Source organism: Sebastes umbrosus, chromosome 15, assembly GCF_015220745.1.
Source record: "Sebastes umbrosus isolate fSebUmb1 chromosome 15, fSebUmb1.pri, whole genome shotgun sequence".
Taxonomy (NCBI): Eukaryota; Metazoa; Chordata; class Actinopteri; order Perciformes; family Sebastidae; genus Sebastes; species Sebastes umbrosus.
The window spans coordinates 5,579,793-5,651,713 of NC_051283.1; the positions used below are offsets into that span (position 1 = coordinate 5,579,793).

General features: G+C 40.1%; 3 protein-coding genes, 1 long non-coding RNA gene and 3 other non-coding genes across 11 annotated transcripts; 3 read left to right on the forward strand and 4 right to left on the reverse strand.

Annotated features, from left to right (window-relative positions):
* Window positions 1–14,715: 14,715 nt before the first annotated feature.
* gmeb1 (glucocorticoid modulatory element binding protein 1) lies at window positions 14,716–27,633 on the reverse strand. 4 transcript variants are annotated; one of them, XM_037795151.1, is made up of 10 exons: window positions 27,477–27,633; window positions 24,812–25,004; window positions 24,525–24,577; window positions 24,288–24,403; window positions 21,755–21,858; window positions 19,859–20,007; window positions 18,927–19,052; window positions 18,694–18,831; window positions 18,255–18,377; window positions 14,716–15,713 (listed from the first exon to the last, which is right to left on the reverse strand). In XM_037795151.1, exons 2-10 carry the CDS (start codon window positions 24,937–24,939, stop codon window positions 14,902–14,904), a joined length of 1,749 nt encoding a protein of 582 aa, XP_037651079.1. In that variant the 5' UTR covers window positions 24,940–25,004; window positions 27,477–27,633; the 3' UTR covers window positions 14,716–14,901. The 4 variants fall into 4 exon arrangements, with proteins under 4 accessions (XP_037651079.1, XP_037651076.1, XP_037651078.1 ...); XM_037795148.1 differs by having other exon boundaries at window positions 18,255–18,392; XM_037795150.1 differs by lacking the exon at window positions 27,477–27,633 and adding an exon at window positions 27,290–27,449 and having other exon boundaries at window positions 18,255–18,392.
* Window positions 27,634–29,438: 1,805 nt separating this feature from the next.
* Window positions 29,439–29,572, reverse strand: LOC119504057. The gene has a single exon (XR_005210502.1). It is a non-coding gene; the product is annotated as a U11 spliceosomal RNA (small nuclear RNA).
* A 4,531-nt stretch (window positions 29,573–34,103) lies between these two features.
* On the reverse strand, window positions 34,104–38,282 carry rab42a (RAB42, member RAS oncogene family a). The gene is made up of 2 exons (XM_037795153.1): window positions 37,689–38,282; window positions 34,104–35,958 (listed from the first exon to the last, which is right to left on the reverse strand). Exons 1-2 carry the CDS (start codon window positions 37,901–37,903, stop codon window positions 35,517–35,519), a joined length of 657 nt encoding a protein of 218 aa, XP_037651081.1. The 5' UTR covers window positions 37,904–38,282; the 3' UTR covers window positions 34,104–35,516.
* A 1,742-nt stretch (window positions 38,283–40,024) lies between these two features.
* On the forward strand, window positions 40,025–42,575 carry LOC119503442. Its single transcript, XR_005210315.1, has 7 exons — window positions 40,025–40,092; window positions 40,953–41,017; window positions 41,275–41,333; window positions 41,544–41,602; window positions 41,773–41,825; window positions 42,106–42,180; window positions 42,350–42,575. It is a non-coding gene; the product is annotated as an uncharacterized LOC119503442 (long non-coding RNA).
* On the forward strand, window positions 41,051–41,188 carry LOC119504041. The gene has a single exon (XR_005210487.1). It is a non-coding gene; the product is annotated as a small nucleolar RNA SNORA16B/SNORA16A family (small nucleolar RNA).
* LOC119504061 lies at window positions 42,217–42,286 on the forward strand. Its single transcript, XR_005210506.1, has one exon. It is a non-coding gene; the product is annotated as a small nucleolar RNA SNORD99 (small nucleolar RNA).
* ctps1a (CTP synthase 1a) lies at window positions 42,573–55,034 on the reverse strand. Of its 2 annotated transcripts, XM_037795248.1 has the most exons (19): window positions 54,666–55,034; window positions 52,570–52,751; window positions 52,306–52,476; window positions 52,118–52,218; window positions 51,919–52,035; window positions 49,863–49,946; window positions 48,812–48,892; window positions 48,539–48,690; window positions 47,732–47,864; window positions 46,694–46,782; window positions 46,495–46,589; window positions 46,307–46,369; window positions 45,198–45,241; window positions 45,010–45,106; window positions 44,865–44,920; window positions 44,680–44,776; window positions 44,441–44,585; window positions 44,245–44,337; window positions 42,573–42,876 (listed from the first exon to the last, which is right to left on the reverse strand). In XM_037795248.1, the coding sequence occupies exons 2-18, from the start codon at window positions 52,736–52,738 to the stop codon at window positions 44,253–44,255; spliced, it is 1,779 nt and encodes a 592-aa protein (XP_037651176.1). In that variant the 5' UTR covers window positions 52,739–52,751; window positions 54,666–55,034; the 3' UTR covers window positions 42,573–42,876; window positions 44,245–44,252. The 2 variants fall into 2 exon arrangements, with proteins under 2 accessions (XP_037651176.1, XP_037651175.1); XM_037795247.1 differs by lacking the exon at window positions 42,573–42,876 and having other exon boundaries at window positions 44,209–44,337.
* Between the last annotated feature and the right edge of the window lie 16,887 nt (window positions 55,035–71,921).

Sequence of the window (71,921 nt, forward strand, 5' to 3'; positions counted from 1 at the left end):
CCTTTAAGGTACATTTTAAACAGATGTGTGAATAATTTCACAAAATCACGACTATGTATATATAAATATATATTTGTTTGGCAAAGAAAAGAAAAAAGGAACAAAAGTGTTGAAAGTCTCACTACAAACTTTTAAATGCCAAAAGAGAAATTACAGCAATTATGCTGGGGGGAAAAAATCAATGCAAACACATGCAAAGCCAATGTGATCGCAAAAAAACTGCCTATAAAAGCTTCTAAAGCTGCAGTAGGCAGCTTCTGGCTTTGGTTTCCTTGTATGTGTCAGTAAAGGGGAAGGACTTCATTACCCAGAAATCATGTAATGTCACTTCAGTAACCTTGTGTGTGAGTTCTGTTCAAGAAGTAACAAAATATCCTACTAACAACAACTCAAAACCTTAGTCGTGTGGCTACCTTCATATGTTTAGATAACGGAAGTTTCTGTACTACACAGGTCAAAGTTCAGTCATGAGTTGAGACAGGATGGCGATGGTTTGGCAAGTCGAGCTTTCCCTGGTACGTCCACTAACTATTGTTCAGGAGACATTTGGTATTTTATCTGTTCACCTTCTGTGTGAGAAGAGGGTTTCAATCGTTTCCCAACACCAGATGTGTCACCAAATCAGAGTGGATTGAATTCTCGACTGCAACTCCCATTTTGTGATCTACACCCATGGTGCTCAAACATCACACGTCACATCAGGGCAGTAAATCATGTCTTTTCCACTTGAAACAGCACCTCATTTCACACCTCTCGCCTCCGTCGAATGATTGACGTTGACGCTCGCTTCGATCGGGCTTTGACGGATGCACCTGTCCTGCTCGGGACGTGACATGCTAGGAAGTCTGGGAGTCTATAAAAACATGGATGAAGAGAGAATTATGAGGTAGAGAAGCGTCCCACCTGTAAGACCATTCCTCTTGTATGTTTTTTTATGGAGGAAAACAGCTGTGGTGCTTATGAATCAACTACAAAAGTTGTTGCTTTTTGCTACTTGTGCACTTTAAGAGAAAGCTGCATCTCTGACCTATTACTAATTATTCAATTTCTGAGGCTTTATGACATCAATTTATGGAAAAAGAAAAGGTGAAGGGTCTGGAGGAAAATAACAAAAAGAACTGGGCTCTTTGTATGTCTTGAGATAAGTCAGAGGCTGAGCTTGTACACGCGATGTACACATGTTGCTAGCTAACTACAATTAACATCAGCATGCATGCGCTGCCAGTCAGGTTGTCCCTCACTTTGGTCAAATATCTTAACAGTTATGGGATGGATTGCAATGAAATTTTGCACAGACATTCACGGTCTATAGAGGATGATTCCCACTGGCGGTGATTCCCTGACCTTTCCTCTTGTGCCGCCAGCAAGTCAAAGTTTTCACTTATCCAATGAAATATCTCAAGATCTACTACATTATGAATTGTCACAAAACATTGTAGAGACAGAAGATGAATCCTACTGACTTTGGAGACTTTTCTTTCAGCTTCTGTATGGATTGCCATGATATCTGATACATCGCGAGCTCAGGATTCATTTAAATTATCCCTTAACTTCTAGCGCCATCATTAGGTCAAAACTTTAATTTCCCCATTACTTTGATTTAATACCTGCAAACCTAATGACATTCCTATCAGCATCAGCTGTACTTTGTGTTTAATGCTAATTAGCAAATGTTAGCGCGCTAGATGCTAAACTAGGATGGCGAATAACTGGATGGCAGTGGTGTTGTCAGCATCGGGCTTCCGGGGCTTTAGCCGGGAATGTTTTTTGTCTAGCCTCGAATCTATAAGGAAAAAATCTAATAATCACAAAATGTAAATAACTTAATTTGTGACCACACCAACCCTTTGCTGCTGCCTGTGTGTGTGTCCTGTTGTAGCCTTAACAAGCTCAGTCAGTCCATCTGCACGGCATGCGATGCCGCCCGGCTGTCGGGCTCACACAGCAGCAATCCTTCTTTTAGACCGCTGAGTGGCCATATAGCATTTTTTTCTGGCAGAAAGCGCCGGGGAGCGCTCCATCCACACACTAGCGCCATTCACAAAAGTTCAGAGATTTTCAACTGGAAGCACTCAGAGCGGCGCACAAAAAAGTTGGAGGCTCGGAGTGCTCTGAAAAAAAATGCTGGGTGCAGCGATTTTTCTCTAGCTGCCGTATACTATCGGGAATAATTGAAAAAAAGATGCTCAGAAAATAACGCTATATGGACACACTTTTGTCAGAAATTCCACACTAACATGCTATTTAGTATTTTATTTACTAAAACAGTATATGATATATTTTAGTATGTCCAAAACCTTAGTGTGAAACCAATAGAACATTTATTGCATGCCATTTCCAGTGAAATATTACAGTATGCAACGCTGGACACTACGGCAGCATAAATATCCCACAATGCAATGCGGTAGTGACGACAACGTTCATAACGGACGTTGACGGACAGCTCTGTAACGTCAATAACGCTTCAATTTAACTGCGCTAGGCGTAATATATATTTTAAATTAATTCAGAAAATGATTCTCACAAACCGTCGTTTTGGTCACATGAGGTTGGCACGGGAAATGACGACGTAAATTACTGTTCGGAGCGTCCGAAAAGATACATACTACTGTTCATTCACATAAAAGTATGTTGAACAATAGTACACCTGTTGGGTATGCAAGTTCGGATGAAGCTGAACTGTTCAACATGTCTATTTTTCAATGGACTTGAGAGGGCTTTGGCTTCATACGCATCCAGATAATGGGGGGCCTGTTTTAATCTGCGCCCACACACCCTGACATCAGTCACTGACCTTGTCAACTCCTAGAAACACCCCTGCTGGATGGTAAACATTACACCATGCTAAACAACTCTCTCCTAGTCTTTTTCTCTGTTCCTAACTATTTGCTGTTTCAATGCCCCACTTTTGTCCACAAGAATCAATAGTTTCACATCATGTTTTAGAAAAGATATAAAATAGATTTTTACCGTCATTTGACAAGATACCGTCTGACTAGCGCTCACTTTGTTCCTGCTTTGAAATATTTTTCAATCGTTAGCCACCTACTGTATGCTGTTAGTAATTTAAGGGCATGCTGTGCTTGAGCGGTTTCATTGTGACTAAGACGCACTTGTAAAGAACAAAAAAACAATATGTGTACAAAAATACACACGCGCATACAGACACGTGCACTCATACAGGAATAGCAGCGTTTACAGCCCCTCTAACTGGACACAGCTTCAACAGCAGCTCTTCTGCTGTATCCGTCTCATCCGTCTGACACTGCGGGACGCACAAATTTGTCTTATTTTATTTTAAGTGAGAGGTCCCACTCTGTGGTTGATGACATTTTATCACCTGCGTTTTAACGAGAGAATAAGAGACGGACGAGCCTTGGCTCTTTTCGAGATCCTCATCCTTCCCTTCACATCAATTTGTTTCTCCACTTAGGCTTCCTACGATAGCAGTCATCAATTTATGAAAATGTTCAGCTCCTGGGACTCCTCTCCTCTTTTCTCTCTGCTGCTCTCGCCCCCTCAGTCCTTGAAATGTATATCCAGAATAACTGTCCATCACCGCAACAGCACATCCACACTGCCTCTTCATATGATCAGGCTCTTAAAACTCTTTAGTGTGTGCTTCATTTACTCCGGCGTGTCTCCTTCCTGCTTTATTTTAATTCATTTTTAACTGGCCTGTTGTATTTTGGGAGCCTGATGTTTTTCAACCCCAAGTTGCTCCAGCTGATAACTCTGTTCATTTTAAAAAAAAAATCTATATTACATATTGGGGAGTTCAGTGCTCTTCAGAGCGTCACTTCTCAAGATCCACTTTGCTGATGTGAAGATTTGTTCTGTGCCAGGTTAACAACATTAAAACCGTCTAAATACCTCATAAATATTATCAATCAGCACAATTAAAAGGCCCTCTGGCATAAACTAATATTCATCAGTTTTTTGCCCCTGCTGGAGTATTTCTCTCTCCGTCTCTCACTCACTGAAGACCTTTTCAGACCCAACCCGACAACATCACCACTGCGCTCTGAAACCCGTTATTTCCAACAGCTTGCACCACGTCACAATGGCTTTTTCGCTGCGCCGGGCAACTTCGGGCGCTGAGCAATGTGATGTGCGCCGAGCACAGCTTAAACCGAGCTGTGTTGCAAGCAGCTCTCTTCTGCCAGTTAACAACATTTGGTGTAGCTCTATTGTCGTCCGGGTGGAAACAGTAGAGCTTATACGCGCTGTACAGAGCCAAAAACAGGTTGAGATAACGAAAAGGGGAAAAAAGGGTGTGAACATTTGTCATAAATCGGGAGAAATACGGGAGAATTGTAAACCCGGAAGAAAACTGGGAGAGGACAACGAAAAAACGAGAGGGTTGGCAAGTATGCAAGAAAACAGGTAAATCCTTGGTCCTGAAGGAGGTACTGTGAAATTTTGTATTATGTCTGTTACGATTCTCTCTTGTTCTTTAATGCCTATGTATTTTTCCTCAGGGTATGTGCATCAATGGACATGTTTTTCTACTGCATCTTTGGTGCACCATTGTAATGTCTTGTTTTTAATGCCTATTTATTAATATATAGTTTTCTCAGGGAATGTGCAATATTTGACATGTTTTCCTGCTCTGCCTTGGTGTACTACTATAATGTCTTGTATACTGTTTTATGCTGATTGCAGCTGTGTGCAGCACTATTGCTCAAGTAAAATTTTCCCTTGGGACGATAAAGTCTACCTTATCTTATCTTATCTTATCTTAACCGACGTATGAGAGCAACGCAGAGCGGCGGCTGTGAGCTAGCAAACTCACATGCACAAATATGCACAAATATGCACAAATATGCACTAAAAGCACGCGCGGGCAGCCCGGCGATGTCAACAAAGCACAGAGAAGCTCTGATAACACAACACACAGAGGAAGAGAGACTTCATTCTCTGCTCAGGTAGATATTTCTCCTCTATGTCTTTACATAAACAATAGTTGTTTGATGCTATATTAATGCTCTGGATATCTTATAGAGCACCTTTAATAGCAAAACTGACATTTACAAGACTGAGTAGGGTGCACACTTCATAATAAAGGACAAAATTGCTTGTGACCCCATGTATTATCATGATAAGTTTTCATCTCACAAAGCCGTTTTAATGGAAATTTATACACTTCAGTGCCTCACAGGCGTATTAGGGCACAGGGTCATTGTCAAGCAGTACTGAAGAATTTGGAAAGTGCGTCAGAGAGGAAGCCACATGAGGACAGAGAAGGAGTATGTAGCATCTGGAGGTGTGGAAGAAAAATAACATGAAAAGCAACAATGGTAGGGCTGAGGGAAATGATTTATGGTGATGTGAAGCTGCAGCAGGTCTCTTCAAGAGAGTAGCTGGCTGTCTCGCAGCGAGATAAGAGGAGGCAGATAGGATGTTTCCCTGACAGACAAGGTGACAATCCGGCCTCAGTGTGTGTAAACAAGAACGCCACTATCTCCCCCTGCCCGACGATGGGGTTAACACCTCTGTCCATCAGCCCGGCTCCCGTCATCGCTCACGGGGCACTCCCCTCCCTGTCTGCTTGTCAACGTCCGGGAGAAGGAAAGTTGCACCTTCTGCCGCTGGCGCTCGCCAACCCGGCTGGCAGAGGGAGGAGACGGGGTGGCACATGGTGGCACAGGCTGCCAGAGTTTTATTAGTTCCCTTCACAGCCTCAGTTGCCCAACAAAAAAAAAAAAAAAAAATCAGACAAGGTCGACAATCCTCTTTGTCTGCGCTGTAAACACAGCAGTCCTCAGAGCCAGAAATCCCTTCAAGCAGGACTGAGTGGAGTGTTTGGGATGATACAGTAGTTTGGATTAACAGCCCACCAACAGCTCAGCTTCTTGTGTCAGTACTAGTGTCAGACTGATACTGGAGGTCCCTGCTAAATATTAGGATTTGATATAATATATTTTGCCCTTAATATTAATCTAAAAAACTGTTTCCCAATCTGGGGGTCCAGTTGGCCTATATCTCAGGATTTCATTGATTTATGTGAATAAAACTAAATGAAATTGTTATTTTTAAAGATTGGATAATTATTTAAAAATACAAACCTAAAACAAATCTCACAGGGTAGGGTTACGGTGAAGACTTGAACATACGGACAAGCCACTGACAAGCCAACAGCAGGGGATGGCAAGCAACCGCCACAACCGCTGTGTTGATGTTTTTTCTTTTTAAATTATTTGCAATGGGAACACCACATATTTCACATATATCCAGATCAAGTACTCTACCTTGTGCAGACATTTTTTACTTCTGCGGATATTCATTATCATAGCAACCAGACGCATCCAAAGCGTCTCAGCTGAAAGAAAACACTCCGCCTCATTGCCCTTCTGTGTTCTGCATTTAACAATAAATAAGTATTTCATTAGTTTTAAAACTGTCATCTTTGTCATTTAAAAAGCAACAACACACCCAATAATAGCCTAACAATAAAGTGTATTTATCTAGCACTGAAATTAGGTTAAATTAAGTATTTTGCATAAAAAATAATATTGTCAATATTGCACTATTGAGCCAATCATTATCACCGCAGGGGAAATTCCTTCACCAAAACAGCCGTACTTGAACACGAGCTATATTCACAGAGCCTTCCCTTTCTGTTAAACAGCCTCGTCCTGCAGAAAAGTACGCAGTTAAAACCTCCAAAGAGCTAATAGAACAATGGCCAAGCATCAGGGAGAAGAAAACACTGAATTTGTCAAAAAAAGAAGCCTATTAAGTATGCATGATTGTTGAAAATAAAATAAAATTACACAAAACAGAATATGTATTAAAACGTGTATTAAAAGTCCCTAGAAATAACAGGAAAACTCATCTCTGATGCAATATTCACAGGAAATAATCTGCTCAAAATCCATCCGAATCGCTCATTTTACACAAAGTCCCTGTATTTATTGTGTTCACTATTTAGGTTAATTTATCAGTTGTTCTATACTGTTATTGTTATGCATTCAATATAATATGAAAAATCCATAAAGTATGTCACTTAATCCGGGGTCTTCAGGTTACTCAATGATAGAAAAAGGGTCCCTTAAGGAAAAAGGTTGAGAACCACCGATCTAAAAAGTACTAAACAGGTGTTCAAACAGTACTGCGTTGGGCCGTGTAGTTTCAGTACTAGTGAGACTTTGAAATGCAACCCAAGAAGGTCGGACATATCCATGAGTTTGAAGGCTTATCATATGAAACAGTGGATTATATTACTATGATGGATTTTTACAACTCACGTTACAAAGTAACGTACCAAAAATGATTGACCAAAACAGATGACGTCGCAGTGTTAATTTCGTAAACAAAAACTATGACGTAAAATATTAGAGGATGACGTTTTTTCCACAACAAAAAGGAGACTAAAACTACCTTAAAATTAACCTTTGATAACGAGAAATATGACCAAATGCAGCCATTTTTTTTACCAAACGAAACACAATTCCAACATCAAGACACTAAATGAGCACACCGCTAACACATGCTAACGGCTCGCTTCTAGCGCGCATAGTGATGCTAGCGAGTTAGCTACTTCCTGTTAGCCACACAAACGTCATATCATTATGAAGGCTGAGGCTCCACAGAGTCCACCGGTTTTATCACTCTACGACCAAAACTCACTGAACCAGCAGCCGAAGAAGAGACAAAATAAACCTTACTGTATACAGCCATAACCATAAATGATGTCTTACCTTTGCTGTTTTGTCAAAAGTTGAGGGCACACCAACGCTGCTAACGGCGACTCCAATGTCTCGGTCATGTTTGAGTCGATTCCAGCCGTCTGTGTTCATTCGCATGGAGGAGCTGCAGTCTTCCTTCAGCAGCTTTCCATGTGAAAACACGGTCCATGTCTCTATCTGGTGGGTGAATCATTGTAAAACAAATCCCCCAAACAGTTGTATTTAACGTTGGGTGGAATTAATACCTATAAGTGACATGTAAATGAAATTAAATTAGTTTTATAGTTACCTGAGAACATTTCCAAATGCCAGAGATGGTACCTAAATGTTTACCTTGTACGGCAGCTGGATTATCGCGATGTTACGACATCACGCCAGAATAGCGGGATCACATATCACACGAATATCAACAAAAATCCATAATACGTTTGTGTCTGGCAAGCCAGACCACGGACCAATCAGCGTCCTGTGAGAAGCTAGGTGAGTTTGATTGACAGATGGTTCATCCAATCACCTGCCAAGAATTTTTTGAAAGTGACTGCCCTTTTTTAAACAGTTTCCATCTGGCCTATCAGGTTCATGGATGTAATACATCATGGTTTTCTGGATAAAAGGCTGCACTATAACATCTACATTTCTCAACTGATTTCAATGAGTTGTTATTATATTCAAGGGTTTATGATCTACGTGTGGTAGGAAAATAAAGTTTTGTCTCCAGTTACTTAGAATCTCGATAGTTAAGCTATAATTGTTGCTAGACACCCAGGAGAGGAGTGTATACTGTAGAATGTCTGTGGCAGGTTACCCAAATGTACCCAAATGGCCAATTTGAAGAGTCTGCCTTAACATTCCTCTACTAAAACCTCTCCAACTTTTATCTGCTCCACTTTATTAACATCAGTCTGTGCACAGGTGGTGTTCAGATGTTGTTATATGGTTGGCTTGAGGTTTGGGGTTGAAACTGCATCATTGCAAAGAGATATTCCCTCTAAAAGTGTACAGTCTTGTCAGGTGGAAATTAAACTTTGAATTTATGCTGTGTTCCATCTACATTTACTCTGACCCAGTAACATATAGGCTATACTAATGCTTACACTTAGAAATCAGAAATTAGAAAAGTGTTACCTTTATTATGATACCAGGAGTATTCAAATAGACCTTGTAGCTGCAATGAGGGATTATTATTCAGTTTTACCTCCAAATGAAGTGGTTGAGATAATGTGGATGAACTGTTGGCTTGTCTAAAAGCTGTAAGTTTTTCCTGTCTCTGTTTGTCATGTTGGACTTTGTTATAGTGATGTCAGCATGTTCTTAAATCACAGAATTATTTTGAAGAGTAAAGTGTCATAACGGAGGGAAACAATGGTCAAAACTACAAAACTAACACCTGAGTTCTAATTAACCACATTTAACCTTTAACATTTACATTTATATTCACTATCAGGCTCTGAGAATAGCAAAATCTACAGCATATTTTTTAACTATAATGAACATATCACCCTCTTGGGGCCACTAGCGGGGCTTTACACTTGTTGTACATGAAGGATTTTACTCTTCAAATACCACTGACACTTGCCTCACCCTACCCTATCAGTTGAACCTGGCAACCTTGGAATCTGGCAACCCCAAGAGACAGTGAGGAACTGCTATCTACATTTTTTTACCAGGGAATTGTGTAATGTTACATCAGTAAACTATACACTACAGGGAATGAAAGTAGAGGGTGAAGGTGGTCTATAAAATCTATTGGAAGCAGCTCCAGCCATCACTGCTTCTCAGTAATTGGCACTTAAGACTGATAAGAAAGGTTTAAATCCTGCTTAGTTAAGCTTTAAAGAGCTGCTCGTTCACTCTAAAAAAATCCACAGTTGTTTTCCCTGCGGTTTAAACTAGGGCTGTAGTCTCATTTGTCACTTGTTAGCAACAGCCTTTTTTAAGACGTAAAAGCTTAAAAATTCATGAGTGGGATGTTTACTGACGTATTTTATATCGCAAGATACCAGGATCCTGAAATTAAAGCAGCTAAATGGAATTCACCCATCATTCATTTCATTATTTAAACCTGTGCTTTTCTTCTGTTAAAAAGGCTTATCACCACACTGAAGCATCTGAGAACATTGGACGCTTGACGGGCTGCCACGAGACTCAAGGCACTAGGCACCTGATTGGAAGAACGCCGCTTTCCCTCGTGGGCTGCTGTTCCCAGCTTTCCAACTGGAACCAACATGGAGGCTCGTTTGTAAACTTTCTTCTCTTATATCAAGAAAATAGTTCACCGAAATGTGTTTCTGAAAACATTTTATGCTAGAAATAAGCCATGCAGTTGCTAAATCTGTCTTTATTTTGGATCGACAACGCTTAGTTTAAAAGTTTCTAGGAGGTTTCCAGAGGGGGCGAGTGGCGCCGGACACCCCTGATTTGCATAAAGTAGCCTACACCTCAACTTTGACGCCCCATTTCTTGAATCGCACTGCCACACTACCAGAATGCACTGCACGGCTGCTTACGTAGACAATGAATGGGAAGCATGGAAAGGAAGGAGGCTGTGGATACGTACCATTAGGACCCGATCACACGGAGACGCGTCACTCGTTAAAACCATTGTTTTCCTATGGTACGGCGCGCCTGCCGTGCGTTCCTGTCTTGCGCCGCATGTCGCATTTTTCTAGCGTTTTTTTTAGACGTGCATAAAAGTTAAAATATTCTCAGCTTTTCAGCGCCAGGCACGTAGCCGCACCGCTCGTCAAAGTCACACCTGACCCAGGCAGCCAATGAAATCAGGTAATAGGTGGACTTTACCACTTCCTTTCTGTTTTGTTGCTGGTAGATGTGGTGGTAGGGCTAGGAGATTCATATCTCATGTCGTGATCATTTCATGTAGGCTACTGTCTACAGAGAGAGTGACAGAGAGAAAGAGAGAGACCACATTTTCCCTTTAATCACTTCTGATACAATATGGAGGCTCGTTTGGAAACTTTCTTCTCTTATTTCACAAAAATAGTTCACCGAAATGTGTTTCTGAAAACATTTGAGGCGAGAAATAAGCCATGCAGTTGCTGAATCTGTCTTTATTTAGGATCGACAACGTTTATTTCAAAAGATTCTCTGGAGTTTCCAGAGGCGGCGAGTCGTGTCGGATTTACATAAAGTAGACTAGACCTCAACTTTATGCAAATGAGGAACGGCCGTCGTGACGCTCCGTCTCTCGAATCGCGCCGCCACGCTACCAGAATGCGTTGCACGGCTGCTTACATAGACAGTGAATGGGAAGCGTGAAAAGGACGGATCCTGTGGACACGTACCATCGCTCTACAACCACATCTAATCTGAGGACCCATCTGCTGCAACCCAAGTGAGGCAGCAGAGCCACAACAGATGAGTGACGCTGCCTACTCAAGATAGCACAGTTGCATGACACCACACCTGAAAATATAAAGACTATATTGACTACAGTTACATACATGAAATTTGACCTCATGCATTTAACCCATCCTAAGCATTTAGGAGCAGTGGGCTGCTGTAAAGTGCCCGAGGAGCAACTTCTTGAGGTTCAGTGTCTCGCTCGAAGACGCTTCGACCTTGCAGCCGGGGATCAAACCGCAAATCTTGTGGTTAAAGGACGACCCGCTTTAACCCCTGAGCCACAGCCGCCTGTGGACTAAATTACATGTTAGTTCGAATTTGTTCAAACTTCACTTTTTAAACAAGTGTGACAGCCCCAGCAGATAATGCCTCATGATGATGGGTTTAACTATCCCAGTTCATTAGCAGGCCGGCTGAGAGTCTGCATGTATAGAATAAATGTGCAAACTTATGTAAATGATCCACAAAAAAAACACTGAAGAACATCATTTACACTTACTTATCACTGCGCCTGTCACTTCATTTTAATGACAAGCGTATGTGTTTTAATTTGCTGGAGTTTGTTTATGTGCCTGTTTGCCTCCTCCTGCGATGCTATGGATAGAGATACAAAGACCAGTCCTTCCTGTGAGATGCTTTGACTACAAGATGTCACGCTTGTGTATCTATTCTCAGCTAAAATCTGCTATTTCCAAGGTGATACTGACAAAATGTCAGCCGTGTTGGCCTCTCTTTTAACAGCCTTTCAACCCTACAGGAGCCTTTGAGACATTTCCCACATGAAACAGATGCTCCCGTTCTTTGTCTTGTGCACGACATGCGAGGAAACTCAATCCACAGCCTATGGAACACCTGTAATTTACTCGGACAGCATATCCTCTCCCCCTTCGCCAACACAATGACCCCTGTGGTTCACTTTTCTCAACCTGTTGGCCTCCAGCGGCTTCACAATCAACCGCTGATGTAGGGATGTTTTTCCCTTTTTTTGTGTTCGACACACCTACAATCAGTTCACCTAGGTGTCTATTTCAGCCCCTCTGGTTTGTGTATTTGCTTGTTTTTGTGCTCGTATAACCAAAATCCCCCTCATGCAGCCTGTCTGAGAGTATTAGGTGGGCTACAAGAAGAGGGGAAATGTAATAACCAGCGAGCCCCGGTGCCCTGTCAGCCCGGCTCAGCCTCCAGAGAGGCCTGCCCATCACGGACAGCACCCATGACGGTGCAGATTACCCTGCAATAAGCCTGACACATGGAGAAGCCAGAGATTACAGCGGCAGACTATTTCCACCTTTCTATTAATGCAGCTGTAAACCCTCATCTCCAGTTTCAGCCCCGCGGTGGCGTGAGCACACAGCGCCCTCTGGTGGCGAAACACTGATACTGAACAACCACTCACATTTTTGTTTGTTTCCTGTTTTAATTGGATATTAAAACACATTACAAAGTCAGTATGCAAATACCCTCATTTGTTAAATTAAATTATTGGAAATGCACAAGGTCTTTGTTGATGTGAGCTACAGCCAAGAACATAAATTAATCCATGTTGCACCGTAAAACAAGAGAGCCCCATCTCTTCAGTTTGGAAACTAATAAATATGACGCTAGTTTACAAGTGTAAAATACAGGCATACCAAGTTTTGACATTAAGTATATATATATGTTTCTTTATATATTGACTTAAACAATCAGCCCAGTAGCTCCACACTATCTATCATACTGAGATAAAGCCAAGAAAGAAAATAAATGGAGTTTTTGTTTGAAGAAATCAGGCAGTAAGAAAGAGAATAAGTGCATAAGCGATGCAATCCCAATGAGAGGAGTTCAGTCCATTTAACTATGCACATAATAAAAAACAACTTGTAAAGAAATGTTTAGAGAGCAGGCATTGTTGCAAACATCTTCCTGTAGTCGTAACAGGATGTCACACAGTGCAAAAAACAATACAGCTTGGATGCGACACTACGACACAACAGTGCAATTAATCCCAGCCTCGAGTGACGCCAACACTGTTACTGGTAATAAGTCTGATCAACAGTAGAGGGCCGTGACTTGCAGCCTGCTGCCACTGAGTCAGTGTTAAGAGGATGTGAGCTGACAAATCATCAGCACCATTAAAGCCCTGGCTGTGTGTAGACTTTACAGTGCATTCGCTTGTCCTCAAGTTGTTCGTGGAGGCTCGAAGGATAATTCCTAATAATTACAACTCAGGTGTTTTTGTAGTTTTGGCCATTGTTTCGGTTTGTTTTGATGACATTGTACTGACCAAGGTCATTGATGAGATCTGGGAACGTAGCGACATCTCTTCAAGGAAGTCCCGATGAAGAAAGACGATCAAACAGGTTGTAAACAAGGCAACATTTTAGCCAGATTAACGTAACCCCAGTGTTTTTTGCGCTACAGATCATTTTAATATTGGCAACATAGTGAGTACATTGAGTTAAGTCGGTGATGATTGACATATTTAAAAGGGATCATGTGTTTTGAAGTGGGGTTGTATGAGGTACTTAGTGTATTACCTACAGTAGATGGCGCACAGCACGCCCCCAGTTTGGAGATGCAGACAGGAGTACCATCATAGGAGCAAAGCAATGTACTGCTGTGGACGGGGCCGGCAGCAAAATGTATTTTAGCCACCTAAAAAAAATCTATCAGCGTAAGCATACACTATATTTAGAATATATTCACCGTTTTACCTTGCCGTCAGACAGCTCTTTCAAACGGGCAACTGAAGCCGTTGTATCCATCTATGCTCTCGCCAGAGCCACCAGACTCGACCTGTAATTTTACCTCACAGAACACAGGAGGCTGCTGGTCTACCGCTTCCTCGATCAGTTAGTTGGGTTTGTGCTATTGTGTGACTTTGGTTAATCTGAACTAACCCTTTAAAACATCAAAGTCAAACAAACAAATTAACCGATCAAGGCAGCGGTAGACAAGCAACCCCTGTGTTCTGCAAGGTAAAATTACTGTTTTATTCAATGGAGTCTGGATGTTTTGGTGAGAGTATAGACAACAGCTTCAGTTCCCCGTCAGAAACAAAGACCGTATAGCTGTCTCATGGCGAAGTAAACCGGCGAAAATATTTTAAATATAGCGTACACTTAAACTGATACAGATTTTTTAGGGTTTCTTTTCTCAACTCCTGTCTGTTTCTCCAAACTGGGGGCGTGCCGACCACCATCTACTGTAGGTAATACACTGACTATGGATAAGTACCTCATACAACCCCACTTCAAAACACCCAAACTATCCCTTTAAGATCAAAATCAGTATCCATAAGTTCAAGGTAATTATTGCAAAAATGACCTGAAAAGTTCTATAATCATTTTCGTTTCCTCACGGTTCAGTGGCAAACTGGCATGGTACGGGTCCGGGGCCCATGTTTTGGGAACTCTGATCTACTTCTTTTTATTTGGAGGTAAAATTGAAAGTAAGTACACCCACAATGTTGGTAATAATCCATCATTGTACAGGAGTACAGTATTTAACTTGTGAGTACAATGTTATTATTACAACTAGAAACGATGACCAAAATTACAACTATTTGACACAAGTCGTAATAAACCAGAATCACTTTAAATACAAAACAAACAGAAGCATTCAGTATATTCTTTGTTGTGATGCCTCTTTGTTTCAATAAAAAAATAACAACGAGTTGAGAGGAGCATGTACACACACGCACACACACACACACACACCAAAAAAGGAAAAATGGCTACCCTAGAGCTTGGTCTTAGGCCAAGGCAATTTGTGGATTTGGAAATTCTGTGTATTTACAGTTTCACAAGTCTGTGATAGCTCAGTACGAGTCCATACCTGCTCTGCTGGATAAAATAGGAGGTGTGTCTCATTTGTCCTTGTTGGCTTCCTGAGTGTTTTCTTCTATCACCACTATCTGCACACCTGACAACTGTCCGCTGGCGTCCAGCTGCAGCCCCTGAACCCCCCCAGTCTGCGCCTCCTGCAATTGGCACTGCGTGTCCTCCATGCCGCTCTGGACCATCATGGTGGCCCCGTCTCTGCCCGACTCCCCGGTCAGTTGCAGCTCCATCACTCCCACCGTCTGCTCCATCGGAGCCGGGTTGATCTCGATGACCGTGTGCTCCTGGCCGGACTCCACCTCCTGCTGCACCAGCATGGTGCCGTCCACCATCTGGCCTTCTAACGGCATCATCTCGCCGCCGGCCTGCTGGCTCAGGTGCAGCAGCTCTACGGGGCTCACCACCGTGCCTAACTGGCCGGAGTCTTGCATGGAGGTGGTACCCACCAGCGTGAGGCCCGAGGACGGGTGCAAGGTGATGGTGTCCCCCTTTCCGTCCCCGGACACCATGTAGCGGGTGAAGAGCTGCGAGCCGGCGGGGAGCAGGGTGACCGTGTTGGAGGACTGGCCCAGGGAGGCGATGGGCAGGCCTCCCAAGGTAAACGGCTGACCCATAGAGGACAGAGAGATGGGGGACAGAACGGTGAACTGCTGGGGCTGCAGGGCGGCCTGCTGGTTGACTGAGGAGGTCAGGAGGGTGGTGGTGGAGGCGGGCCTCTGGAGACGAGGTCGCTTGGTCTGCCGCTTGGTGGGAGTTTTGTTTTTTGCAGGCTGCGGGGAGGTCAGGAGAGCTCGCACCTGCTGCTGCTTCCTCTGCTCTTCCAACTGCATCTCCAGGTCTACACAGAGCACACAACACAGCACTGAAGTTAAGTTTCCAAAATAAGATTTAACACGTCCCATTATTGATATTTAATATCAATATTTATCTGAGATGGTGGGTACGCTTAAACCAGCAAATGCCAAGTCCAATATCAAAACATACACAACATCGACTCAATTAAAATGTCATCTCGCCTTTTCATATTTAGTATTTAAACACTCACACAAACACGTGACTGCACAGAAGCTGCTTGTTTGTATAACAGAGCTCCAAGAGTTCTGCATCTTAACGGTTTGATTTTTCATACTTTTAAGAGTCATTTCAGGTCACGGGTTGATGAGTGCAGGACTTTGGCCCTGTTCACACCTGGCATTAATGTGCCTTGAGTGACCATTTGTGATCTCATTTCCCCGCTCTATATGCAAATGAACACAGTACGTTTCCGTTTGCAAAGACCAAATGCGTTGTTTGGAGCGCAAATGAGTACATACTTCCGCTTACGCAAAGGACGTCAGTTGAGTAGGCGGTCCTTCAATGTGGCCCAGGACACATTTCCGTACACACTGCTAAAAGAATGTGACCATATGCGGCCCAGACCACCTCTGGATGTGTTCAGAGCGTTCGGATCGCAATGCGTCTTGAGATCTAATAATCCTACTCACTAGTGATCGGATCACCCAGCATGTTAATGCCAGGTGTAAACAGGGCTTATAACAGGTGAAGTGTGTACATTTAGTGGACTTTTCCCACCATAGTCATTTTTATTCCACTGATTCCGCTAAACATGAACTTTCCATTTGGTTTCTTGTTTGGTTGAACTTGGTGAAGCTGCTATCAAAAACAAAAACTCTCACATGAATACTTATGAAGGGCATGAGATGCAGAGATTCAGAAAAAAAGCTAGTAAGTGGACCTTGAAATACAATTTTTTTGTCAAACTGTGTGTCATGCTTGCATATTGCTGTGGACGTGCTGTTGTGTGGGCTTTGAGGTCATTATTATTCTATATTCTGGACTTCCATAAAAAAACGTAAAAAAAACCAACTGACTTTCGGTTCTTATTTGATGTTTTGTGTAACTTCAAATACTTTGCACATGTATAACTGCATTGAAAAAAATGTATTTCTTGTACCTTTAACTTTCACCACACATCTGTGACTGAATGAATAATTGAAGAACATCAACGCAATAGGTCGATCAGAAGTACACTGATGCCAAAAGGGCTTTGCGTGAGTCTACAGCCATACTAATGGCTCTGCATCATGCTGATGTTAAGTAGGTATAATGTTTAGAGGAAACATCTTAGAATCGCCAAAGCGATTACAATTCATCCTGGGGGGGGGTCATGAATGTATGAACCAAATTTCATGACACACAGCAATCCATCAGTTAGTTGTAGAGACATTTCAATCGCGGTCTAAGAGGTGGACAGACGGTCCATTCTCAGAGCCATGCCGCTAGCATGGCTAAAACATAGATTTCATCTACAAAATGTGCACCAGCACCTTTAACTTTCCCCACATATATATGATTGAATGAATAATTCACAGCTTTACGTATATTCTACCGTTCTTTTATAGGTCCGTTACCAACTGTGTGGAGGTTTGGGGTAATAAGTACTGTACAAAATAATCACAAATCCAATTTTTATGTTACAGAAGAGAGCTATAAGACTTGTAAACAGAGCAGATTATCGTGAACCAACCAACATATTACTTATAAACTTGCATGCTCTCAAATTTAGAGATTTGGTGGACTTTAAAACGGTACAATCAATGTATAAAGTAAAAAATAAGTTGCTTCCAGAACAAATCCAGAAGTTGTTCCAAATTATAGTGAGTCAGTACGAACAAAGTTTACAAAAACAAAGATGTAGATAGTTTTGAAAATGAAATGAAAATGTGTAATACGCTTAATAGATTTTAAAAATATTTTAAAATAAGATAATTAACAAATATAAGACTGAGGTATGAACACTAGTGTTTATATGAATTGTTGTTGACTTTTTTGGTATATGCAATATACATATAATTATTTTTTTTTTCTTTCATACATTTTTTTGTGTACAAAGGGGTCGGTTTAATAAGATAAGGCTTCAGCCTACACCTTTTCGGTCAGCATAAACTTGCTCGGGTTTTCACTATTTCAAAAGTAATGACTTATTATTGCTTTTTATCATTTTTAAATGCTATATATTTTAGTTGTATAAGTTGAAAATGACCGAAATGAACTAAAACTAACCAAAACAGTAAGTCGATTTTGGAAGTAAGAACACTAATGCCAGTGTTTTCCTGAGAAAAAAAAAAAAAAAAGAGGTCATAAAAAATTGGCGCAAATGTATCTCTGGATTACTGCATTTTGTTGTTGTTGTAACTGAGTCATATAGCAATCTACAGTGACATCATTGTTCACTTCTTTTCCCCAAAAAAAACCACATCCGACGATGATGATGATGATGATGATGATGATGATGATGATATACACATCAGTCAAACAATGGACAGCTGACATATTTAGAGAATCACAGTGTGGGACCTTGTTTTGGTTGTCTACTCACCGGTGAGTGTGTTGAGGATATGCTCCTGGCCGGGATCCGTCTGCTGCCTCCTCCTTTCCAGCGTGTTCTTGACCGAGTCGAGCAGGCCGAACACTTGGGCGAGGTTACTGAGCACTGCCACCTCTACCAGACAGGAATCTGGGATCAGTGCGGCATCAATCAAAGGGTCACTTAGTCAGTCAGAAAGAAGGAACAAATTCAGCTATTGTAAACAATGAAGCGTTACGTATTCGGTCAGTATTGCTACACAGACCAACAGTAGCCCTTCTAAAAGCTTTCTGGTGTTGGTTTTTCACTCATCAGCTTCCAGCAGCAGCTGAAGTTGTTCCTTCTTTCCATTTGTTGCTCATTCATGCACTTTCGAGCGAGCCCTAACTCATACATATGGATAAGGATAATGCTTTCCCAGCAGCCATTGCACATTAGCGTTGTTGCGTACCCGTGTCCTGTAAGGTAGACGGGTCCCTGCGCTGCTGCACGCCGTTCAACAGCTCCAGCAGCTCCGTACTGATGTTGGTCACCACTTCACCCAGCAAACCCACGTCAGCGATGCCCTTCCAGAAGTTCAGCGTGTCCTCTGTGGACGTACAGACAACAAACACAAGTCTCAGTCACGGGTGCACTAGGAAGTTATCATTATTGTGAAATGTTGGGATGTGTGCTCTCTGTGACCTGAGATCTCATTAGATTCCTTCTTGTCCACAGCCTCCAGCGAGCTTGAAATCCAGTCCATCTTCCCACTCAGAACCTCGGCTCTGTCCTCGCCCACTGTCCCGCCGTTACCCAGGACAACCTGAGCTGCAATGCACACAAGACAGAACGCATTATGCTAACAACGCAATGCTAGTTGCTAGTAGAACAAAAGAATTGACTGTGTTTCTGGTTTGTCAAATGTCTGAGATTTGACGGTCAGCAGTCCAAAAGCAGGGTAAAATGAATGGAAAACAACGGCTGCCTATCAGGCAGTAAGTTTGAACCTACTGTACTTCTGTCCACACATCCAGTTATGCTTGCTTACATGGTCACAGAGAACTCGTTTCTGATTGGCTGACGGGTGTATTCATTTCTAAGAGGTGGACAGTGTAACTATGACGCAGTTCTAAATCAATGAGCCTCTACCCAACTCGTGATAAGGACACAAACAGTGAAGCGTACTGTAGCTGAACAGTTGGCTCTAGTGTTATTTGTGTAACCAGTGAAATAAAGTGAACGGTTGTTCAGAGAGAGAACCATGAAAATTGTGTTTCAAGAATGTGTTTGATATTTGCATGAATCTGGATGCAAGTTGCTTTTTGTTGGGTAGTTCCTTGCCCCCCCCCCCCAGAATCAGCCAATGCTTGCATGAAAAAGTCAAGCAAAAACAAGTGGGAAACAGCAAACATAACTTGTACATGGGGACTATTTTATTTTCCCTTTTGAACTGAGAAGAATCACTAAATACCTCATCATTTAGGACTTTATTGTAGTCTAAATCTATTTAAAAATAAATGTGTTTTTTGCTTTCAACATATTTTTTTTTCTTATTTATATATGATATTACACATAATTGATAAATCGGAAAATAATTTGGCATTGATAAAGCTGTGACCTTGGTGTGTTCTCACCTTGAGAGGACGTGGGCGTGGTGAGTCCAGAGCCGTCGGGAGGGAACCGCGTGTTGTTGATTAAAAGGTCAAACTTGGTGCTGCGACACGTGTTGGTGCACAGCGTGCTGTGCTGGTAGAAGTCGAGCTGACCCGAATCCATCATTTTTCTGGAGAGCAGAAATAAAGCAGGGTTTCAAACAGTTAGTAAACGGAAGAGGGAAAACAAGTTTGGTTTGATTGGTCACTATTATAACTGACCAACATTTTGATGTGTTCATTTCTGAGCTGGAGGTATAGTCTTTCCAACTCAGTACACTTATTCTACTTGTTTGGAAGGAGGGATGCACAATATGGATTTTTTTCCAGCCGATACTGATAACCGATAATAACCTGCCTCTCGTGGCCGATACCAATAAGATAACCGATAATTTAATTTTTTGTATTTTAAAAAGAAGTTCATAACCTGTAGTTTATGCACACCAATTGGCTAAGATGTAATGAGCAAATATTAATGATTTAATATTCGATACTTCTGACCTAACCAAGTCTAACTGACATTATCACTATTGTTAACACAGTTCTGACTCTTAAAATGCTCATTTATTGGCTATAATTTCATTGGAATAATACATAATGATATACACTGATCAGCCATAACATTAAGACCACTGACAGCTGAAGTGAATAACATTGACTATCTCATTACACCTGGCAGTGGGTGGGATATATTAGGATGCAAGTGAATATTTTGTCCTTGAAGTTGATGTGTGGGAGGCAGAAAAAATGGGCAAGCATAAGGAGCTCTTGTGGGATGTTCCTGGTCTGCAGTGGTCAGGACCTACCAAAAGTGGTCCAAGGAAGGAAAATAGAGCATCAGAACTGGACCACAGAGCAATGGAAGAAGGTGGCCCGGTCTGATGAATCACTTTTTTTTTTTACATCATGTGGATGGCAGCGAGTTGGAGGTGTTGACTCGGCCTCCAAATTCTCCAGATCTCAATCCAATGGAGCATCTGTGGGATGTGCTGAACAAACAAGTCCGATCCACGGAGGCCCCCACCTTGCAACTTACAGGACTTAAAGGATCTGCTACTGAAGGATTGGTGCCAGATACCACAGCAGACCTTCAGAGGTCTAGTGGAGTCCATGCCTCGACGGGTCAGGGCTGTTTTGGCGGCAAAAGGGGGACCTACTCAATATTAGTCAGGTGGTCATAATGTTATGGCTGATCGGTGTAAATTTCCCATCACTGGCCGATAATTTATTTAGCCCGATTCATATCGTGCATCCCTATTTGGAAGTTATACTTGTAAGGGCAACAACCGATTCATGTTCATTCACTGATTCACAAAACAGCCTGAGTAGTAAGAAATAATGTTAAAAAACAAATACAAGCATCCCACAGTGCAAGCAGTGCAGTATATTTTCTAAATAAAATAAATATTAGTAGAGCTGGATGGATAAGACATTTGTGTAAAAAGACTTTTTCTTCTCACTATTAACCTGAACGAGAAGCAGCACCAGAGAAAGGAGTCTCATCTTCACCCAACTGATATACGACACCTTTTTTTCTGAATGCTCCATATGTATTAGACATTGAACATTTCCATCCGTCAAAGAGACGGGAGGTTTGATGAAAAGCCAAGCCTGATTATTACCATCTCATCTACGGCTCAGGAGTGATGGAATAATGTCGAGTTAGTTCACTCGTATAAAGCTACACTGAATATTTCATACATTTATTCAAGATGTGCGAGTCACATCTCTGCCCGTTACATCAGCAGCGATACATATGTAAGAGTTTGCATGCAGACTGTGATGAATTAGAAAGTTGTTTAGTGCAACCAAGCAGAACTCAGAATATTGAAATATGGCTTGTGGCTCACTAATCCAAAACAGAAGTGCCCTCCTCACCTGAGCATGACTCCGCCCATCCTGATGGCTCTCTTCCAGTCCTTCAGAGTGGCTTTTCCAGAGATGTGCACAAACTGCTTGGGGCTGATCAGCTGGTCTTCATACTAGTGGAGAGAGCATTAGTTAAGAAACCACACTGAGTTCAATGTAGAGGTCACAGCAGAGATGGTGAAACACCAACAGCAAAATGACACACTGTTCTTCATACACCGATCAAACAGAACATTAGGACAGCGCGGGCACCCTGACCGGTCTGCGGCTACGCAGCCCCGTACGCAACAAACTGCGATGCACTGTGTGTTCTGACTCCTTTATATCGGAACCAGCATTAACTTTTTAAGCAATTTGAGCTCCAGTAGCTCTTCTATTGGATCGGACAACACAGGTCAGCCTTCGCTCCCCACGTGCATCAATGAGCCTCGGGTCTGACCCTGCCGCTGGTTTTCGTTCCTTGGACCACTTTTGGTAGGTTCTGACCACTACAGACTGGGAACATCCCACAAGAGCTGCATTTCTGGAGATGCTCTGACCCAGTCGTCTAGCCAGCACTATTCGGCCCTTGTCAAAGTCGCTCACATCCTTACACTTGCCCATTTTTTCTGCTTCTGCTTCAAAGTTTAAAGTTCAAAATGTTCACTTGCTGTCTAATATACCTGGCTGCTCCGGGTCACATGTCGATGTGCCCTTGAGCAAGACACTTAACCCCAAATTGCTCCCGGAGGCATAGCCATCGGTGTGTGAATGAGTATTTAGATTAAATCCTGATGGGCAAAGTTGGCACCTTAGTAGCCTCTGCCATCAGTGTATGAATGTGTGTGTGAATGGGTGAATACTGACATGTAGTGTAAAGCGCTTTGAGTGGTCGGAAGACTAGAAAAGCGCTATATAAGTCCAAGTCCATTTACCATTTACCATTTAATATATCCCCCCCACTGCCAGGTGCCATTCTAACGAGATAGTCAATGTTATTCACTTCACCTGTCAGTGGTCTTAATGTTATGGCTGATCGGTGTATGTCTGATAGGGCTTTGCTGATACTGGCCTTTAATTTAAAAAGAGTAATAGGCATACTGTGGTATTTTGAATCATGGCAGTACATTTTTTCATAAACAATGTGCGGCGCAGATCCAAAACCGTAGTAGGCCGGCGCTGGACAAGTAGAAGACAGCAATTAAAAATGTAGAAGAAGGTTCGCACACTTTAAGTGCAATTTATCGGCACATCTTAGTTAGTGACATTTCGAGCAGATGCTCTTCTTCAGACTTAATAAATCCGCACACAGTTGCCATCTTAAAAAGGTAGTACATTTTTTGATACCATCACACAAACTAAACCTGCTATGCTGACTGAGGGAATGTTATGTGGTATAGAACTGTGCACTATGAGTCGGTCAAGTGCTGTGCATTAGTGAGTATTGACTGATGATAAAGTGAGTCTATCATTGTGTTCGAATACTGGTGGTATTATTTGTGGTATTATTTGCAGCCTTAATGATTTCTTACCACTGTTTCATATTTCTTTTGTGAGCCTCGGTGCTCAACATTACATTTGGTTCAGAGCATTTGTTGTGCTTAGCTAGCTGCTCACTACAGGCTCAGCTTGACCAGCTATGATTGACAATAGTAAGCACCTGTTTAATTCAACTCATTCACAACACTATGTCTGAAAAGATTAACAGGGATATCTTTGACATTTTTGTTTTAGTATTTAAGAGAACATTATACAAAAGAGAACATTCATCATATTTAATTGTTCAGGACATTCAACTCAATCAGCCATTGTACGCTCAGGCCCACTTATAGTTCTATTATAGTTCTTCTCATTGCACTTATAGTGCTTTTCATTTTGCATATACATTCTACATTCCTGTTTACACTTCTGTGTATATATATTTATTAATTCTCATTATGCATATACATCCCTGTTTACATTCAGTTTATCCATTTGAAATACTGTCTACCACTAATATATACATTACTTATTATGCATTTTATTTTTGTTTATATTTTAGCCCTATATTTTAACTTGCACTATTTTATGTCTTAGATTCTCATTTTATTTTTACTTGTGTGATTTTCCTTTTTTAAATATACATATTCAATGAGTGTTGTTGAAGTGAATCTGAGATCCAAGATTTTTTCATTGCAAACAACTGCTTCGTTTTAGTTGTTGTGCATATGAATGATGATAAAAGAGAAACTTGAGTTGTAATCAGCATAATGCTATTTGAATCTTACACGTGTAAAGAAAGAAGAAATGAGAAGTCCAGTGGAGTTATTCTGGGACCAGAAGTAGTTCATGTTTATTTCCTGCTGACTGACTATTGAATGACCTAGTTGCCATGTAGCTATGTTCAGTACTGGTAGCAACCATTTGTAACAGTCTTTTTCACCATCTTTAAGTGCTTTAATATTAGAGTCTATATGTCTTGTTGTGACACGTTTTCATAAAAAAATAATTACCATATGGATGAGCTTTTGAAAACCAATGCTGCAGTCGTCAATGTGGACTTAAAACCACGATGAATACCAACCTTCACACATTTTACGTTGATCCCAGGGCACACAAACTTCTTCACCAGCAACACAGCTTTGCAGTCGCCGCATGTTATGGGACAGCCAATTTCAACGTCATCTCCATCGACTTGTTCTAAAAGAATGAAGATGTGAGGAGACCGGAGGAAAACATGTTTTTTTGTAATGTATTGTGCAAAATGTAAGCATCACTAAATCTTTCAAGTTGTCCAAATGTTATTGTGACAGTCTCTTACCGTGATGTGCTTCAACGGTCATGACAGCTGCATCTGTTTCCGCAGATTCATCTCTGTAGAGGAAACAGTTTGCATTTTCACATTACTTCTTGGTAGTATACTGTTTGTCTATCTTGTATCTACTTAGGAGAGGAACTCTTTATCCCACTGTAATCAACACCTAATCGTGGCTGATCATCTGGCATCCCTGTGTTTTGTTGATATTGCTTTGAAATGAATTGATATTTGAATTTCCGTCCACATCCTAGCTTAGTCTCAGTGAGGTTACACCTGACTTCAGTACTTACCCAGAGGTGATTGGCTGGAGCTGGAGGATGACCTGAGTCTTATTGGGGTCATCGGAGTCTCCTTCACAATCACCCTTCACCATCACCACCTCCGCCATGGACACCGTGACCTCGTCGGTGGTCGCCATCACACTCAGAGTAGACTACAGAGGGGCGCTGCTTTCATACAACAGCTATCCAGGAGTTGGCTCATCTGAAATATGATGACGACATAAAAAAAAAACATAAATGAAAGATGATAAAGCCCATATATTTCTCAGGTTCTCATGTAATGTTATTGATATCAAGATGCAAAGATTCAAAACTATTTTTGTTTTTTTGAGCTAACCTCTGCCACTCCTTGAGGGCGCCGGCGGCCGACTTTATTTTTTTCATAGGCTGTAGCAGGCTCAGTGTTAGAGCTAGAGTATCATATGAAACTACAAAACCTAAGAAGTCCATTGGAACCAACCATGGTATGCTAGCATGTCGGGAAGGAGGCTAAATAACGCTCCAAAGTTCCGCTAAATTTTGGTGAGGAAAAACTAGCATGGCCATTTTTAAAAAGGGGTCCCTTGACCTCTGACCTCAAGATATGTGGATGAAATGGGTTCTATGGGTACCCACAATATCTATATTATATATAATAATCACATGCAGTTTGGGGCCAAAAACATGCCGTTTTTTTGCATGCAATATAAATGTGTTATTTTTGCCTATTTTTAAATGATTTGTTTGAATATTTCTGCATACTGGGGTCCCTAAACAGCCTTGTAATTACATAAATGGTGTCTTAACGTGGTATTTTGGAAGGATTATTGACAATATTTATCAATTCTTGAGTGGTAAAAAATGGTTAAATTTAGAAACAAACCTGTGTAAAAAATGGCATAAACCCCTAAATTGCTGCAACAACTTATGAAACATAAGTGAGCATGGGGTTGGCCATCATATACTTCTATCATCAAATATGCTCTTATACACTTTCACAATTTATTTTAATTAATGTATTCTAGTTATAATAGCTTAGCATTAGTACACCTGGTTAAATTTAACTTAACTAGTTATATGTAATATAGTTAGGGTAACATTAGGGCAGTTGAAATAAAATGTAATACAGTCTTCTGTAAGAGTTGTTAGCTATGTTTCACTCTCCTTAACGTGAAGTAAACCATAAACCAAACTCCATATGTATATACATTTATATGTATATAAATATACACATTTATATGTATATATATACATATAAATGTATATATATACACATATATATATACATATAAATGTATATATATACATACATATATATATATATATGTATGTATATATGTATGTATATATATACATACATATATATATATGTATGTATATATACATATAAATGTATATATATATATACATACATATAAATGTATGTATATATATACATACATATATATGTATGTATATATATACAAAAAAAATATGTTTTAGACGTGAAGAAATATTGGGTCAGTTGAACCATTTCTGAAATATGAAATGTTATATATATATATATATATATATACACATACTGTATATATACACATACATATATAATATATATGTATGTGTATATATACATATATATACACATACATATATAATATATATGTATGTGTATATATACATATATATACACATACATACATATATATATACATATACATATACATATATATACATACATATATATACCCATATACATATATACATATACATATATACAAATATATATATATATATATATATATATATATATATATATATATATATATATATATATATATATATAAATATAATAACACAAATGGTTCAACTGACTCAATATTTCTTCGCGTCTAAAACATATAATGAATCAACTGTTTGGTGGGCTACATTAATCACAGTATCTACTGGTATATTATCATAAACTCTATGCTCTGTCGTGTAACGTTAATGTTATTATTAATTTAATAATTCAGTCTCACTTTATAAACTGTCAGATAGTGTTTATCTAGATGTAACGGTAACGGTCACTGTGTGGTATTAGAGGATAGAAACCGCAGTTTAGCGTGATTCACTGAGATGCTGACTGACATGAGGTCAGTAGACCATTCACTGTTACACCTGAACTAAATCCATCCGTCTAGTAGCAGAGAAACAGCCTCCTGTTCTCCTATAAGAGTGTGTTGTTATCAGGACCGCCGTGGGTAGCTGCCTGCTTCTCTTCTCTCTGTAGCTGCTCACACTCAGACTAGACTAGCCTCCTCGCTCTAGGAAGCCATTACAGGCTAACGCAAAAGGGCGTAACTTAATATGTGGCAACCTGGACAATAGTGTGCACTATACGGTGCTTGACGGGGTAAAGCTTTGCATTTACAGTGTGACGGTTACGTGCCGCTTGTCTCTGAACCGTACGTCCCTTCGTAACTCTGCATTTTAACTCTCCGTCCGTCCGCTCCCCCTCAAAATGACGTCTCCCTGTGCGGCGGCACGTACAGCAAACAACGGCACGGCGCGGCGGCGTTGCTCCTCCATTCTGGACGAGCCTGCGAAGCTGAACCCCACATCCGCTATTTACCCCCAAACACCCGGCTAAAAACTACCCCGAGTGTCGTAAGAACGGCGGGTATTTTGCAGCCGAGCATATTTAAAAGCATACGGTGAATAAATAGCTCGTCCTTACCGTTTTATGGAGAGAAACGCAGCGATAGATTGAGGAGAGCTGCGGCGCATGCGCACTGCGCATCATATGTAGCTTGACTTCCTGCTGAGCAGCGCTCGCCTTGTTATCACGCTCCTGTAAACTCTCACAACATTAGACTCATTTTACCTCAGTACCCACAATATCTATATTATATATAATAATCACATGCAGTTTGGTGCCAAAAAACATGCAGTTTTTTTGCATGCAATATAAATGTGTTATTTTTGCCTATTTTTAAATGATTTGTTTGAATATTTTTGCATACCGGGGTCCCTAAACAGTCTTGGAATTACATAAATGGTCTCTAAGTCTCTTAACGTGGTATTTTGGAGGGATTATTGATAATTTTTATAAATTCTTGAGTGGTAAAAAATGGTTAAATTTAGAAACAAATCTGTGTAACAACTGGCGTAAACCCCCAAATTGCTGCAACAACTTATGAGACATAAGTGAGCATGGGGGTGGCCATCATATACTTCTATAATCATATATGCTCTTATACACTTTCACGATTTATTTTTAATTAATTTATTCTAGTTATAATAGCCTAGCATTAGTACACCTGGTTAACTTTAACGTAACTAGTTATATGTCATAAAGTTAAGGTAACGTTAGGGCAGTTGAAATGCGATCTTCTGTCTGTGATAATAACTGTTTTATATGTAAGAGAGTGGAGACTATTTCATATTTGAGGACACCAGTGTTTAATTAACAAGCTGTATGTCTTACTGTGTGGGATTCACTGTTCTTTTTATGTGTATTGGTTTTTTTAACTTTGTAAAAAAAATATAACAAATAAATACAAACTTGTATTTTATTTATACAAATTGAATTTGTATTTATTATTAAAGCAATACATCAAACACCAGCAACTTGGTAAAGAAAATCTTAAAAATTAACAAAATTGTATTTATTATTAAAATGATAACTCGGACACTTCTGCCTTTTAAGACCGTAGAAGAAGATTTTATTGATTTTAAGGAATATTTTGGTAAAAAAAAAAAAATCTTAAAAATTAATAGAATTTTATTTATTATTAAAATAATAAATCTTACACTAACAACTTGGTAAAAAATCTTCAAAATTAACAACATTTTATTTATTATTAAATTGATAACTCGGACACTAGCAACTTGGTAAAAAAAAAATTCAAAATTAACAGAAGTTTATTTATTATTAAAATATCAAGTCAAACACCAGCAACTTGGTAAAGAAAATCTTAAAAATTAAGAAATTTTATTTATTATTAAAATGATAACTCAGACACTAGCAACTTGGTAAAGAAAATCTTAAAAATTAAGAAATTTTATTTATTATTAAAATGATAACTCAGACACTAGCAACTTGGTAAACCCAAATCTTAAAAATATACAGAATTTTATTTATTATTACAATAATAAATCTTACACTAGCAACTTAATGAAAAATTTTCAAAATTAACAGAATTTTATTTATTATTAAAATGATAACTCGGACACTAGCAACCTGGTAAAAAAAATCTTCAAAATTAACAGAATTGTATTTATTATTAAAATAATAAATTGTACACAAGCAACTTGGTAAAGAAAATCTTAAAAATGAACAATTTCCTTTTTTGTCACTTTCTGTTTTAATATGGTTTATTTATTTAAGATATATCACAGAGATTGTGTCTATTCTGCTTGTGGTCGCATTAGTGTTATCATTGGTGAGCATTGTAATGTAGTGTTTGAAGAAATAGTGACATTTTCAATACTGGTTACAGCTTCAAAGTTCATAAAAGTGAATCCTAACCCCAACCGACGGTGTAACATTTAGGTTGCTCGTTTAGATTATATGTGATTTATTGATCTTTACCTGTGAAACGGCTTACGTTACATGAGTTGGTGTGTTCAGGAGATACATTTATAGTTTTCTATCATTATGGATCATAGATCATATTTATTCTTTTACAACTGAGGACGGGGCGCCAGGACAAGTGATCACTAGCTGCCCCTGTGTTAAAAATTGTGCTTCCGAAATCTCTTGATGGCGATTCCGCAGAAGGAGTGGTTAACCCCACCCCTCCTGTGCCAAGCACAGCAGAAGCCCTTTTTAACGATTCCATTGAACATCCCACTATGTGGCCTGTGAAAACATGATCCTCACTCAGGGGTTAGAGTTTTAAAATTAACTCTGCGTATGAGTATTTTATTATGTGTTGCATAATAACAACATATGAAGATACGTATTATTTGAAATGTTCAGTAATTAGTCAACTATCGTTGGCGTTTAAGCATATTCGGGTGTGCAGATTTCACTATCGAAAAGCATGATGGGTAAATAATGGGCGGGGTAACCTAAAATTGTTGGCTCTCATTGGTTGACATTCATGCGCACTTCCAGCTAGTGTTGCGTTCAGTTCATGTGGGGAAATCGACGAGCATCGAGAAAAACATCTTGACAGAAGTTTTCGGTAAATGTGGCTGCACTCTCTCTCTCTCTCTCTCTCTCTCTCTCTCTCTCTCTCTCTCTCTCAATCATCCGTATAGTTAATCTACATAAAAGATAATGAAAAAGAAAAACAGATTCAGGGCTGTAACTAGGATTTTTGAAATAGGATACTGAGGTTGTGCATTTAAATATCCAGGGGTACATTTTTTAAAGAATTTTCACATATAATTCTGTGGGGAAAAATCTGTTATATTTGAATTAAGTTTCACATTTGTTGTAAAATTTAAAGATGTTTGGTCTAAAATAATGTCAGAGTTAGCCTTCACAGCCGACCATGTGGAATTTGTTTGTTTCTTTATTTACACATATAATAAATAAATAAAAACATACAATATATAATTTGCAAAGGAATGTAAAGGAGAATTGCCTAAAACTCTACAAGAAAACCTTACAAACCTTACAAGAAATATTAACACTAAGGTAATATACACAATTTGTATGTATCTATCAATAATGTGTGTGTAGTTGTAAATATAAACTCTTTTTTTGTGTATGGAAAATGTCCAAATTCCCAGATACAACCCTGAACACATAATTTGGAGACATGACGCAGTAAAGAATTCATGTTGCTAAAAAAAACAGCAAAAAAACTTGTTAATATCATGTTATATTAAAGTATCATTTAAAAACATCTTCCATTATAGGCATCACAGACTCATCACATACTTGATACAGGCTACACTGTCAGCAGAGATATTTTATTTTTATAAAATATATTGCCAAACTGGGGCTCCCAGCTAATATGGACTATATATTTCATTTGTGTTTGTTTATTTTACCTTTTTTCTTCCCATTTTACCTGATTGTAGCAATATCTCAATATCAGTAACTCAATCTAATCATGCCTAGTGTAAATCTAGTTTTGGGATAAAAAAAAGTGCCATGGTGGACTAGGCTTGGTCCCTGTAATAACGTGGCCATGTCCAAATCTTTATCACTATTACAGTAATATGTCAGAATAGCCAATCTAGGTCATAATAATCCTCCACCACTCTGTCAGCAGAGGGCGCCAAACCCCAGTTAAAAAACAACAAATTTTGAGTCCAGACATTATTCATTGTACATCTATTTATTTTTTTTAACCAATCAATAAAATCACATCAAATATAAAATAAATAACATTTATTCAGTAAAGCTGTGAAATGTGACCATGGGGATCAAGAGCTGAACAGTTTTGTGCTATGTAACATCCTGCAGGCCTAATAGCAGCTGCTGATGTTTTCTGGTACAGAGTGAAGCCCTATCAGTGGGTTGGTTTGATCATCCATGTGGACAACATGAAAAAAAAACACACCATTATTAAAGGCATAGTTCAACATTTTGGAAATTTTCTTGCTGAGAGATGAGGAGATTGATGTTTGTGTGTTAAATGTGCCTATGTAGTTTGAGCCAAGATGTGGTTAGCCTCATAGAGATCGAAAGCTGAGGGAAACAGCTATTTGGCTCTGTCAAAAGTTTACAAATACGCCTACCAACCAACACTTATAAATCTTGTCTGTTTAACCTGTACACAAACAGAAATGTTAAAAACGCCAATTTGTGGTTTTACGGGGAGTTACATGCTGGAACTATTTCCTGACGAACAACAGTTATCCATCCACCCATTACTTCAGTGTAGAATCTTAAACAGGCACAATGATACCAAATCTGGCAAGCTCACTATGACAACAAGAACCCGTTAAGTCCTTGAGAGTGGTTCAATCTTCTCATCTACTCTCAGGAAAAAAAGTAAATAAACACATTTCCCAAATGTTGAACTACTGTAAGATTACAGTAAAAGAGAGAGAGGCTGGATCTGGACTGAAGGTTGACCATAGCCACCATCATCATCATGATCATTACACAGGACGGCCACTGTTTGTAAGTTTACAAATGCTGTCGTAAATGTTATTTAAATTTTGAACTATACATCATTGCTGGATATAGAGGCGTTTAGTAATAGTTGATGAGCTTATTTCTTCCCATAAAGTCAGTCTCTTCAAAAATAGCCATTTCTTTTTCTTGGAGTCTTTCCAAGATGTATTGTCCTTTTAAATGTAACCAGCGCTTTCCAATCAACATCTCCGAGGCCGCCGTCTTCACACACCGTGAACTGAGCAACGGGCCCTTCTGATGTGCTCAGGAATGGGAATCATGCTCACTGGAGAACAGTTTGCTAAACAGCACAGTATATTAATCAATATCAATATCATACAATTTAACCCTGTTTAGATGACAGACAAGTGAGAAAGGTGGTTGTGGCATTAAACACAGTCAGACGGGTTGGCAAAGTTTGGATGTTGCGAGGACATTTAGCCACATTGTGATGAAGTCCTCCCCTGCACCAAGCACATGAAATGTTAACATCTGATTGTCAAATGAACGGAAACAAAACATATAGTGTGCATACTGTAGTAAACTGTATTTTAACCTAGCTATAACAGGTGATGCAGGAAGCATACATTTTGAATCTGCACATAGAAGTAAAAATAAAGGGATGGTGCATCGGATCATTGGATCACCCATACAGCTTTTATCAACTCAAAGAAAAAAAACTAAACGCAATTTGGTCACATGAATGCAAAGTAAAAGCTCCTGAATGCATAATCTCTTGCAGTTTACAGTGTGAGTGTGAACAGGTTTTGTTCAGTGAGATGCTGGTGAAAGGTGCTCAGAAAAACAACAGCCATCTGACCATCGTAGGCTCCATTACAGCTGGTACTATTAGAGTCACAAGTCGGTAAATCCTAAATACTCTAACCCATGTAAAAGCTTAAGTTATGTTATGTACGGTATGCCAAAATGACTAAGCTAACAAAGAATCTCTTCAGTGCAGCTTTAGTGGTTTTGAAAGTCAATGGATGTAGGCGAGCACTTTGATATTGGCATTTTGATAGCTTTAAGGACATATTTCAACATATTGGTAAATACGCAGAGTTAGATGAGAAGATTGATACCAGTCTGAGTCAGAAGGTGATTAGCCTAGCTTAGCATGAAGACAGGAAGCAGAGGGGAAACAGCTAGCCTGCCTCAGTACAAAGTGAAATTGAGATTCTCTGAGATTCAGAGGGTTTGCTGGACTACGGAGATGAACTATGGGGAGCCAGGCTGTTTAATACCCCTGTCTACAGTCTTAATGCTACGCTAGGCTAATCGCCTCCTGGGTCCAGCTCCGTATTTAATGCACAGAAATTTCACATCTAACTCTTGGAAAGACAGTGAAAATGCTTATTTCTCAAATGTTGAATTATTCTTTTAAGGCCCTGCAAAAGATCAAATCAAGCATTTTGTCACATGCGACAGGAAATATGAGCGACAGGGGCGATGACATACGGTACGTAAAGGTCCTTTCGCCAAAACCCATCAGAATGCTGCAGGAATGAGTCCTCAAACCTGCAAATGAGTTCCTATTTTAGTACTCCCGGTTCCCTCGTCTGGAAGTCAACAGGTTTTTTTTTTTGGTTTTTTTTAAAGTTATTTTTTGGGGTGATTTTTAAGTATTTATTGATAGGACAGTGGATAGAGTGTTGGAAAGGGGGAGAGAGAGAAATGACATGCAGAAAGGAACACAGTCCGGATTCGAACCCGGGTCCACCGCTGCTAGGCGGTGGCCATACATGGGCGCTCGCTCTACCGACTGAGCTATCCAGCCGCCCGTCAACGGGTTTTTTGAATATGTTTTTAGTTAGATGCCTGAAATAAGGTCTGTTGTTAACACAAGCTTAAGAGATTTTAACATTTTGTTCTACGACATAAAATACATCAATAAATATATAGAATTTTGAAGCCTTTATGTGTCTTAAAAAAGATGGTTGCTAACAAGCGGCTAAATGAGTAGACAAAACATCATCAAGCCAACTCGTCCGCTTTTGTGGTCTCGTTGAATATACTCGCGCTCGTGCGACCGTGGTGCAGTTAGTTTATAGCCTAACGTTAGCTTTGCACTTGTGCCGATTGCATTTATGCTTCAAAAATCATAAAAGTGGCGTTCATTTGTGGAGATTATTTTACGGAAAAAAAGCCAATGGAAAAATCCCATTGGCTTTTTGTCGAGGGAACCAGGGCGATGCTAACTTCCTGGTTGGCCTACAAAAATCTGTCATCCCTGCAGCACTCTACTATAGCTGCAACAATGAATTGATTAATCATCAAAACTCTCTGATTGCAGCTTCTTAAATGTGAATATTTTCCGGTTTCTTTACACCTCTATGACAGTAAACTGAATATCTTTGAGTTGTGGACAAAACAAGACATTTGCGAACGTCATCCGCAAATGGATCACTGAAAACTGGTGATCCATTTTTCACCATTTTCTGACATTTTATAGACCAAACAACTAATCAATTAATTGAGAAAATTATGGACAGATCAGCAATGAAAATAATCGTTAGTTGCACCCCTAAACCCAATCCAGGGTGCTGTGAATTCATGGCATATTCCCCGCTGAGCCTGCTGAACTGTAGCGGATTCGAAGGACTATCATAACCATTTTAAAATAAATGCTAATTAGCTTTTGCAGTATATGGTGCCATGTTAAATGTGACATCTCAGGGTTGACACATTTAGCCCAGGTTTTCTCCTACTGACACATCTGGAACATGGCATAACGTATCGGCCCACGAAAGCAGCGCGCACATCCACGCCGTTGGATTTAGTGAGTTGGCATCCATCATTATTATTATTATATTTTTTTTTGTGAATTAAGCTTTGAATAAAAAAGAAAACAGCTGTTTACATAAGCTGCAAAGAGCTGCAGGTCAAACTCAAACTCCTTTTATCTGTTGAAGTCATTAAAGGTCTGATGGACTGAGAGGTAACAATGTCTCTAATACCTAAACGGGACCACCTACCCTAAATACAATGGCCTATCTTTATGTATACGCCTTAACTAGAAATAATCTATATACTTCTTTTACAAAAACATTACTCACCTATTCACAGAATGATCAAAGGTTTAAGTCAGTTTGGCGTAAGTGCACATACAGCTTACAGAAGCAGGAGGAGCACATTGATTTAATATGGTGACACTTATTGTAGAGTGCACTGTGTCGGTTCACATCATCAATTAAATAGCTTTCAGTGACCTTTCATCTCTATAGATCTCACTATTATTTACAATATTACAGTCACAAAAGATTGCAGGCAAAGCATCGCACACACTTTGACAGATAGAAACCCACGACAGTGCTGTATGAAATGTATTTTCCGTCTACGCGGTCGTCCTTTAACTCCAGGGCTACGCTCTAAAGCCCTGAGACCTGATCACCTCTGCACGCTTTACGAACCTTATAAGGCCCAAAACAGCTCAGCTCGTGCTCCGCCACATGGCTTTAGAGATACAACTTGCCTATGAGATACAACATCGGGATTTACAATGGCACCCTGTTAGAAAAGAACCCCGGTTGTCAGAAGAACCCACACACACAGAGAGGGCACGAAGCACAAGGTGAGGAAGTGACGGATGGTGACATCACAGGGTGCTGAGCCTGAGTGACTTGGTTTCGATGGACGACTGTGAGACGAGGTGAGCTCTTGGTGCGGCGGCGGGACAGTGTTTGGAGTTCACAGTCAGCAGTGGCAGCCCTTCTCGGGGACCGCGGTGGCTAGTTCCTCGTCTTCGTCGGCCGGGTAGAGGACCTTGGCGGTGAGGCCGCTCTTCACCCCGTCCCAGCCGTCGCGGGTGACGATCTCCCCCATCTTCATCAGCTCGTAGATGTCTCTGGTCAGCAGCTCGAAGGCGCGGTCCACGTTGCTGTTGCACTTGGCCGACGTCTCCACGTAGCGGATGCCCAGCTCGGCCGCCAGTTCCTCCGCCTCGTCCCGGCTCACCTTGCGGTCCTTGTTGAGGTCGCTCTTGTGGCCGATGAGGATGTAGACCATGTGGTGGGGCAGGATGTGCTCGCTCACCTCCTTGTGCCACTCCCTCACATGCTCAAAGGTCTTGTGGTTGGTGAGGTCGAAGACGAGCAGGCCGCCCACGGAGTTACGGTAGTATGATGTTGTGATGGACCTGGTGGGTAGAAGGACATGTTAGTAATTCAAGGCAAAATGATCTTGATTTAGTACTGCTGAACATTTTTGGACAACTCTGATGAACACAACTAGGACCTGCCACCAAACGTTTACACTATCTGGACTGTACGTAAGATCCAGGGCTGTTTTTAAGTCTTTTGGAGAAGGTCTCAAATCAGTTGAGACAAGTCCAAGTGATATACTGTAGGCCTAAGAAAAGTCAAGTCTCCAAGTCAGCCCTGACGAGTACAAGTCAAGTCTCAAGTTAATCCAGACAAGTCCAAGTCCGAAGATCTTTTATTTATACTGACAAGAAGAAACATGTTTCAAGGCTCAAGTCACAAGTCATTCCAGACAAATCCAAGTCCGGTCTCAAGGCCTGTCAAAGCAAGTCCAAATCGAGTCTCAAAGTCAGTTGAGACAAGTCCAAGTCAAGGCTTAGGTTAATCAAGACAAGCCAGGACTTGGATACAATAACAAACAGATCAGATCAAGCGAAAGGGAAGAAAAAAGGTTTTATTCCTCTGTAGGGTCCTTTCCATAATGTTGTCAGACACTTATAATAACAATCTGAGCCTTGTCAGTAGCAAAAACAAGCACTTTAGTGGGCGTATAGCGCTACATTGACGCTGCTCACTTGCCCTCACAGCTCGTTTCGTGGCTGCCGGTTACAGCGCTCTCCTTCAATACTGGACCAATTTCTAAAATTGTGGTCCACATTACTCACTTAGACGCAAAAACATGAGGAAATAGGGGCCAAGTTGAAAAATACCAATGTTGCCCTTTAAAAACCCACCAGGTACAGTGCACACTACACACATCTACAGTATGTGACATCTACTGTTGACCCGCTATCTCCCCATAAAGACTGTACCGCCCTAAAAAAAAGACAAAAACAGGTCTGTTGTGGGTCTCACAGGGTTAAATAGGCTAACAAAGGTATTAAAATTAGATTTTGACACAAAACAGGGCTTCAATATGTGGTAAGTGCCCTGCTGGGGATGAATGACAGTATTGAATTTTGACTGAAGTTAATTGAAATGAATCAAATTACCACAAATCCAATAAACATGGGATCCTTGGGGCCCCTGTAAAGGTCTATAGGGCCTACAAGGAGTTACTGCCCCCCCTTGCAAAGATCCACTTACACTTACAAGTCCTAATCCATGCACATGGTGGTTTAAAAAATTGCTGCTTGATTTCACAAACACTTCTCACAGTCAGTTAAGACAGAAGTGAAAGTGTAGTGAAGCCTGCAGGAAACCACCCTCTGAAGGTATGTCTTCAAAGGGGGACTCAGATCTGAGAGCTAGGAGCTGCTGCTTCTCCACACACAGAGAGGAGTGCTTTAAAAAAAGGAAATTATCCATGACAGCAAGGACACATGAAACAGAAGCAACAGGGCAAGAAATAGAGATCTGGAGACTGTGGAGTCTCAGGGAATCAGACTGGGGCCTAAATATGAGGAGGATGCCCATCATCCATGAATGATCATGATGCAGCTCCATTTTTGTTTTTATATATAGGCCAGGGCATGATAAGATCGAGGCCTGTAGAATCATCATCCACTGTCTACACTCATTGCATCACAATGACATATATCATTTTTCATTTTACAATAGCAGCCAAACACGACAAGGCCTCTCATCATTATTTAACCATAAATCCTATATGAGATCAGAATGATCGTTCCATTTAATTCAGACCCATTTGATTATAGTTTCCTACCTGAATCGCTCCTGTCCGGCCGTGTCCCAGAGCTGCAGCTTGATCTTCACCCCGGGCTCGATATCCAGAGAGCGGGCGTAGAAATCCACCCCGACGGTCGGATCCGCCACATCGCTGTAGATCCCGTCCGTGAAACGTTTCAGCAACGAAGACTTACCCACCGTGGAATCACCGAGCAAGATGATCCTGAACTGGTATTGCCACAAAATATCCATGGCATGACTGGATGGGGGGATACCAGCGGAGCGTGTGTGTCGGTCTGTGTGTGCGTGTGTGTGTGTGAGAGACAAAGCCCTGTGCGCGGCGTGTTTACATGAAGAAGCCCCGGAACCTGCTGCTGCTGCTGCTCCCAGTGCTACTGCTGATCTCTGCTCAGGAAGCACAGAGCGACCGCAGCAATCATGTGATAGATTCACCTATGATCTACTACAACACTAAACCCTGTGCAGCACTGAATTAGACTGAGCTGAACTGTACGTTATGAAAGAGAGATCAGCCCTAGTGGGATTTTAAACCATATAAGAGAACCTAATTCAGGTTTTGCATTCATATATCGAATTTGTTTTGCAGATTCTTTTAGTGTACTCTGAAATGTCTTCATGTAAGAGCAAATATTTCGCAACTGTTTATTTGCAGTATGACATCTGCATATCTCAAAACCAGATCACAGATCAGAGGCAGGCTGCTGTCCGTGGTTCTGAAGTAGGTTAAAGAGAGTGGTGTCTAGAAGGGAACCCGCAAATTGCAAAAATCTGATCTGAGATCTGCAAAAACTAGCAAACTCTCGCGAGAGTCGCTGCATGACGACCCTTATCCTAACCTTAACTAAGCGAGATCAATTGAAAATCTCGCGAGAGTTTCCCCAGTTTGGTGGTTCCCTTCTAGACACTACCGTTAAAGAGGCTTCAGTTCTAGCTATAGTGCAACAGGAATGAGTCCTAAAACCCGGAAATGAGTTAGCATTTTAGCACTTCCGGTTTCCCTCGTCTGGAAATCAATGTTTGGTTTTTTTTTAATGGGTTTTTAGTTAGATGTCTGAATCAAGGTCTGTGATTAACACAAGCTTAAGAGATTTTAACGATTTGTTCTGACAACGTCAACAAACGCGTCACAACTCGTGAACTCTGAGCTTTCAGAAGCTTTCCTCTTACGGGGTCGTGAATACGACGTGAGTGAGGCGTTCATATGGACTCTTCTCATGAACACGGTAAACACGACCCCATTTGAAGGCACCATATTTCTGTCTTTATACACAATACATATTCACTTCTAGCTTTCTCTGTGACAAATATGTGTTTAGCAAAATGTTAAAATCTGTTTGTGTTGGTTTTAATGTATAAGTAAATAAATAAAAAAAAACAGCAGGTGTTCCCTAAAACGTGATCGTGTCTAGAAGGGAACCCGAAATTGCTAAATCTGATCTGAGATCAGCAAAAACGTACAAACTCTCGCGAGACTTGCTGCCCGACGACCTATCCTAACCTTAAAGGGGACATATGCTCATTTTCAGGGTCATGTTTGTATTTTGTGTTTCTACTGGAACATGTTTACACGCTTTAATGTTCAAAAAACACATTCATTTTCTCATACTGTCTGTCTGAATATACCTCTGTCTGAAACGCTCCGTTTAGCGCATTTCAACGGAATGGCAACGAAATTGCGTTGCTAGGAAACAGTTTGGGTCCTTGTTTACTTCCTGTCAGCTGATGTCATTCACATACACTGCAACAGGAAATAAACTGGGACACATTTAGTATGTTTACGTTTAAAACTGTGAAATGGTCTAAATATTGTAAATTTGTGACATAACAAATGGAAAGACATCCTGACGGCTTGTTTAAAACGCACAGTTTCTGAATACGGGCTGTGTGTATTTCTCCGTGGAATGAGTGTTTTGATACTTTCACAGTATTTATATATCACTTAAACTTGCTTTATAATATAAAAGACATGAAAAAAAACTCACTTTTTGCAATATGGGCCTTTAACTATATGAGATCGATGCCTAACCTTAACAGTCTCGCGAGAGTTTCCCCAGTTTGGCGGTTCCCTTCTAGACACTATTGTTAAAAGAGGCTTCAGTTCCAACTATGGCCGGACTGTGCAGTATATTCCTGTCTTTATACACAATATATTCAAATCTAACTTTCTCTGTGACATATATGTGTTTAATGAAATGTTAAAACCTCTGTTTTTGTCGTGACAATAAATCAAAAAGACAGCAGGGGTTTCCCTAAAAACGCTTGTAAAAATACATATCCCATCATGCAAAGGGGTCCGTGTGATCTTTGCAGACCAATCAGCGGGCTGTAGTGTATATAAAAAGGCACGGGACCCTCGTTTCTGTCTCTTCTTCTTCTTCAAGTCTTCCACGAGGAGGAAGCAGACTGAACATCAGAACTTGGTAAGGCCTCAACTATTGATTTCTCTAACTAAAATTACACGAACATACATGATGATTAGACTGACGCGTTCACGGCTTTATAAAGAGTAGGATTTATTAATATTATTGGCTAGTTTGTACTAAAAGTGCCAGCGAGCAAACTAACTAATGTTAGCTGATGCAGCTAACGTTAGCAGCTGAACTACGCAGGGTCAGCTCACGTTAGCTTGAATGTTTCTTGATAGATGACAGCACGACATTAACATTTATACAACACACATTGCGCAGGCTGCTTTTTGTAATGCAACTTATGCTAGATGTGAATTAGGTTTAATTTAGCTGAGTGTTAGCTTCATGCTAATGTGAACCACGTGGTGGCAAGGTCCTTCTCAACCCTTCTTTTAGATCAACATTTCCATAATAACACGTTAATTTACATTAAAAAGACAGGTGTTTGTTGCTTTACTGTGATGCACCATGCTTGGTCTGACATGTTTAGTGTTAACGTCTCTTCTCCCCTAAAATACCTTAGAAGATGCATTCAAGTTCCCCTCATGTAGTCCGATTTTGTAGTGCTCTGTAAAGATATATATATATATATATATATATATATATATATATATATATATATATATATATATATATATATAAAATAAGACATTTAAAAACCTTGATTCATGGTCTTTATTACATGAAAAACATTAATGTAAAATTTAGCCTGTATGCACAAATTCACAATGGAGGCATCCATACACAACAGTGAATTGTACTTTAGGTTATCAAGTGCCTTCTAAACAATAATACTACAGCTTTAAAAGTGAATGTATAAAATCCTTAATTGTCTTCTACAGCACTGACTTGCCTAATTTGTCTCTCTACAGTGTCAACCTGCAGTAGGAAACTCTACCTGGCTTCTCCAAACCATGGATGTCTGTATAGATTGCAGGTATGTCATTTCCATCATACAGTTTCTAATATCCCAGGCTCCTATCGAAGCCGTTCGTGCTCTTCCTGTAGCAGTGATCGGTCAACAGGTAGCCGAAAGGAAGACTTTCACCGACGGTCGCTGGTCAGTTTACAAATAACTGTTCCAGCAACATTAAGGGGAAGGACATTTTGACTAAATCTCAGGGTTAATGACTGATCAAGCCTTTAGGAAAAGTGATCAATCTCTAATCCCTGTACTACCATCTTTTTCTGCAGGTGTTGGATGACATTGGAGATGGAAGGGCGACACATGAAAATGATCACATCACATGCAGGTAGGTTCTGAGATGCATCTTGAAATGTATAAATAGTTTGGCTGTGATTACAAACTTGCCCTCACTGACATAAGTCTGATTGAGACATTTATTAACTGAGCCACATTAAGGGAAGGACATTTGGACTAAATCGCAGGTTTAATGACTGATCAAGCCTATAGGAAAAATTATTAATATCTACTAATCCCTGTACGCCATCTTTTTCTGCAGGTGTTGGGTGACATTGGAGATGGAAGGGCGACACATGACAATAATCACATCACATGCAGGTAGGTTCTGAAACGCATCTTGACTTGTATAAATAGTTTGGCTGTGATTACAAACTTGCCCTCACTGACAATTCTTGATTGAGACATTTATTAACTGAGCCACACTTGCTAAAAGTAAAGTTTTTATTGAAGTAATGATGGATTTAAAAACTGACAATCCTTCCCTTTAGGTGACCCTCATGGCTGAACCTGAAGTTACTGGATGAGGACATCTGATGTCAAGGTAACTTATTTTATTTCAACTCCATTCACTCAGTGATTTTTAAGTTAACCTCTTGTCTACATTAACGCATGCTATCCTAAGGACCGGGGCTTGTTTGTAGCTCTGGGTTCTCCAAGTGCATTGCCAGAAAATAGGGTGGTCTTTGACTGTTGTGGCCTCTTCTGCCACCATCAGCCACTCAACTGTCCGACATCTTTCCTGTTTGAAAGCACAGCAGTCACAAGTGACTAACATGCCACCGTTTTTAAAGATTATAATGTCTCTTTCTCTTCTACTGTAGGCATCAATCTGTTCATGAGCTCCACATCTGGTAACCTGGAGCTGTATGGGCTCTAATGATCTCCCTGGTTTGAAGGTATGTAAACGCATTCTTGTATGCATAGTTATTATTTCTGATCCATGATGACTACTAAACACAGGACTGTTGGATGACGTGTGCGGATATGGGACTGAGATCAGCTCTATTAATGTGTTCAGAAAATGGCTGCTGAGTAGCACTAAATTGGGTTTATTTTTTATTTCAGGTCTGGCGACACGGACGGCAGCCTAAACAAGTGGAGTCTGTCTGGGCTCACCACTGCAGACTGAGGAAGTGGCAACGGTGATGCTGAAATTTGTGCAGTAATGTGCACTGTTGGTGTGGAACTAACTGCACCACTAGAAAGGTGTAAAATGTAACAATGTGGTCAATTAAGTCCAAGTGATGTAAACTGTTCACTGTCATTGAATGAAATAAAATGCACAAAATGACTATTGAGAATCCCTTTATTTATATTCAATCTTGCATTCACATTCTTGCAGCTACTTAAAGAAGTTTCTAACGAGCGTCATTCCATGTAGCAGGACCTATTTACAATAAGGCCACAATAGTGTAGAAGTGGACAAGGTTGATGGTGCCATCTGTTCATTCCTGAGCCCCAAGTGTTTCAATATTTTCAGTAGTTCATAGCAGGACTGGAACACAACTTCACAGCAGTCTGCTGCATTGAAGAAATGTCAGTGCTCTAGGGAGTCCAGAATCCACTAGCCAAAGCCAGAACTTTCTGGAACACTGGAGAGAACGGGGTGAAGTTGGTGATGGGTGGAAGAAGCTCTGGGGCTACACACAGCAAGAGGTTACATCTGGTGGCTTGCAAAACTAACAGCCCTTCAAGTTTGGGGCTGAAACTTTAAACATCAACAAGCCTATTTTTAGCAGTACGGCATTAAATGTGGTTGTTCAATACTTTACAGTAAAATACATGATCCAAAACAGCTGACATAAAATATTTCTGCTGACATAAAAATTGTACCTTTTGATGTAGCATTGTCCAGTGTCGGCTCATGTGTAACATTCTATATGCACCGATTAGAGTGATATTCATTACATTAGCTTATTTTTATTACATCAGGTGCAAATGTTCCCATACTTGTCTTTCTATTGTCCATAATTCCTAATTCTCATTTATCCCACTAATTTGCCTAACTGAAGGACTGAGTAGTCCATTAATAATGTAACTTAATCTCACACAAATTGGAACTAAACCTTTCACTTGTATCGCAGCCCTAAAGGAATCCTCTTTGACATACAAAACTTGTTTATGAATAATCTGAAGGGGAAATTAAAAATGTCCACCGTCCAGCCTAGTGACAATTATTTCCTATTTGAAAGGGTTACGATGACAGATGGGTAGTTTTTATAATACGTATTTGAAATTCAAATGCTTTAGAGTATTCTGTAGTACAACACATTCCAAGCAAGCCAGCATGTGCTTCCTGCCTCAACCACTGCACTGTACTGTCAGTCAAGGTAAAAGAATGTATCTGAACTGAAATAAAAAATCTGCGTAGAATAAGATCAACAAGATTCTGCCCTATTGGGTAGAATAGGGCCAGACCAATGATGTGATCATAATAAATTCTCATTTTTCTTTTTTTGCTTTACGGAAAAAATACAGCATGGTCAAATCTAGCATGCACAACAATGTAGGATTGTACTGTCACAGAAATATGGCTAATAAGGCGTTTTTGGTAGGATGGATTTCCAAATCTTTCTCTACATACAATAACTCAGGACTTGTTTTCTCTCATTCAGAATGTAATGAGGACACAAAATCCATTGAGTTTATTTTTTTTGAAAATTGTGTGAGGTTGACGACACACGGAGCGCTATATACCCCGACTACGTTGTCGCAGGGATATAAAAATGCCTGAACTAGAAGCACCAGTGACGTTTAAAGCTTGGGACGTCATCAGTCACGTGGTATTCATCTGACACAAACTCAGAAACAATGTATTGAAACAGTGCAGGTCAGAGGAGTGAAACAAACTTTGGTGTCATTCGCTCATCTCTAGGTCAAGTTAGAATTGTATTTTGTGGTAATGACTCAATTTGCAAATGAAATTTTCTGAAAACACAACCATTTCTTTTATTGTGTACCTCATAAGTCATTCATTAGAGATGGAAGGTAATTTCAACTCTGATATCTCAGAGTCTGGGGTGCTGCTGCCGCTGCGATCGCTGTATGTGTCCCTGTGTGTCAAAGACAGAACGTAACAGTCATTAATCTGGTCTGATGGAACATATTGTAGCTTATTTATGGGTAGAAATGTGTAATCTGATGCTGCGTGGTTACCGTGGAGACAGACGACAGCCCTTCTGTAAGTAGCTCTGCAGCTTCCCGGCTGCAGCCAGCAGTAAACCGAGATACGGGGGTGACGGTTTAATGGGGCGAGAGGTGAACTCGGGGTGATACTGCACGCCGACGAAATACGGATGATCTGAAAACAAATAAAAGTACGCAGAAGGTTGGAGTGGAATTGTTGACCTTTTAGAAACACTATTAATCCACAAGCTGTCTCCTTTTCCCCGTACCATCCAGCTCTATGACCTCCATCCTTTCCCCTTCAACGTCTTGACCTACGAAGCAGAAGCCTTTCTCTTCAAAGTGACTCTTGAGTTCAGGATTGACCTGCACAAGGACAACACAGTTAAAAAAATAAAAAAAAGACACCCAGTCCACAATCCAGTGGCGAAGATGTTCTGAGACGTCAACATACCTCAAAGCGATGTCTGTGCCTTTCATCCACATATTTAGCATCTCCATACAGTTTACCTGGAAAACAGAATAGATATAAACACAGGGCAGACACAACAACACACCAACACACTGGGCTAAACGTTAACTTTAAAGTTTGTTCTTACGCAATACACTGTTTTTTGTCTTGAAAATGGTCCGTCTCTTCCCTAGCCTCATCGTTCCGCCCATCTGACCGGGGTTGTGTTCTGGCATGTCGATCACCTGCAGACGTTCAACAGGACAATCTCAAAGTCAATGTTCATTTTTACGTCTCATTAAGACTAGATCATGTCTGAATTGAAAACAAACTTACCACAGGATGCGTTGATTCGGGGTCAAATTCAGTTGAGTTGGCATCTGTGTGCGTAACAGACAAAGCCATGAAATCAGTTATTTTAAAAGGAACAGTGTGTAGGATTTTAAGCAACATCTAGCTGGTGGTGGTTGCAGACTGAAACCTCTCCCATGTGCCAAGCGTGTAGGAAAACTACGGTGGCGAGGTGAGTGAGTGGTGAGCTAAGAGAGAGAGAGAGCGGTGGCGAGCGAATGTGTGTGAGCGAACAAGTGAGCTAGTGGAGCAGAAGACAGAGTTTAGCTCTGAGAATATCAAGTGACAGCTCCTCAAGACCAACAGAGGTTCCCTGTGTCTTGTTTACCGGCGGCTGAGTGGAGTGACGGCAGGGGTTAACTCCAGAGCGAGTAACGTTATCGACTCCGGCTCAAGCAGGAAAAGTTAACAGTGGTCTTACATATAACTGTGAGTTTCAATCACCTCGGACATATTTCTTTCACAACTTTTGTGTGGGACATATACTGCAGGGGACTTTAGCCTGAACACATTCTAATATAGCAGTTTGAAAATGCTTCTTATTATTATCATTTATATATCGTGTAAGTATTATTCTTCTAACAGAAAAAAGGTGTCCTCAGATTGTTTAAATTGATGATTCAGGGCAAGCTTATTTCTTTTCAGTTTGACAATTATTTTAACTCTATATCAAGAATTTTACGAGTAAGCTCCAGAAAAAGATACCAAATCGACCTAGAGTTAAGACGGTTTTGTCAAACGACTATCCCATTGAACTACTACAATCAGTTTCTTTTCAGTTTAGGATTATAATAAGGCAATAGTCAAATTCAAAGAATTCAGCAGCTGTGATTCAACAAAGTCAGATTAAACAGTAAATAAATGCTCTGATCCACTACTTGAACAGAATTGAATTCAGTAGTTGTGCTCAACGTTTCACCTGAATTAGTAACAGAAATATTATGAAACTGGCTTTGCAACTTCAGAGCACGTTTGAATAGTACAATAACTCTCTCTCTTTTTAGCCTCGTTGGCTCTCAGCTATTCTTAACAACACAGAAAATACAAAAACACTGCACAGGTTCAGTTCATCTACACGGGATCATTTATATTACCTGTCCAGCCCAGCTCGTTCCTGGCAAACTCACACACAGCCAACTGCATTCCGAGACACACGCCTGCAGAAACAGTCAAGTGGTGTGTTCACTGTTATTGATGCTGCTACTCATTTCAATATCAAATCTGAAATAGTTCTAAATGTATATCACAGCATTAGGTTGGTTAAGATGCTGCCATCCTGTACCTAGAAAGGGTTTCTTCTGTTTCCTGGCCCAGTTGATGGCATGAATCTTTCCTTCAGTTCCTCTGACACCGAAACCTCCTGGAACCAGGATGCCACTGAGGACAGAGAGAGAAAAAAAAAAAAACAGTTGATTAAATTACTAATCTAATGTCCAGGTTGTGTTACTTACAACAAAAAAAGATGGTGTGTCAGCACTCACTCAGCACTGCAGAGTTTCTGCCAGGCCTCGTGGTATTTCACCGGTTCATCCTGCAGAGTGTTCGGCTCCAAAGACGCCGAGTCTATATACTGAGGAGAGGAGACACAGAAAAGGTCTAAAGAGTTAGAGAAATACATCAGTTCCATTCCTCCTGATGGAGAACATTAAGTAACGAGGGACAGACTAATGTAATAAAGTGACTGCACGAACAGACATGATACACATATTTTTCCATAAATCCTATTAGAAATCATAGAAACAAGATGTTCCTTATAACTTCAGAACTTGCCTGAGAATCATAATATTTTTAAAGGTCCCACATTGTAAAAAGTGAGATTTTCATGTCTTTTATATTATAAAACAGGTTTAAGTGCTTTATAAATACAGCTAAACTATCAAAACGCTCAATATACGGAGAAACACACACAGCCCGTATTCAGAAACTGTGAGTTTGAAACAAGCTGTTGGGATATCTGTCCATTTGTGATGTCACAAATATTCAATATTTAGACCATTACACGGTTTTAAACATAAACATTCTAAATATGTCCCAGTTACTTTCCTGTTGCACTGTATGTGAATAACATCAGCTGACAGAAAGTAGACATGGGCCCAAACTGTTGCCTAGCAACGCAATTCTTTTGCAATTCCGTTGAAATGCACTAAAACAGAGCGTTTCAGACAGAGGGTGAATACAGGTATATTCAGACAGACAGTATGAGAGAAATAAAGTTTTTTTTTTAACATTACAGCATGTAAACATGTTCAAGTAGAAACCCAAAAAACAAGTATGGACCTGAAAATGAGCACGATATGGGACCTTTAAGTTTTCTTCAGTATCAAATGAATACAGTAATAGTTGTGTGTACATCCCTGGGTACATTGCAAACAGGAACTTCTAATAGCTAATTCGCCAAAATGTAAACAAAGGTAGGCTAAAAAACAAGGTTCAAGTTATAGCTCACAGAAAAGGCATAATGAAGACATTAGTAAAAATGTGGTAGTGAGCAACGTGGGTTAACAACAGCGTGTTCATACCTTAACCTCCAATTTATGGCTGATGGCCAGGGCGGAGTGCTCCAGAGCCTTGATGACGGAAGCATAGGAGTCGGAAAACTTGGTGTACTTCCCGACCAGCGCTATAGAACAGTGCTCTAGCAGTCTGTCTGACCTGTGGAGATGAGTGTGGACATTAGGAATCCGTGTGAAAAACAATACCTTTGCTGGAGTAAAACCATCAAGTCACACAGGGCCAGGGCTGTCCCCAACACCATGTTTTGGGCTCCGGAGCTTTTGGTAGTAATCAGCGTTTAATATTCGAAGCTTCGGCGGGGGGGTTAAGCGGGACGGCCATGACCGGAGGAGCTCTTTAACCTCTTAGTGGACAGCACGGCTCCTAATTAAAGCAGCACAATCCCCCCACCCACATGCTTTTTCAAACAAAAATGTGTCATGATGAGTCCAAGTGTTCTCCGTGCTCAGTGTCTTGCGGGACCTCTTGGTCCTTTCGGCCCAAGCCTCGCATGCGTTTTGCTCCGACATAAGCAATGAGGACGAAGGATTCTGTTATTCTACAGCATTGGTGTTTTGTATTTTGTATTGAATAAGAAGCATTTTCCAAAAGGTTTGGATGTGTTTTATGCATGTTTGTAATCCCACGGGGTTAAACAAACAACAACAACAAATATCCGAAAATACCAAACTAAAATCAATTACCTACCCATCGAACTAATAACCGAATAGTCAAATACTCGAGTCCAGCCCTACGCAGGGCAGAAGAAAAACAGCTGTTTTCAGCCCTATTTAATTGATTTATCTAATGTTTGACCTCTACTGAGGACTCACCTGTCAGACATCTCCTTCCATTGAGTCAGCATCTTCCTGGGGCGAGTCTCTATGGGCATGTTCAGTCTCCTGCTCAGGTAGCCTACCACGCCCTGCTGCTCCAGCAGTATCGGCACTTTGTAGATAGACGACACGTCGTGTACACAGATGACCTGGGACGAGACGGGGTCGATGAGTTTAGAGTAGCAGAGAGAGAGAGAGAGAGAGAGAGAGAGACAGGGCTCTTCCACACAAAGATGACAAATGTGCTTTCGGTGTCGGACAGTGACGTACCTGTTCAGGTTCTACGTGGCAGAACATGGAGATCTTGTCTTTGACAGAGTTCTCCAGAGTGGTGGAACAGCGGCACATAATCTGATGGAAAAGACGAGATGAAGCTTTAATGATTGCTGAGGGGCAAAACGGGTCTTTTCAACAAAACATAACAGGGATTTCACACAGGAAACAAACAGGAGATAGATAAAACATCCTGGGAAGCCTTGATAACAGAGACCCAGTGCGACATAATGATGCGTGCCGTATGAAGCGCTGTGGCAGCACTATCTCTGTCGCACACACAGCAGAACATGAATACAGTAGGTTTACACATGTTGCATTAGTTTTGTGATCTGTATGTGTAGTAATATAACAAGTATCTGAACTTTTGTATAGTGAACTCACTCTGAGGACTGAGCTGAACTTTGTATTCAAGGGCAGCATTTTGTGTTTTCAGGGTAAGAATTCAGCAGTTTCTTACTTTTTGAAACTCTATTAGGTCAGGAGGATCATTTCAACAGATACCGTTATCACATTCAAAATGAAATACATAGAGGCTTTAATACTGGATAACACTGAATAATGGATGAATGCACCTGATCTAGTGCATCTTAACTGCTATTGTGACTTGCTGATGGCTGGTTCAAAGCTTAGGCACATGGATCTGTCAAATTTAGAGGCTGCTGGTGGTGTTGTGACACAGGAATGGCTCACATTAGTGTCATTAAGCACCATTTGAATGCCATTGCATACATGCGCAATGTGTCAATTAGCTGATTTAATCGTCAGATCTGTAAAGCTCAGTTTCTCCGCAAAAATCCCACAAAAAGCAGCACTTTAAATCTGGTGTTTACCAGAGATGTGCTCAGAAGTTTCTTGGAAGTATGTCATCCAGCATAAAAAAAGCATAAAATATGACTAATCGACTAAAGAAATCTTTGTCAATTAAAATCAGAATGACCAATTAGTCGACTAATGGACTGAGTGGGGGGAAGTCCTACAGGAAATACAGGCATGCACACAGTGAAATGGAGCATTTTTATAGAAGGATGTAGTGCAGATGACTCACCAGATCAGGTGACAGACCCAGTCCTCTCAGCTCTCGGACGCTGTTCTGTGTTGGTTTGGTCTTTTGCTCTCCTGTTGCGCTGGGCTGGACAGAACAATGGACACATTACATATATTAAACTGACTGTATAGAACGCCTCAGGTATGTGCATATGCAACATCTAACATGACACTAAACATTTCAAAATACAAGAAACTAAAACTCTTTTTTTCACTAAGATTCTGCTGCCATCAGTGGGGGGGTTTAATGTCACAGTTAGGGGCGGGGGTATGGGATTGTTGTTGCAAACAAACCTTATTAGCTTAAGTTATCTTCTTCCCAGCAAGCTATTTTAATCACCTTTCAGTAATTGTCACGATAAATTCAAATGGGATTTGGTCAACTCAAAGTTAGTAGGCTACTACATCTTTTTGTTCTCATCTAACAAACTCCTGAAATGAATGATTATTATACCGCGCGTGGGACAAGCCGCGATACATCGACTATATTCGATATATCGCCCACCCCTAACACCACATATGAAGCACACAAAGCAATAGATTATGTTTTATATCTCCTAGCACCTACAGTTACAGTAGTCTATAGAAATCTGCAATCTCTTTTCTACAGAGGTATCCTTGAAAGGTGAACAAGCAGTAGCAGCTCACAAATGTGAAAAAACAGCGTTAAATCTTCCGCAGAAACTTGACAAACCACTCCTGTAGCATGACCACATTCTCGTTATGCTGCAAACACGAATATGTTTACCAAACTATGAGTGAATTCTCTCTACGCTTCCGTTTCAGTCCTCACACGTGACCCTGTCAAACTTGAAAGCAGACACGTGTGTTCGTTTACGCACGTTTGCACCGATCACATGTCAGCCTCACTGGTCACAGGAATTATCAGACGGTCCTGGCTTACTGTTCTCAACAAAAACTAGAACGTTACACCAAAATATATATTCAGGATATGGTTTCATTTCTGGGCCTGTGTTTCTCAAATGTCTGCATGTAGCAGTGCACTACAGCCAACAGAGGGGTTTCAACTGCTGCATGTGCAATACTGCTGGACACAGGCAAGATGAGGAACTATTACAGGCACTGTAAAACACTGTCATTGTATAGAGCCGATAGGATCATTTCGTGCAGAGTCAAATTGCCTAAGCTCCCATTTTAATTTGCATTTACTTTTTGTTGTTGTTGCCGATGTTCACTTACTATGTAAATATCATTATGACGTTGGGCTATTTATCAATTTTGTCATCGTATTCTTACATAACAACTAAGTTACCTTCATCCACTCATAAAAAAAGCTGTTATTTTCTGCATTTTAATGTTTACCCATGTCTAATTCCTAGGTGCATTTCTGAGACACTTAATACACGCCCAAATTTATGGATGTCACGAGAACCGATACTTCGGTACCAAATTCATGCTGAAATTCTGAAAACGTGACGGACCTTGTTTTTCTACAGTACCGTAGGTAACGTCGGGGCACGAGACTAACGGCGTCCCGTCGTCCTGAGACGATAGAAGATATGTTTGGTACCGGTAAACTCACCATTGACACTGCCAGGGGACGCACCCTATTTCACACCCTATGTTGCATTCAGGCTCTATTCAGTAAAAATTGGTTTGGGGCGAAGGTAAATCAGAAAGTTATCATGTTGTTTTCAAACTTGATGAGTTTAACTTCCTAACAGAAACCAGTATGCAAATGGTAGTAAAGGAGTGTGTGTGTTCAAGTACATGGGATTTATTGTTTTACTTTTGTTTGTAACCGTGGTATCGAATTGGTATCGACTACTAAATTTCTAGTGTCGTGACATCCCAACCTGGATTCTATTCTATTCACATAAATATTAGATTTCACATGTGAAAATCTTGTTTGACAATTTAAATTTTTTCCCCCAACATGTTAATTATTTTCAGTTGTTTTGTACATCCACGGGATGAGACACACTTATATGGTCGAGGCTGAATAAGTGTGTGTGTTTACAGCCGGTTGTCCTGCAAGAGCGGCCGAAACCCCCTCAGATAAAAACCAGTCAGGCCTGAAGGTGCTGCTCTCCTACCTGTGGTATCAGACTGACGTGAATGTTGCAGAAGTTCTCTCTCTTCACTTTGAACTGGAACTGCCTGAAGGCCTCGATGAAAGGCATACTCTCGATGTCTCCAACGGTGCCTCCCAACTGCAAACAGTCACAAACACCAGCAGTGAAAACCATGGCAGCCTTTGCCTCAGAAATGCAAATTATGAACCGCTCAGCTTACCTCTATTACACAAACTTGAGGTTCTACATTGTCTTCCTCAACTGGTACTTTGGCCTGTTTCACAACCCATTCCTGGATGGCGTCTGTGATGTGTGGCACCACTGGGAAACAGAGAAAATGTATTCTTGGTTAACCGTTTCTCTTCAGCACGACACCCTCGATACCAAACTAAAACAGCGGTTGCTTACCCTGCACCGTCTTGCCCAGGTAGTCTCCCCTCCTCTCTTTGTTGATGACCGACTGGTAGATCTTGCCGGTGGTCAGGTTGTTGTCTCTGGTCAGCCGGATGTCCAGGAAGCGTTCATAGTTCCCCAGATCCAAGTCCACCTCACCCCCGTCATCCAGCACGAACACTTCCCCTGGACAGAGAGGGCGCGACACAATCGTAAAACACACATAACATGCGGCCGTTTAGTACTTAATGTGTAGTATGATCATTTCCTCTGACTTACCATGCTCATAGGGGGAGAATGTGCCTGCGTCTATGTTGATGTAAGGGTCGATCTTGATGGCAGTTACGTGCAGGCCGCATGACTTCAGGATTGTGCCCACGCTGCTCGCAATGATGCCTTTGCCGATGCCAGAGATGACTCCTCCAGTTACCAGGATGTACTTCATCATTCTGCTCTGGTATCTGGAGATAGACGACAGATTAAAATCAAACAGTAGACAATGCAAAACTATTCACCAAAAGGATATAAGCCCTCATAAACATTATATTGTGCTTTGGGAAAATTGTTTTTGGCTTCACAGAAAAAAAACAAAAAACATTTCAACTATAAAACGTCCAGACTAGAGCTACAACGATTAATCTATTAGTTCTCAACTATTAAATTAATCACCAACTATCTTGATAATCGATTAATCAGTAATTTTTTAAGAAAAAAGAAAAAGAAAAATTCTCTGATTCCAGCTTCTTAAATGTGAATATTTTCTGGTTTCTTTACTCCTCTATGACAGTAAACTGAATATCTTTGAGTTGTAGAGCTCCAAAATTAATCTGTTAAGTGGACATTGAGTTATCAATTTTAGTCACACAACATTTAATTATTTACAAGTGCGTTATTTTTGCGGGGCTGTTGTACTGGATTACATTTTACAGTATGGGTTAGGGCTGTCGTGATATCAGATATTCACTACATGATTATTGTGAACAAAAGAATTCACGATAACGATATTATCGCAACATAAGCCTATAAAATGTTTGAAAAAACAACAACAAAAAACATCAATTAAAATCATCTTTAACTTTGTTTATTGTGCAATTTGTCTCTTTTTTTTGGCAAATGAATTGCACTCAAAATACGAGTGTATGGAGGCGGAGAGAGAGTCTGTAACCATAACTGTATATATAAAATGATTTAAGAGGCGCTGCATTATTTACACAATATTATCATGTGTGTATTATCAACATGATATAAAATATTTCATTAATAAATATCACGGTATCGTCAATATCTATAATAATATATTATAACACCCCTAGTATGGGTATACTAAAGTTAGTATGTATATATATATCTATATATATATATATACATACTTTTGAGTTAAACATTATATTCTTAATAGATTTTCTGCAGCCTGTCTGGCTCTTAACTGATCTGAATTTAGATATGTTTAGGGGAAATATTTAGACTAGGCTATAGTTCACAATAAAACTAGCGAACATTTCTGTTAAAAGACAATTTTGCTTTTAATCTAATCAAAAAAAATATTGCTAAACCTCCATTTCCGTGTTTACAACGTGGTCCTCAGCAGCTATTACCGAGGTGAACCAACATTTCGCGCCTAAAACGACAGGTTCAGTCATGTTACTAAACTCTAAAGGTCACTAGATGTAAATGTGAAAGCTCAGTTATTCATCCATCCATCTGACAACACAACACTTTCACTATCATAAAGCATGGCACATTTGAAACGCTCGGTTACACACATCGTGTGGCCCGAGCGGGTGGGAACTTCCTGATTGCCTTATTGATAGAGAGGACTACACGAGAGCACCGCCCGCCCGGGTTACCACCGTCCACAAAGTCAACGCGACTAAAGTAATACCGCCAGCGCGATTAGCTTTAAGCTAACTATGTACGAGAATTACTATCAGACACACAATACCAACCTCTTAGTGTCTGCGTGGGAACGCAGACAAATTAAACTTTTGCTTAACACCGAATCAAGGCTGATTAAGTTATTATCTGTAATAGTCTACGGTAAATACAAAGGGTAACGTCAGCTAACTGCATCAAGCTAGCCAGTTTACAAATATTCAAAATAAAAGCGAGGTAGCTATTTATTAATTTTCATATACGAATCATGGCAACAAAACTGTGAAATAGATCGAATTGACCACATATAGCAGCATTATATACTCCATTTTGGGTTACGAGACTAATTTACAGATGAAATGTAACGTTAATCAGTCATTATATTACCCTTGTCATTTTATTTTTTATAAATTCTTTACCGGAAGTCACACTGTGTAACGTTAGCTTCGTGTTTGGTAGCGCGCCAGCAGCCTCTCTGTTAACAGCATCACATTTACACTCACCTCAATATTCTCCAGGCAGAGCTGTGCTTCAGAACGAAACGTAGACGATGAAAACAGCTCACAAGACCTTTTTGTTCAGAGACAAACTTTCGATCCAAATAGCAACGCCTTTGCTAGTATCGTTACCTACAATCCCACCTCCCCTCTACACGTGTCTGGACCACGACTCAGAGCTGCAGTACATCATTCCTACAACACTGTGTGGTCATGTCCAGAAGGTAACCCACGAGTTGAGAAAATCTCGCGAGATTATTAAGGTTAAGCGTTGATCTCAAATAGTTAAGGTTAGGCACTGACCTTGAATATTTAAGTTTAGGCATTGACCTCGAATGGTTTAAGTTATAGACGTTTGCCTCGAATAGTTATGGTTATGATAGGTCGTCGGGCAGCAAGTATCGCGAGAGTTTTTGCCAGATTTCTCAATTTGCGGGTTACCTTCTATACACGACCACATTGTGCATCTTCTTCTTTAGGGTTTTACGGCAGCCAGCATCCGCTATGTTGTATTGCTGCCACCTTCTGGGAGTAGTTCATTACTGTGCCATCTTCAATTCAATTCAGCATTATTTATTGGCATGAGACAATATTACCAAAGCGTCAAGAAAAAAATAATAAAAAGGTACAAATCCTAGAGTCTGGGTGGTTGTGCTCCTTCATTAGACCCTCCATCACACAGTGAGTGTCAGTATCAATCGTTTTAAGAACAAGGAATTATTCAAAATTATGAAATAAGTAACGTTTCTATAGAATTATAATAGAAATATATAGGCCTATAGCAACATATATATAACCAGGCTCTAGATCTATTCTATCTAGACACTTATGATATGATATGATACGATACAACTTTATTGTCAGTTTGCACTGAAATTCATTTTGCATCCATAGGCAGCTCAATTTGAGAAAAAGTACACATACAGTAGACATACTGTTACCATAAACAAACAGACAAGTAAGACCCATCAGACAAAAAACAAAACACATCACAATTATTCATACATAACCCATTAACAAATGACCGTCTGTCCTCTGGATTTACATCTCTTTAGCAGCACATTTATTATTATTTAGCAACAAGATGGACTGATGAACAAAAGCGTTCTTTAGCCTGATGAGGTTAAATGTAGGAACTCTGAATCGCCTCTTGGAGGGCAGAAGTTGATATTCCCCATTTAAAACATGTAAAGGATCAGAAGAGATGCTGTTGGCCAGTCTGGGCATGCTCTTGTTGTGAGCTGCTTGAAAGTTCAGTTTTAAGTTTTGCAGATATACTACTGAGCCAGGCTGTGCTGCAGTACAACAGGACACTCTGAATCACTGAACTGAAAAATAGAAAAATAATCTGGCTACTGGCTCCAAAACATCGCAGTCTGCGAAGAAAGTAAATGCGCTGCTGTATCTTCTCACAAGTAAATTCAATGTGAGTATTCACAAGTAAGTTATAATAATATAATTATTTGTGCAATAATTTTACTGTGCAATACTGTCCTTGATACTGCATTTATACTGTGCATTCAAGAAAGATTATTATTCATTTCTTATTTATACGTGTCTTAATGCAAATATTTGTACATATTTCATATATTCTCATTTTCTTATTTTAAATTTGAGTAATTACTTATATTTCTTTACATATATTGTGTTTATATTGTAGCATTATGTACATAATTGACATTATACATACTCCCTTATTTCTATTTCTTATATTTATTTATGTTTATATAAGATATAATTATATACATACAGTATATATTATATATATATATAATATATATGTTTAATTTTCATTTTATTGTTTTTTTTATTTAAAACTTGATATTTGGGTGCCATCACCAAACCCTGCTGTGAAAAGATTTTTTTTGGAGCAGTATTTAACATTTAAACGCTGTAACATTTAGTGACATCAACCAATAGCTGCCTGCTGCTGCTAAATCATTCTGGGATGTTTGCTGAAATTGATTGGATGTGGCACAGCCCTACCTAGAAAGATTTCCACCAGCCGTCACTGTTTCCTATACTTAAATTTAACCGGCTTTATATGAGCTTATCGCTTTTGTCCACATCTTACTTACCTGTATGAACTATTTCTGTTTAAGTGGCTCAGTGCTGCTCGATATACAGTATGTACTTAAACAGGTACTGATTTTGAATTTTTTATTCTCTAAATCTTTTAATCTGTAAAGCACTTTGTGCATAAGATTGAAAAGTGCTATATATGTAAAATTATTATTATTATAACTATTATCTTGGCTATCACCATAAATTCTTTAGGATATTTCCTGGCTGTTTGATTCTCTTGAGCACCTGAAGGCAGCACCCTCTCCATCTTTCAATCAGCAGGGGGAGCTCATGTTTCACGTTTGACGGTTCATGTTGGACAAGAGGAGAAAAAAAAAGTTGCATTTCCCTCATGTAGAAAGGCCTTTAGCCAGCTGTTTAGCTTTACAGACTGTACAAGGTATTTATCAGCATTACATTTTTTTTGTTTTGAGCTTAGAGCTCCTTGTATTGTTCATATCTTATTTATCCAAGTGGCAGAGAATGAAAAAGTCTTGCACATCTTTTGTTTTCTTAAAATCCACAAAGAATAATACATAATATTAGTCCAGGAATAGAATGAGCTTTAATGTCAGAGCCATTTTGTCCTGATGTAACAATAGATGTAACAGCGTATCAGCGTGACTCCAGTGATAATGTAAGCTGCTGTTCAGATGCAACAAAGCGAGGCTGAATTGATCCCGCGGCAGAAAAAACACTGGAGTGGCCGGAGGCACGGAGATGTTTTCCTGTGGGGTTACAACACACATGTTCCTCTTTCTCTCCCCGACACAAAACAACACTCACTGCCTCTCTGCTCCATATAATAAATGGCCACAGTCTAAAGTGGTTAGTTACAGTGCACTGTGGAAAGGTCAATGATCCTGTGATGTGGATCGCAGTGTATTATCCTCATTGTGCTCAGTGAGATATGAAGTCCAGGCGGGCAGGGGGGGCACTGCTGTCTCAATTTCGTCAAACTGTGACTCGTTTCGGATTAAACGACAAGACGTGCGCGTAGCCATACTGGGTCCGTTGGGCTCGCTGTGTGGGTGAGCGCGAGCACTGCAAATTAAAAATAACAAAATGATGGAGTTAGTGACTGATGGCTGACTCACAGACATATAACAGCAGAGCTGACTGATGCTTCTCTGTAACACCCAAATATCTACTTGTGAGCCTGAGCAGCCAGCTTAGTCTCTGGAACACGGGAGGGAGGGTGGGCTTAATGAGAGTTTTAATTCATTTTTGACCGGAGCTGTGATTGAATTAAACTCCCACAGAAGGGCTGGATGCTCTCCTCGCCACAAGCCATTTCCTCCTATTAGAGATGGAACAGCAGCAGCAGCAGGCAGGTCAGCCTCAGATGAAACGCACTGTTCTTACTGCATTTTATGGAAACATATACTCTTACAGACTGTCTGCTGGTGGTGCTCTATTGTACACTTTTAAAGACGTAGTTCAACATTTCGGGAAATATGCTTATTTGTTTTCTTACTGAGAGTTAGAGGAGAAGATCGATACCACTCTTGTGTCATAAGATTGATATCATCTCATACCTTTCAAAGAAAGTAAAGAAGCATATTTCTCAAAATGTTGAACTTTAACTTAAAACTGCAATAACTGATTTCTTGGGCCACTTGAGGGCAGCAGAAACGAGTTGATATTAACATTGATATCACCTCTTAAAGGTGTATTTTGATCCAAAAATGACCATTTGTATATCAATTACTCACCCCGTGTTGCATTGAATTACTTGAACAAAACGTAGTTTTTTCTTACGTGCCTCCATGGTGAGGCTGTTCTCATACACCGTTCATAGCTATATGTATGACAAGTAATGCACTGTAATACATCATACAGCTCACAAAATCAATTTGTATGTAGTAGTAGGGAGCAGGTCGGGGTGGATGGGTCGGTCAAAAAACACCAGACTTTCAACCAGGAGACACCAAGTTACGCCAATTCCGGTGTTATTTCAACTCAAACCACAATCTTTTCCTAAACCTAACCAAGTTGTTTCCTGTGTAGACGGATGTTTATTTTGAAAAGACTGGAGTGGAAATTGACACGTGCGTCACGTGTTGCTGGACATTCGTAGGAAAACGCACAAAAAAATGAGTAATAACTTTTCCTAAAATGTCATCCAAACAGTTGTATGAGGAGACGTTGCCATGTTGAATGGAAAGTCAAAAAACTGAGAAAAGTCTTGATGAACTGAAGTAAATGGGGGGCTGCGTTTAAACTTCAAGGAGAGGAAAACATGCATATTCTCAAAATTGTTTGTGGTGCTGGGAGTAGATACCCTCCAATATGTACTTTTTCAAAAAAATGACTTGCTCCCGCACACACTTTTCTCTGCTTTATTCTTCAACGTTTATTCGGGCTGCGTTAAAAAACAGCAAAACTATATAAAAAACATCTGTTTACAAACTTTCACACAACTCGTGCAGTTTAATCCATGTCTCATTTATCCAGTCGTACGCTCACTAATACATGCATCTTTGCTAAAACCAGACTATTTAAAACACTTCAGACTCGCACGGACGAGTAGTGCGCCTGAACAAGCATGAGACCGTTTATGCGTGCCTATGTTTAGGCACAGACAGAGTCAGCTGTTTCCTCCCGCGCTCGTGTCATATTATGTGTGCAGCACGTGAGTCCTAGACAGATTTCCCTATGGGGACAATAAAGTATATCGTATTGTATCGCATTGCACCGCACCGCACCGCATCGCAACACATCGCATCGCATCTCAGCGTATCGTATCGTATCGTATTGTATCGTATCGTATCGTATCGTATCGTATCGTATCGTATCGTATCGTATCGTATCGTATCGTGCCTCTGGTCTTAGGCTGCAGTCGCACCAAATCAGGCATTGCGGAGAAAACACCAGTCCTCCGAAAAAATACCTGCAGCGGCCTGCAATGAAAAATTTAAACATAATCAACTTTTGGAGAAACGCAACCCGATTGCAGAGGCCAATCACATAACATGAGGCCATGAGGAAACAAAGACATTAATACGCTAAACTAGGCTAAACACATCCTGACGACGTCTCACTCTTACAAAGAAAATAAAACTAATTTCCCAAAATGTTAAACTATTTCTTTAAGGTAAGGTGAGACCGATTTGACTGATGATTGAAAAAAACAATATCATAAATCTGTGCAATGATGTTGTCTCTCTCATGCATCCCATCTCTGGTGCGTGGTAGAAGCATTATCCCACTCATCTACCGTGGAAAATGTAGATGTGTCTTACTGAGGCTTTAGTGATAACGTGGGGGTTAAACAGCGAGCTGGAGCTGTTCAAAGCTGTTCAGAGCTGAGGAGGACTGCCGTTACACGTGTGTGAGTGGAGTGGAGCTGTGAAGGGGGATGGGCTGGTTACTTTGTTTTACACCATGGTGATGAAGTCTCTCTCTCTCTCTCTCTCTCATGCTCACCGTCTCTTCTCCTGCTCTCAGCCTCTCTCCATTTAGACCAATATATGCATTAGGTTTGTTAATGTAATGGGCTGATATCAGATGTATCATTCAGTTATATATCATTCACCTCTGATATAAAAGAGGGCCTTCAGTTACCACAGCTACATTCTACATTCTACATTCTACATGCTGCATATTACACATTTTTTGCATTGAAAATATTTTAATGGCTCAAAATGCTTTTCTACATACAATAAACTATTTACTGAAATACCTAGTTTATCACAAAGCCTATCCTCAATATGCATTCCTCACAATACCATGAATTAATCCTTCATTTACACTTGAAAACATTTGGTTTTGTGTGATTGTCAGCGAGCCCTTAATTTGAAAAGGTGAACTGCTTGAAAGCATTTAAATTTGAAAAGCCCTTAATTTGAAAAATAAATTACAATTTAAGGGTTACATGAATGTTAAAATATTTCCAGGTGAAAATGAATTATATTTTAGGGGTTCCAAACAGTGTTCAGATGACCTACTTTTTGAATTTATTTTTTAAATTTAATTTAATTTATTTATTTTAGATTTTTTCTTGTGTTTTGTTTTGCTTTTTTATTCTTAATCTTTTCCTTGTTTTTATTCCTGTTATTATTTTATTTATTTCTTAATTATTTCATTTTCACTTTTTCACTCTGCAATTAAGTATATAAAAAAAGTGACCTCAAATGTTGGTTTAATTAATGGTATGGTAAATGCTAAAGACTACTGATTTCTAATGGAGTATCTGCACCGTTTAGGTGTTTTTAAGGGGTAAACTCACAAAAATGTACTGAATATTACTCCTTAATTTGTACCATGACAGGTCCTTCATTAAGGTGTAAGGTCAGGGGTTAATAAAGTAATGGATAAATAAATGGATCATAATATTTTAAGAGATACTTTCATGTATTTGGGGCTTTTAAAGAGTAAACAGTATTAAAATGTATCAAATAACATGGAAGTCATCTTTGAATTTTCCCCCTGACTAAGAAATTAAGACCCTTTTAAGGTACAAATTAAAGCCCCTGCTCGACTCTCTCTGGACCAATAAAAACATGAAATACGTTAACATTGCTTCATCAAGCTGTTTGTCATTCAGACTGAGGTGTATGTTATGTAAATGTTTGTAATGGCTTCATGCTACCAGGACCGTGCGTTGAAAAATAATTATATGAAGGAAGAAATGTGTTTTCTGCTCTCTCTACTCTCTCTCTGGCTGCATCAGTGATGGATTACAAAACTTATTTTACAATCCAAGACTTAATATTAACGACAATCGTAAGTGAAAGGGACGCCCACCTCTCGTCTCACAGTGAATCCTCTAATAAATTCTCTCATCAATGTCATCATTTAATGACAAGACGTTAAAATGTTCCTAATTACTTTTTTTTTATAGACTGATCCGACATGATTTGAATCTCCTAAACAAATTAGACTGATTCGCAGTGTTTTGTGGTTTATTAAAATGTTTTTTGTTGTGTAAAAGAGATGATGATTGAGTCATGTATAGAGTGCTCGTATAGAGTGCTCGTATAGAGGTGAACCAGACTTCTCTGCATGTCTAACCTTGTGCTGCTGCAGCCGTTTACATTAATCTGACGGCGTTCAATTCAGACTTGTGTTACGGACTAAATCCGACCTGGTGCGATTGCTGTTGTGACTTTCACTTAAAGTGACTGAAATGTCTGCATGTCTGAAAGGGGGCTTTGAACAATAAAGGTGTAATTTGTCCCACCTTAACGGATGCAACAGAGATAACAGGAGAGTCAAGAAAATGTCAATCAAGCGCAGCCTGCACGGTGAAGACATCTTAAGCCTCGATTACACTTTCCGCATGGATGGCCGCACCGACATGAGCTGATACAGAATCGTGATGAGGAAACGTTTGGATCTATTATATACTGCGCGCGGCAAAACCGATATTCTCAAAGCTCCTCAAAGTTCTCAATTTTCTTAATAATAAGCCGACCACCTCACGGTACCGCCAGCTGTGAGCTGTGATCTGTTTTTAAAGTCAAGCACCTTGGCGGAGGTCTGCGCTCTCCAAGTGCAATTCTAGTTTTTATATATCATCATCAACTGGTAAATGAATGGCATTTGGAGTAACAAATATAAAAGGTAATTGATTTCACACAGTGCCTTTATAGGTGCTGTGTGTCAGCTGCTAATCCACCTACAGATATTTTATTTTTCTGGCTTTCAAAGGAGAGTTTACACCGAGTGAAATCAATTTTGCTATGCACACAAGTTACTGTTGAGAACGCACGACAAAAAACCACGACACATTGATTTTATTTGGCGACGTCTAATATAGACGGAGGAGCTTGTGAGCAGCGCTGCGAGGGAACATTCGTTTACATGACATCATTAACCACTTAATGGGCAACAACGTACCGAGGGTTGGCGGGGAGGCAGAAATGTTGTCAACTTCTGCTCTCTGCTGCAGAGATCAAAGCTACATTATGCTGCTTTGTTTCAGTTTCAAACATTTTGCCAATTAGAATATGCAGAATTCAATTCCGTTTGATGTTCGCTGCCAAAGTTAATGTCTCGTGATGATCCAACAGCTGTTTCGCAGGCTTCTGTACACTGATAAGCAGATAGATCACACATTTGATCCGATATTTAAATAGGAGGTTGTCGTGCCAATTTTAAAGCTGATATCAGAAATTATTTGAATAATAATGAATATATTGCTGTAACATTCATCTGTATTGTGGAGTGCCTTGAAAACAAAAAAATGGGGGACCTACAATGGTTGGAGACCTTCTTCCTCCTCCACCACTATAAGCAATGGTTGATGGTTGTTGCTCTATCTTTGTTGTAGCAGTAAAGCTGTCTAACATGATTAGTTAAGTAAATCATGTATTGTCACCACAGACTGTATATAAGAAGTGGAAATAGTCACCGTGACTACAACCGAATGCTGACATGTTTAGGCGACCAAAATGTTACAAAAAACTTTAATGAACTGAAAACACACAGTGAAAGGGTTAAAGTTCTACTACGAAAACACGGACACCTCCCAGACAACGCCATGGAAGAGACCTGTCAATCACAAGGTAGCCACACCCTAAAGCATCCCCTGCTTTATGGTCTGAATGGGACCATAATTTACTAAATGAACATCATGCTGTATTGAAGAAGACTTGAAACTAGCGATTGAGACCATAAACTCATGTTTACAATGTTTACTGAGGTAATAAATCAAGAGAGAAGTAGGCTCATTTTCTCATAGACTTCTATACAATCAAGACTTCTTTTAGCAACCAGAGGAGTCGCACCTACTGGCTGTTAGAAAGAATGAAAGTTTAAAGGGGACATATTATAAAAAAGTGAGATTTTCTTGTTTTTTTATTATAAAGCAGGCTTAAGTCCTATTTAAATGCTCTGAAAGTATCGAAATGCTCAATCCACAGGGAAATACGCAGCTAGTATTCAGAAACTCTGCATTTGAAACAAGCTGTCAGGATTTCTGTCCATTTGTGATGTCACAAATATACAGTTTTAAACATACACATTCTAAATGTGTCCCATATTACTACTAGTTGCAGTGTATGTGAATGTCATCAGCTGACAGGAAGTACACATGGACCCAAACTGTGTCCTAGCAACGCAATCCTGTTGTAATTCCGTCGAAATGCGCTAAAACTGAGTGTTTAAGACGGAGGGTAAATACAGGCATATTCAGGCTGACAGTATGAGGAAAATATTTTTTTTTATGACATTACAGCATGTGAACATGTTCTAGTAGAAACACAAAATACAAGTATGAACCTGAAAATGAGCATAATATGGGACCTTTAAGGCATTTCAGAGTTGGCTTCACTTTTCAGAACCGGAGGTTGCTGACTGATTGTCACTTATGTTACCTGGTTAGCGGATGATTTCAGAGCAGCCGACAACAACAAGGTCAAACAACACAAACGCCACATTAGATGCTTTGTCATCTTTGCTGCTCTTCAAACACACACCCGGGCCGCAGCTTTAAACATTCTGGCACAATGTCAAATTATGTGTTAAAAGAGATGCTGGCACTTCAATCACACACTTCACCGCACTTACATGTGCTTACTTCTGCTTCAATCACTCAATTATGAAATGATCAGTATTCACATTGGCTTGGCCATTGTCTTGGCTATATCTTCCTGATGACTGAATAATATAGATAGTGTTCATTAAGTAGTGTCAGTAGACATCCAGTTTCACAGTATACCAGCAGTAACAGTAATCTTCCTTTCCAATCCAGTTGACAGTATGTTAAAGACTATCTTTGACTGCACATTTGATCATCCTTAAAATGTAGGTTACAGGAATTGACAAATCTTGGCCAGTGCCATGTGTATGACATGCTGATGAAATCTCAGACACAGGCCTAGTGTAGTTTTTTAAAAAAAAATGTTTTATACATACTGTGGTTTTCAGTCATTTCCCTAATTATTTCTTGTTTTTTTTTTTCCTTTCTTTCATTTTTCTGTCTCTTTTTTTTATCTATATTGCAATGCATCAACCTGTAAACACAAAATTGACATATTATCACCTTATAAAGTTGTTATGGCTAACAAGTTAGCAAACAGTTGCCTATTTAAACATCCTGAAGACAGTGAGCAACGTCAGCATTCATTTGGAGTTGTGTCTCTTGCCACTTGATGAATTTAGGCCCAATAATCACTCTCTTTTAGCTCCGTTTTGATCTCAACCAACTCCTGCGATAAAATATCTGGCTTTTTAGCTGCTAAATGCTCCACTATGTTCACCAACCTCTGTCTGACATGCTATGATAGCTTCCTCTATTTTTTATTATTTGGCTCTCAAGGCGGCTTGCTATTGGTCAGCAGTACGAATTTGTTGGTAAAAGTTCACCAAAGATGAACGCAGTTCATTCCCGTGAATTAATTTGAGCTCTTTGTCTGGATCCACTGATTGCGGTGATGCCATTGGAATTAATTGATTTTGCCACACAATCTTGTTGTTTTAAATCCAGAGGCCTGTACTACGAAGCAGGATTTGCTGTTAGCGAGGTAACTTCAGGGTTAACTCTGGGTTTTCCGTCCTACGAAGTTGGATCACTTCTTAGCGGGGTAGATCACCATGGTAACTGATGCTGAACAGCTAACCTGCTCCGGAGCAGTTATGTTCCAGATAAGAGATCAACTCGTATAAAAGCACCTCCTACTGACCAATCAGAGCTCTGTGCGGTGATTGTATGATAATATTACTAACATATGAAGAAGTTTTAGTCATAATCCAGACTAAAAACAACACAGTTTAAACTGATAAATGCAGGAAGGACAGCTGGATTTATGCTGAGGGTGTTTACCGCTTTGAATTATGTTTTTATATTTATTTTTTTACTTGCTCTTGAGTCTGTTTAACACTGCCTGAGAGCAGCTGAAAGAAGGTTAAAATAGTCACACACGCCACATCTTAGCCACAGGGTATACATAAGTGTAATCCATTCAACCATTACACTACTAAAAGCTATTAATATCTAGACGACTATATATGACTTTTGAGTGTTCCGTTAAATTAATGGATCAGTAAAACACAATCAAACGCAACCCTAGTTGTAGATTTCCAATGGAGTGTTCCTTTAATTTCTAATATTTGCACAAGACCAGGTTTTGGCATCTTAAGTACAAATCTATCAGTATTGGTACCGGCCCGTATCGGTCTCCTCTGCTGCGGTCTCACTCCCCATTAATTCTCCATCACGTGCACGAGCTGTTGAGCTGCCCCGGCAGAGATGTAACTGAGCATGTTTATATCACAGAAACATGAACCGCCGCTATAGAGCAGCGCCACACTGATACAGTCGTCAGGCTTTAAGGCTCGCTCCTCCACTGCGACTTTTATCTCATTTAATTATGCTGAAAGGATGACATCGGAGCAGGGCTTTTGTACACGCTGAGATACGACTCTGTCGCGTGGGAACACCAGCGGGCAACTGTACCCCCACGCCTCGCGCCCCCCCCCGCCACCCTCACGCAGGCCGATCTCTCCATCTTCCTCCTTTCATTCATTGGCTAATTACATTACTCATCTCTCCCCTGGCCTCAGCTGTGTCAATGGAACAGCTGGGGTTGTTCCTGGAGCACAGATCCTGGGAAACATAAATCAAAACTCCTCCTGCTGCCATTGATTAAGACGGAGGGAAGCGAAGGGCAAACCCTCCTCTCGTCCTCTTTCTCTATTCTTTAGGATCTCATTCATATAAATATTACTGGCTGAACGGGTCACACACACACTGTCCTTGGTTGGGTTATTCCTACATGAACTCGGGCCTATATAGAGAAAGGTCTATGTTGATGTCCTTCTTGGTGATAGATGTTTTTTTTCCCATTTGGACTGTCCTGACCATGACCATCTTGTACATTCAGAGCTTGTCGTCCTCTTGTTGTGCAGCTGGTGGGGGAGAGTTCTCTGGAGATATCGGTTAAACCAGAAAAAAACAGTTCTCCAAACCACAGCCATCGATGAGAAAAGTAAATAAGAAAATCATTTTTATTTTTAGCAATAAAGTTCAACATTTCAGACTATGTTTCAGCTGAAATGTTGCCAAAATTTACTAAAATTACGTTCCATAGTATGAAACTGCATTGTCGATACGTTTCGAAGGAATGTATTTTCTCCCGGATTATGTTTGTATTTGATGAATCACAAATAAATCTAATTTAAGTTGTGTAGGGAGGAGGTCGGGGTGGTCGGACGTGTCAAACACGGGACTTTCACCAAGGAGTGTCCTTTGTGAAACCAAAAGTAACATACTTATTTTAACCCAAAACATGACTATTACATAATTTCACTAAACATAACCAAGTAGTTTTGTTGCCTAAACCTAAACATAATTGAAAATGCAGTTTTCAAAATGGCAAAAGCGCCACGAGCGGTGAAAACACTATAACGTTGATATACATGTACTGTATGTAGAAATGTTGATATTTTTAGTTCAGAAACGTTGAAATTCAACGTATCTGTGGTTTGCAGAAACGTACAATACCAACATTTTATTCTGGCGACTGGGTTGTATGTGTTGGTGTGGGATGGTTGTTTGTTGTGTGATAAACCTCACATTCACAAGATGCGGCTATCCAGCACGTTCCTAAAACTTAAGAGCCGAGAAAGCTCGACAAGTTGCTCAGTTATCAGGGTCAGTTAACACACCACAGGTTCCCATTATTTGCCCAATTCATGTTTAGTCACTTGTGGGAAGTTTTCCCCCATCCACCTGAAGTTTTGTATCAGATCTGAAGAGTGAAAGGTACCAACGCTATATCACTCCCAACTCGTCGTGGTGAGTGGCCCTACGCTTCAAACTATGACACTCTAGGTATCCCTCTAGCGCCAGTTTGGGACTCAGGGACGGCGTGTCAAATTTCTGCATGTTGGATACAGTCTCTTTTGAAAATAAACTTCAACTTAGTTTTTAGGTTTACTTGCGCAACAAAACCAGGTGGTTAGGTTTAGGCAACAAAAGAACTTGGTTAGGCTTAGAAAAAGATGGTGGTTTGGGTTAAAACAAGTATGTTTGTTATGTAAAATAACTAAGTTTGTACGGAAGGTATACGTAACAAAACTACGGTAAAATAAGTCAACGTTGACTTGGTTGCACACAGGACACAAACATCGGTCCCCTAGGTGTAGGTCCTGTGTTTGTTTGACTCATCCAACCTCTCGTCCCACTGCCCTGCTCGGACTTCCTCGCTATTTAAACTACGTCAGTTGCTTTAACCATCTAATAATGACGGGGTTTACAGTGGAGTTAGTTGTAAGCACGGTACGTCCCATACAGACGTTAAGGTACGCTGAGGGACACTGACCCGAGCGTTGGTATTTGACACGTTGGGAGTGAGAACGGGTTGAAAGTTAAGTGTCTCCTTTACAGCATTAAATCAATAATTTTTTATCCTGAATAAGCTCATTTCTTTCTCTTCCATCTTTGTGGTGTAAAGAGATATGAATATTTTCAAACCTCTCAGTATCAGTGCCTTTCGCAGCTACCAAGATAAACTGACAAGTTCCACACCAAAGTCAATGTTGTGCTGATAGTTAAGCCCTAATCCAATAAAATCCATTACCACCTTAAGAACAAACATTGTGGAAAACAAGTTAAATGATGTGTTGTCTTTCTCCACCAAACCCATTTGACCTTGGCTTGTATTGCAGCGGCAGAAAAACAACAAGACTCTTGTGTTCTTCACTTCTTCTAATTTGGTAACATATTTCAAGTTATTCCACAAGTGGGCTGGTGTATGATTTTTTTTCCTCAAAGAAGCAGATGTGTGGCTTTCGTTTTAACAGCTGGCCCGGTGACCTTCTTGGATATGGTGGCCAGTACATGATTGGAGTGTGGTGCACCGCAGCTGTTTCATTTTGGCGAGGAGTGATGCAGATTGCCCCGTCCCATCCAGCAATTCTTATACCCATCTGGATGAACGGCCTCCAGTTGTTATTGTGTTTTTATTTCTAGTTTGTCGTCCTGGAAGTGGCATGGTAACAGCAGCAATAATAGAAGTATGGTAGCCTCAGTAGTCATAGCAGTACTAGTAGCTGTAGTGCAATGGTAGCAGGAGCAATAACAGTGTTAGCAGTAGTAGTAGTAGTAGCTGTACATTGTAGCCTACTTGTAGTAGCAGCAGCAGTGATAATATTAAGCCTGGTTTATGGTTGCTGTAGTCAAGCCGGTGGTGTGCGCGCCAGAAAATTACGTCATCGCAGCTTTGGCGTGGTGCACGAAGGCTCCGCGAGTTGTCGCGGTGGTTGGTCGGGCAACTTTGAATTTTTATAACTACTCGCTTACTGCGTGTGTTGCACGTTTCATTTCAACATGGAGCAGTTCCGCCTGTACAGATTACAACAACGACTACAACTGTTCACTGAGAGACCACGGGGACAGTCACATGACATGAAATACTTGGAAAGAAACAGGCAACACACTGAGGAAAGATGAGACTTTCTGCTGCAGGCTGTGAAAGAATATGAGAGATTGTTTTGTAAAAGCTAAAAAAATAAGGTCTTGTGGAAAGAGTGGCGACCTGAGGGGAAGCACCGAGAGACAGGAGGTAAGTTTGACTTGGAGGTAAGCAACAATAATAATTACAATACACAAATGCAATGTTTGGCGGTAGGCCTACTTTGGTGTTTACTACTGTTGCCAGACAGCCTACTTTCCTTTCCAGTACCACTCGTTGACTTCTTGCTTATCCACAGAATATTTTTTTTTGTATGCCCCCTGGCGTTTTGGAGCATATTGCAACGAATCTACAGAGGCCCACGCCATAGTAGCAGCGGTAACAGCAGCAGTAGTAGTTGCAGTATTAGTATTAACAGCAGCAGTAGCAGTAGTAGTAGTAGAAGTAGCAGTTAGTAGCACCAGTGGTAATAGTAGTAATATAGTCAGAGGTGTGGACTCCAGTCACAAATTTGATGACTTTAGACCCGTCTTGAGAAAATCAAAAAAGCTTGCAACTCAACTTGGACTTCAACACCAGTGACTCGTGACTTCACTTGGACTTGAGCTTTTTGACTTGAAAATACCTGATACCTTCTCCCCAAGCCCAAAGATTGAAAAATGTTATTTAAAAAATAGTGTGCCACAAATCAATTAATTTCCTGAATCAGCTTACGTTAACGCCACCATTCCCAGCAAGTCAACACTTAATTCCCCAGATCCACTTGGTTTGAACCAATCTAACAGCATCCAATCAAGTTGCAGGAGTAAACCATGAATAACTAACATTACGGTACTGATCTTAGGTTGGACAAAATTATACCAAACCCAATTTAATTTGCGTACAAATATACTATGTGGTGGTCAAAAAAAATTATTTGAAACAAACAAAAGGTAAGGTGTGGGTCAAACATTACAGACGGAGATGCAAATGGCATTACATTTGGTGAAGAGCACATTACGACTCGTTTAGGACTCGAAATTCAAAGTTTAGGACTTGGGACTTGACTTGGGACTTGAGTGCAAAGACTTGAGACTTGTAAGTCAAGACAGTTTTAATAGTAGTAGTAGCAGCAGCAGTAGTAGTAGTAGTAGGAGGAGAAGTAGGCAGTGATAGCAGCAGCAATAATAGAAGATAACAATAGAAATAGTAGTAGTATAGTAGCAGCAATGGTAGTAGTAGTATTAGCAGTAGTGGTATTAGGCCAGTAGAAGTAGTAGTGGTGGTAGGAGCAGCCGTAATGTCAGGATAGTGTACAGTAACAGCAGTAGCAATAGAAATACTTGTGGTGGTAGTAGTAGTAGTAGCAGTAGTAGCAGTTGTCGTAAAATAGCAGCAGCAGTTGTAGTAGTAGTATGTGGTATAGTCTAGTATTAGTAGTAGCTGCAGTGGTAGTGGTAGTCGTATTAGTTACAGTAGCAGCAGTACTAGTAGTAGCAGCAGTGTTAGTATTGCCTGTGTTATCAGAAACCATTTAGCACATTCTAAGCGTCTCTCTCTGCTGTTGCAGGCCTCCGACTGTAGCCGCCTGCTCGGCTGTTTTCCAGGGAGTAACAGCTCTGTGGTCACGTGTCTGGGTGGTCAGGGAGGTCGGGGAGGGGAAGGGAAATCACATGTTCCCAGGAATGTTAGGCTCTGTTGTGGGTGAGCAGTGGGAAGCTCATGGCCATCAGCATGAAAACAGTGGAGGAGCTCAGTTAATTTCAGGATGGCTATGTTTCAGGACTGGTTCCAAGGTAGCAGCCAAGCAGCCATAAATAATATGGATATGGGTGTTTATGCATTTGATCTGAAATTCTGAAGGTCAAAGCCAATAGCAATATTTGCAACAAATCCTCAAACCCAAACAATCAAGCTCCATATAATTCTTGTAACTTTTGGCAATATTTCAGATCAAACATAGTCTAAAATGTTGAAATATATTGCTAAAAAGAAAAAAATAATCATATTAAATTTTCTCATCTGACCCATATAGGATGAGGTTCAGAGTTCTTTCTTGAGGAAACACCCTCAACTCAAGTCCATTAATAGTTGTTCTGGATTTTCAACATGACAAATTCCAAAACAACAAATATGACGTTATTTGTGAATAATAAAGCAACGTTTCTTATTCATAAAACAATAAAATAAACCTGAGATTATGATAATTAATACGAACTATACAGCATATATATATATATATATATATATATATATATTAGAGCTGTCAAAGTTAACGTGATATGGCATTGTCGCAAATTTGTTTTAACGCCATTCATTTGTTTAACGCATTAACGCAATTGATCTTCTAGAGGTTGTAGCAGGATCAGCTTTTAAAGCTGGAGATGAGATACTGGTATCATATGAAACTAAAAAATCAAAGGAATCCTTTGGTACCAACCAATAATGCACCAAACTTACGCAAAATTTTGTCATTGTTCTGTCATGGACATATTCAAAGGGGTCCCTTGACCTCTGACCTCCAGATATGTGAATGTAAATGGGTTCTATGGGTACCCACGAGTCTCCCCTTTACAGACATGCCCACTTTATGATAATCACATGCAGTTTGGGGGCAAGTCATAGTCAAGTCAGCACACTGACACACTGACAGCTGTTGTTGCCTGTTGGGCTGTAGTTTGCCATGTTTTGACTTGAGCATATATTTTTTGAATGCTAAATGCAGTACCTGTGAGGGTTTCTGGACAATATTTGTCATTGTGTTGTGTTGTTAACTGATTTCCAGTAATAAATATATACATAAGTTTGCATGAAGCAGCATATTTGCCCACTCCCATGTTGATAAGAGTATTAAAAT

Bases quoted from the DNA above. Each gene is read 5' to 3' on its own strand.
- gmeb1 (XM_037795148.1), bottom strand. From the start codon at position 24,939: ATGGCGACCACCGACGAGGTCACGGTGTCCATGGCGGAGGTGGTGATG. The intron at 19,053-19,858 runs GTGAGAACACAC...TGTGCATTGCAG, and splicing joins CACGCCCACGTCCTCTCAAG to CTCAGGTTGTCCTGGGTAAC. The intron at 18,393-18,693 runs GTACGCAACAAC...CACTGATCCCAG, and splicing joins GTCTACCTTACAGGACACGG to ATTCCTGTCTGGTAGAGGTG.
- rab42a (XM_037795153.1), bottom strand. From the start codon at position 37,903: ATGGATATTTTGTGGCAATACCAGTTCAGGATCATCTTGCTCGGTGAT. The intron at 35,959-37,688 runs GTAGGAAACTAT...TCTACCCACCAG, and splicing joins GCCGGACAGGAGCGATTCAG to GTCCATCACAACATCATACT.
- ctps1a (XM_037795248.1), bottom strand. From the start codon at position 52,738: ATGATGAAGTACATCCTGGTAACTGGAGGAGTCATCTCTGGCATCGGC. The intron at 48,691-48,811 runs GTACGTCACTGT...GTCTCGTCCCAG, and splicing joins GCCACGTAGAACCTGAACAG to GTCATCTGTGTACACGACGT. The intron at 46,590-46,693 runs GTGAGTGCTGAC...CTCTGTCCTCAG, and splicing joins CAGAAACTCTGCAGTGCTGA to TGGCATCCTGGTTCCAGGAG.